The sequence below is a fragment of the Rhinopithecus roxellana genome, chromosome 15 (genome assembly GCF_007565055.1).
Source record: "Rhinopithecus roxellana isolate Shanxi Qingling chromosome 15, ASM756505v1, whole genome shotgun sequence".
Classification (NCBI taxonomy): Eukaryota; Metazoa; Chordata; class Mammalia; order Primates; family Cercopithecidae; genus Rhinopithecus; species Rhinopithecus roxellana.
In genome coordinates, this window is record NC_044563.1 from 112,611,389 (window position 1) to 112,682,207 (window position 70,819).

The window sequence follows — 70,819 nt, forward strand, 5'->3', positions numbered from 1 at the left end:
TCAGAATCTGCAGGGTTCTAAGGTCTACCTTCACATTGGTTTTAACAGGAGAGTACCACATCTACAAGTTCGATATCTTTTTCACATGTTCCAGAGAATCATAGTTTGCATCCAGCTGAGACATTTCAAGAAAGGAACTTTGAAGTCACTTCTGACCTGGACCCTGCTAATTTATCTAACAGGGATATCTTACTAAAAATGGCTACTAACTTGTTCTGCAGAATCACAGAGCCTGATTATCTTTCAAGATTAAAAATGTATGAGCCCTGTGATGCATCAATTCTACTTCTTGATCATTTGTCCAACAAATACGCCCACATTCACGCAAAATGACTTATGTTTAAGAATATGCATTGCCATTTTGGTTGGTAAAAGCAAAAGACTATTTTCAACTGGTTAATAAATTTGACACATCAATACAGTAGAATACAATAATGTATCTCAAGATACTGTATTAAGTGAAAAAAGCAAGACAGTGTTATGGTATGTTTCTGTTTCCATGAAACGGTGGAGCAGAGTGTGTGTGTGTGTGTGTGTGTGTATGCATGCATACATGCATAATTGTATGAACACAGAATATCTCTAGATGGATATACATGACAATAATAGTTGCCTCTGAGGAGGGGAACTGGTTGGTACAGGAAAGGGAAGGAGACATCTTTCAGTATATGTCATTTTGTACATTGTAAATTTTCTACCATGTGGATCAATTACTTATTTTTAAAAAGTAATAACTTTCTTAAAACGTAGGTTTTTCCTTAAGTGCATAAGACTGAGAATTAAAAGTATAATCCTGGCTTGATATTGACTGAAGGATAAGTCCCTATCATTGACTCCTCATATAGTTAGGATGACCCAGGCCTTATACACCTGGTTCATTCCAACCCTCTAAGAAGAGGTTGAAGTATTTATGCAAAGGACCATGTCTTCACTGACGTAGAACTCCAGGACCACCCTAAAGCTTCCTGAGTTTGCTCCTTCAAGGCTTGGGGGAAGGCAGGATCACATCAAGCAAATTAAGCATAGATATACATACAGATCTGTGTGTGTGTGTGTATGTGTGTGTGTGTGTGTGTGTATTTATATTTAAAAGCACCAAGAACAGTGCCTGGCCCATAGTAAATGTCCACAATTTACTTTATACAATATTAATCCACCTCTACAGCATAAAATTGCCAAAATTCTTGGAGGTAGAGCATTCTTTTGAGTAAGCAACATATCTCCCCTATAATTTTGAAAGCCATTTGAAGCCCAAATGAATAAAGATTTCCTATTCAAGTAGAATCATTTTTTAAGTGCTACAAAGCAAGCACAACAAAACCTGAAGTAGTGTTTTTTAAGGTTGTTTTATTTCTGGTTTGGTTTCTTGCCTTTACCCTCTAATTGCCAAGTAAAGCTAAATCAACATTAATCCTTATGCAAAGGACCACAATATAATCTTCAAGCCGATTTTAGATATGAAGACTTTGAGGAAAGAGCAGAAGAAAGCAAATTACAGTCAAGAAGGATCTGTCCCATTATGTTTTTGTTTTAGCAGCCATCGTGCCACCCAAACTCTCCCTGAAAACAACTCCAGTCTTTAATAGCCTGAGCAATTCACAAAACTTGGGGAAAAGCAATGGAAAAACAAGTCTGTGTTGCACTTAGATGTTTCCATTTGGCTTTTTTCTTTCCCTTACTTTTTGAAAACACATAAGCAAAAACTATTAGAATATCTCTAAATAAAGCCTCTGGCTGAGTAACTCCCAAGTGGATCCTCTGCATCTCAACCAAGGATGCCATCTGTCCCACTTTGCCACCTACCTCCAAGTTTCCTTCAGTCAAAGCTCTCTGTAGCATCATGATACATGTATCATTTCCCCTTTAAAAATACATTTTTCACTTTTTAAAGGGAAATGAAAAAATATGGTTGTTTAAATTTAATTTAAAACAGAATTTGAAAATCAGCTGGGAAGATGTATGTAACATGTATAAGACAGAGAAATTGCTATTTTTAATAAATATTCTAATATCCCATTTTTTAATGAGCAAAGAATATAAACTGGCCATTAAGTATATGAAAAAGAATTGGCCGGGCGCGGTGGCTCACGCCTGTAATCCCAGAACTTTGGGAGGCCAAGGAGGGCGGATCACGAGGTCAGGAAATTGAGACCATCCTGGCTAACAAGGTGAAACCATGTCTCTACTAAAATACAAAAAATTAGCTTGGCGTGGTGGTACATGCCTGTATCTCCCAGCTACTCGGGAGGCTGAGGCAGGGGAATTGCTTGAACCTGGGAGGCGGAGCTTGCAGTGAGCCGAGATTGCACCATTGCACTCAAAAAAAAAAAAAAAAAAAAAAAAAGAAAGAAAAAAAAGAAAGAAAGAAAGAAAAAGAAAGAAAGAAAAGAAAAGAAAAGAAAAGAAAAGAAAAGAAAAGAAAAGAAAAGAGTCAAACTTTGCTATTTAAAAATACAAACTAGGCCGGGCGCGGTGGCTCAAGCCTGTAATCCCAGCACTTTGGGCGGATCAGGAGGTCAGGAGATCAAGACCATCCTGGCTAATACGGTGAAACCCCGTCTCTATTAAAAAATACAAAAAACTAGCCGGGCGAGGTGGCGGGCGCCTGTAGTCCCAGCTACTCGGGGGGCTGAGGCAGGAGAATGGCGTGAACCCGGGAGGCAGAGCTTGCAGTGAGCTGAGATCCGGCCACTGCATTCCAGCCTGGGCGACAGAGCGAGACTCCGTCTCAAAAAAAAAAAAAAAAAAAAAAAAAAAATACAAACTAAAATCAGTGCTATTTCATTTACCAAACTGGCAAAGATCAACGTTAATGGTATTATTTCATATCTGCTACCACATGGGGAAATAGCAGTCTCATCATTTGCTGTGAAATTACAATTCAATACCTTTCTAAAGTACTTTAAAAAGTACAAATTTTCTCAATCCATTCATTTTACTTTCTAGTATGGGCGGTTCAGTGGTAGAATTCTCACCTGACATTCATTTTACTTCTGGAAAGTATTACATGGACGTATATAAAGACGTGTAAAGTTAGCTCTAAGGTTCATCGTAACAATATCATTTGCAATTGCAAAAATATGTTAGAAGGATCCTGTCCATCATTAGAACACTGGCTAAGTAAATGATGAGGCATCTACAGAATAAAACGTTTATCAATATTAAAGTAACATATATGAGAAGATGGATATTGCACATTCTTGAGTGAAATAAAAAGCAATTTACAAAAGAGTATGGTCCACATATATGTATAAATCTATAGAGTGTTTATAGAAATGTGTTTTGGCAAAAATGTTAATGTGATTTTTCTGCATTGTAGGATTTCACGTGTTTTTTTTTTAACTATCTTCATTATATTTTCTCCATTATTTGAATTTTAAACTTTAAATGTGTTGATTTTACAAAAACAAAAAGGCTCTTCTTTTTTAAAAAGGAGATAGTGAGTCTCCTTCGAAAAGCATCTACTCTATGCGTAGAAAGATTCAGTTTTCTTGGGAACTTTTACTACCCATTAAAAAGAACTGCACATTATTTTTACTGCTTGAAATCCTCTGAATAAATTTGTAGCAATTCCCTTCTGAGGACTCAGTCTGGAAAGATTAACCAGTGATTTTGGTTTAAGAAATGAAGTCTATTAAATGGTCTTAAAAACAAAAGTGGGCATCATTGTTCATGGAAATTATTGGTACTTTAAAAGATCCTGAGCTTCAGTGAGCAGTCTTTCTCTTCCTTTGCACGCTAGTTTAAATCACGGGAAAAGGCAATGGGGATGGAGCCCTGTAATGGAAGCATCTGCCTCTCCTACACATTTGGGATGAGGACTAACAGACCTTCTAAACTTTAGCGTCTGAGTGAGCCTTTGAAACGACAGCAGGGCTTTGATTTTGTGGTTAAAATTAAAGATCAAGGTGAGCACCCAGTGCCTGAAGACCTCCCCTGATGGAAATGAATAAACACTTGGCTCTAATACCTATATCCAGCTAGAATACAAATAGAGCATATTATCAGCCATCAGAGCATGTCGTCCCCGAGTAGCAGTGGACTGAGAAGCAGACTTTAAATCAAAGTGAAGACGAGCACCCCAGTGCCCCTCATCAACCATTCCTCAGCCGGAATCCCTATGGAGCCCAGAGAGAGGGGGAGAAGGGGGACCCCCTGCTTAGTCAGCCAGATCAGCAGAACCAACCCTGGGATTCAACAAGGCGTCAGGTGTATTCAGTGTACACAGATTCTCATTTGCCTCTTGCACTGTCTGGCAGATTGCTTCTTTACAAACCTCCAGAAGGAGGCAAATTACTGGGTAGGGTATGGGGAAAGAAGCACACTCATATACTGCTAGTGGGAGTATAAACTGGTGCATGATTTGGGGAGGGGGACAATTTGGTAGTGTCCGTCAAATTTTAAAATGTACATTCAGTGTAACGCAGCAACTTTAGTTGTAGGAGTCTAGCTTCCAAATTTTTAGCACAAGGAAGTACACTACAGTATTATTTATAATAGGAAAAGTTCCAAACAACCTAAATGTCCATCACTACAGAATGTTGTATCCATACAATGGCATAATGTGTGTACTCTAAGAACAAAATAATATGACAGTGACTTGCAAAGATAATCTCTGTTAAATGACCTTCCACCAGAAAAAAAACCAGAACCTTTATTCCATAAATGAGTATATATAAGTGTATGTATGTAAATGTCTAGTTAGCATGAAAAATAACTTGAAAGATTATATCATAAACATTATATGGATTCTGCTAAAAAAAAAAAGAGATGTGGTTGGAACTGAAATGAAAGTAGGAGAAACTGACTTCCTACCTTACAAATTTATGTATTGTTTAGATTTAAGTGTTTTCCTCATCATGTGTACTATTATTTATTAATCTAAAGGGCCAAATCTATTTCTGTACACTCAGCAGTTTGTGCCAAAGTTCTGTTCATGGAGATAGATGTGATTGTGTGTGTGTGTGTGTGTGTAAGAGAGAGAGAGAGAGAGAGAGAGAGAGAGAGGAAAGAGAGGAATGGAAGGAGGGAGGAAGGGAGGGAGGGAAGGAGAGAGGGAGGGAGGGAATAGAATAAGTGGAAGACCTGAAAGGTAAATGAGAGGGATGGCAGAGAGGACAGATAAATAATTTGAATGACCAGAAAGGACTGTCCTATAAAAGCAAGAGAAGAGAAGCCCAGAGGGAAGGAGTAAATTAGAAATCATAAGAAATCATAAATCAACATTCATAGATGAACCAGGACCTAGAAGGTTCAGGATTCCATAGAATTCCATACATGCTCTAATCTGTCCCTATATCCTTCCAGTGTGCCCTCGGGTCTGTCCTAGCACAATCACCTCTATCCTCTACTTTGAGGGACCTTCACTTTCTCTTCCTGACACTGGGCTGTTCCTCTGCAGCCCCTCAGGTGGTAGCTTCTCTCCACATCACTCAAACCACAGGGCCTGCCTTCTCTGGCACTTTCATACTTGTTTCTTCCTCTCTAAAATCTTCCAGCTTTGACTCTCATACCATCAGACTATCCCACATTGGTGGCTATCCAGCTATCCCCACACTGGTAGCTGAAGTCTACAGGCTCCCAAGTTTTTCCCACTCATTCTTCGAAGACTTTAGCTCTTGTCTCACCATCCCTCCTCCCAGCATGGCCCCTGCCTTAATTCTTCAGAATTTCAGTATCTATGATCCTTTCAGTGCTCTCGCTTTTCAATTCCTTGGCCTCCGTTGCTCCAGCTACCACCCACTCCCATGGTCTTACTCTATACTTTGACATTCATTTCACCCCTCCATCATCTCCAATTCACTCTCCAACTATCACTTACTATCTTTCCTGCTCACTCCATCACTTCAACAATTCATTGACCCACTGAAATCTAAAATCCTTTAATCCTATCACTTCTCCACTGGCCTTTATCCCCTCAGGTTTTCACTTCCTTTTCTACCCAGTTTAGATTCCAAGGAATCAACTGTTTGCACACACAAGTAACTCCCTTGCTTCTTTCTCTCCCTTCATCATACTGGCTGTCCTTGCGAAAGCCCAATCCTAACCAAATCCAACTCTCAGCCTACTCTGTACCTGAACTGACTGTGCCTAGAGAAAAATATACACCAGTGAGGTGGACTGGGCCCCCAGAGATGCCCAGAAACCTTGTACAAGTCTCCTGTTATTTCACACACCTGTTCTCTAGATGACTCCCAATTTCCCGCCTCATCTCAAACCCACAGTGTCTCTTCCTCCATCTTCTGAAATAATGACCTGACTTACAATTTTACTGAGAAAATCAGAAGAGAATAAGCACCTCCACCACATCCTGCTACACCGTATCTGAGCTGTCTACTCTGCTTTGCCCCATTATTGTGAGTGGATCATCCATGCTTCCAAGTAGACCAACACTTCCATTTGTGTACTAGGTCCTATTTCTTCTTGCCTTCTCATGGACACTGATAAGACAATTCTCCACTCCTTCCTTGCATCATTAATTTTTCCTTCGCTAGTGAATGATTTCCCAACAGAATCCAAACATGAAGATTTTTTCTCCCAACCTTTAAAAAACCTTGATCTCTATCTACTGCTCCATTTTTCTGCTTACCTCTTTGCAACAAAAATCACTGAAATAGTTATAGGTACTTGTGTTGCCTCAAATTTCTCTCCTTTCGTTATGTTTTTATTCCAATATTCTATTCCTACTAGTCACTTTCCCCAACAATCCATGACATATTGATAAATCCAACAGTCAATTCTCAGTTCTCATCCAACATGGCCTATTTACAGTATTTAACACTATAGTTGTTTAAAGGTTGATTGTGTTCTGCTTCCTCAAACACTTTCTCCAATTGGACTCTTGTGTGCCAGCCTTTCCTGGTTATCCTCCTGCCTTTCTAGGGGCTTCCCTCAATTTCTCTTCATCTTCCAGACCTCTAAACACCAACATGTCCCAAAGCTTGATCCTTAAGCGTCTTCTCTACCTATATTGACTTCTTTGTTGACTTTATTCAGTGTTTAGCTTTAAAACTTCAGACTCATATGCTCCACTCTTACATGACATTTTTACTTGGATTTCTAATAGGCATCTCACACTCAGTATATCCAACACCAAATTCTTTGCCTTTTTGCAGAAACCTCCTCCTCAGTCTTCCTCACCTCTATAATGACAAATCTGTTCTAGTTTCTCAGGGCAAAACCTGGACATCATCCTTGACTCTTCTTTGACTCACAGCCTTATCCAATCTATTAGGATATTCTTTAAAATATATCCAGAATCCAGTTATCTCTCACAACTACCACTGCTACCATCATCAGCTTTTACCTGGATTACTGTAACAGTCTCCTAACTGCGTTATGCATTGTTGTGAATGCTGCTGGTTGTTTCACCACATGTGGGTCAATACAGGTTGACCAATTGACCAATTCTACTTACAGTTTGCTGTGGACATGTGACTAAGTTCTGAACAAAGGAATGTGACCAGAAGGAATGTGTGCCAGTTTCAAGATAGACCATGAACCTAAAAACTATAGACACACCTCCTGCACTCTCTCCACTTATGAACCAGAACCTGGAGGAACCTGTGGTTCATGTAGATAAAGGCAATGGCCTAACGGATAGAGAATCCTAGATGTCTGGAAAACTACATAAAGCAAGCTCCCTGCTACCCTGAAACACACACCTCAGACTGTTAGATAAAAGAAGAATGAACTCTTATTCTCTTTAATCCACTGAATTGTTTCTGGGGCTAATTTTTACAGAAATTTAGCCTTACCCTAACTAAAACAAGCACCTCAAGTATAGAACCTAAAACCTACAAGCTCCTCAAAAGCTTGAAAAGATATTTGAATTCTTGCCCTCATCTCCAAAATTAGTAGCTCCGAAATATGGAGAAAAAAAAAAAAAAAAAGGAAGCAACTGTAAAGTCAGCATTGGTCAGGTGCTGTGTTCACTCTTGTAATCCCAGCACTTTAGGAGGCCAAGGTGGACAGATCGCTTAAGCCCACAAAATTCAAGATCAGCCTGGGCAATATGGCAAAACCCTATCTCTACAAAAAAAAATTTTTTAATTAGCCGGGTGTAGTGGTGCATGCCTGTAGTCCTAGCCATTCAGGAGGCCGAGGTAGGAGGGTCACTTAAAGTGGAGGTTGCAGTGAGCCAAAATTACAGCCATTGCACTACAGCCTGGGCGACACAGTAAGACCCTGTCTCTCTCTCTCTCTCTCTCTCTCTCTCTCTCTCTCTCTCTCTCTCTCTCACACACACACACACATAGTCAGCATTGATAAATGTTTACATGACTAAAAATGTTGACATCATGTCAACACACCAGCTGCAACTCAACTTATATGTCATGTATAAATGTAGTAAAGTTTAATCATAAAAATGAAATGAATAATTCATTCCTAATGAAATTCAAATTGATCAAAATTATTTTAAAACAGTTTATAGCAAATAATTATGTTGAAGTATGGGTCATGTTATCATTTGATATGATGTGGGGTAAGGCTCAAAGTAAAAGCACTTAGGTCCTAGCATGGTCTTAAATGATGCTACCTGACCCTGCTATTTACTAGCTGAGTTACCTCGGTCACTCGGAAGTTGTTCAAACTTCTGAGACTTTTTCAGAAGTTTCCATTTTCTGAAAAATGGGAAGAGGGCAGAAAATAATACCTGTTTTATAGGCTTGCAAAAAGAACAAAAATATATACTAGTTTTGAAAATACTTTACACACATTGTAGGAACATATGGGATGAGTAATATTACATTATATATTTCCATAAAATCTCAGTGTTTGAAAGAAGTCTAAAAATCACTTAAGTGCCCACATATCAAATAACTTATCTGGAAAGAATTTTTTAAACACTGATAGCAAATCCTCTGTCTCCAAAGAGTCTCATTAAGTAGGCCTTGGGATTCCATATTTTTAAAGCTCCCCTATGCATAAGATACTGATAGTGTTGGTTGCTTTCAGTAGGTAAGAAGGGGGTGGCTGTATGACTGGATAGGAAGAATTTTCACAAAATATTTTCTGAACTATAGAATTTTGAACCACATGAATGTATTTTCATTTTGACAAGTAATCATATTTAAATTATTTAATAAATTAACCAATAGATAAAATAAGTATTTCTGGAATGATTCTGACCCTGATACAGTTTGGGAAGTAGGTTAATTTCCCTAACCACTCCTTCATGCAGGTTGAGTCTTCCCCACACCCCAGATTCCACATGAACATTCCCAATGTCTTCACTCCCCTTACCTTACAAAGCAGCCCAGGCAGTTGTTAGCATATTGTTCTGTGTATGTCTGTGTCAAAGTGAGGGATGCTATAGACATCATCACTTAGGTGGGAGCCATAGCATAATCTCTGACCCACAGCATAACTGAATTCATCAATGACAGTGAGGAATTTGATAACAGGATTTACTGGATATAATTCTGGTGGGTCGCTGTCTGTCACCAAGACAGAAAACTGACATTGATTTTATCTTCAGATTTTTGCTTGACCTACCAATGTGATTGTGGCTCTGGTTATCAGGGAGCTCTCAAAATGGGATAAGAGCCCTTGTTTAATCAGCATTGTGTCTGCCTTGTCCCTGATTCTTATTATTTAATGCAAATGGGCTTCCTTATTACCTAACATAGTAGGTTCAAGCTGGGAGAGCCAAACAAACTGAAGCTACAAAATGCAAGCAACTGAGCACTCTTTCGTCCTAGGGACAAAGTAAATAAATGTGTCAATTCCCCAACCCAAACGCACTACAATAACCAAAGAGAAGAAATCACTTCTAAAGACTTGAATGGAAAGTGTTTAATTTTGTACTTGGTTCCACGATTTTGGAATGGAAACCAGTCCTTTCAACTCAGAAGACTATACCAATTGCCCCTATTTTCCCCACCTCCACTACCAAATTCCTATTATTTGTTCTCATTTGAATGGTCTGAAACTGTCAAGTAACAGAAAGGTTGTTATCAATACTGCATCTGCCCCAGATGGATTAGAGGGAGAATGATGTTTGTGGCTCCCTGTAATCCCTCCATGGACTCCAGGACTTTGAGTTTCTCCAGGGAATGTGGCAAAGCCACAGGAAATCCCCAAAAGCAAAATGTTGCAGGCTGCTCTCTGGTTTAGCCACCAAACACAGAAAAAGTAATGCAGGCAAAAAAAATTAGAGAAAACTCTTCCTTGTCTGCAAATCAGAGGCGGTTGAACGCATGAGTTGTTTTATTCCTCGTGAGGTCCACTGTTGCCTGTCAGTCTCTAAGGAACACATACCCTTATGCATGTCTTCTGTTTCCAGAGTGAACCCCAAAGCCACCTGCTTCAAGTAACCTCATATGGAGTCGGAGATGTATACTGATGTTGCCTCCAGTCTCATTCTGTTTCCAAGCCCACAAATAGATTCGAGGGAGGCTTTGAACATCTTTATATTCTCTGTGCTTGAGTTCCTCTAAATCGAATGGCATTTGCCATTCACTTTCATCATGGAATTGAGGGGAAGTAGCTACAATGGGATTTGTAAAAAAGATTTTTGAGCAGATTGTAAGGAGAGAACAATGAGTCATAAAGTAGCCATTCTTTACTCTTTCAAGCAGTAATTCATATTTATTGAAATTCATAGTGCTCACATAAGCTATGGGAAGACAGCAAGGGAAGCAGAGCATAGGTGAGTGTTCTAACAGAAACATAGAGTAAGAAAACAGAATAATATTAGCTGAAAAATTCAAGTTCCTTACATCAAAAAATTTAGGATCACAAGCAATATTATAAGCAATTCTGAAAATATTTTCTTTTTTCTACTCTGATGAATTTTGTTGGCATTTGTTGTATTAAAATCTCAGCATATGCTTTATTTATTAAAATGAATTTGGTATAAACAAAACAAAATTTTTCAGCCTATTTGTCACAATTGTAGAGTGTTGAATTTTTAACAAAGGACTTAAGGATGCCCAAAATATTTTATTTAAAAATGCTCCTTACACTATAGGTGAATTGGGCAGAGAAATAAACACATTATAGGTGGTCTTCCTAGAGCATCCAGGCCTTAAAATAACCTCAATTGACATTAACAGGTAGGTATTTTTAAATCAAGTATAATTTACTGTCATTTTAACAACAGCAAAGACAGAGTTGAAACTAATGTTTTTATGCCATATTTGTGCCTAAAAATATTTTCAGACTGTAAAACCATGGGTACATCAATATTTGGGGAATATTTGTTTACTTAAAAAAACGCATATTCAGAGATGCATTTTGCCTCCTAGCAATTTTTGCTTCTTTTTGGATGAAAAGATGCTATACTATTTGTACTACATATAGAAATTGAGGAAACCTTGATGCTATTTGCCTCCTAATTTTAGCTTCTTTGAAGTCTGCTTTCTGTTCCAACATATCAGCCTTGTATTAAACACCAAAACAGGGAAAGAAAGAAACCCCTATATCAAATACACAGAAGAGATAAACAAGGTGTTAATTTTTTCAAATATTATTTCTAGAGTTTTGCATACTACCTGCATACGACCCACAGCAGGGAGGGGCCTAAGAAGAGGTAAGCCTGGAGCACAGTGAAATGTGATCTTGCCGAAACCCCATCAAAGATCTGTTTGATTGATTTTTCTTCGCTGCAAACGATCGGAAAGTAGCAGTGACAGAAAAAGTCCTTAAAATTCGACAATCACTAGGGCATACTTCATTCCATCACACAAATAGGGAGTTGAAAGTTCGCCACTAGTTCTATGGGTTTCTTCTTGCAAGACAGACTCTTTAACACCCAAGTTTTGAAACTATGAACTACAGTATTCCACAGATGATTGTGCCTGGTGTTTAAAAGGCCCCTGCAGAGGTCTAGTCAAAATATTTACATTCCTCTCTGAAACTGTAATGCAAAGGAAAAGGGAAAAATCGTGAGAGGACAAATCAAAAGAAAAACTTTCCTTCCCCGGCAGCAAGAAAAGATGTTAGGTCGCTGGGTTTTCTGCAGACAGCCCTGTTCTCTTCGTTTAGATCAGGTGCCCATCACACACCTTTCCAACGGACGTACATCTATAGCAAGGTGCATTAACTGCATTCTGTGTCAAAATTAGGGCTGTATCCATTTCTGAACACATGTGGTTAACAGAAAGCCTCATCATCCCGCCGTAAGTGGGTGTGTTTAATTGTCCATGCGTGTTCCCCGAGGCGCTGCATGGGCGCTGTAAATAGATGGGTGAGTGATGGGCACGTATATTTTCTCCATAAAGTGCAGCCACTAGCTCAAAGTGAGCCAGACTCTGGCAAGGAAAACTGTTCGAGGCTGGGTGGCGGCGAGGATGGGATGGGGGTGGGGAGGAGGAGCAGGAGGGGGCGATGATAATAGCGAAGGAAATGACCCAACTCCCTCCCTTCTGTTTTCACAATCTGCGTCACGCTCCTGTACGCTCCCGGCCCGCGGCGGACGAGCGGGCGGCCGCGCACGCCGGGTCAGGCCGGGCACCAGCCTGGCGGTCGCCTCCCAAGCTCCGGGTCCGCCAGCCGCTCGGCTGCCCGCTGTAGGCCCCCTAAAGAAGCCGAGGTGGGCACTCGGCCTGGCGCCTGGGGGCTGAGCCCAGGACCAACAGAACTTCTCCCAACCCAGCGCCCCTAGACGTGGGACCGGCTGGCCTCACTGGGCGCGGGGCTCGGGTCTGCAAGGAGGCGCCGGGAGCGCGGAGGGGAGACTCCTTAGTCTCCCGGGCTGTGGCGGTGCAACTCCCGCCGCCTGCGTTCTAGACAGAAAAGCCCCTTCTGACCATGCATTAGTAGTACTACTCCATTATTCCTGTTAAAACAAGTTAAAAGTAAGGGTTGAGCCCGAAGGCCCCGGGAGGGGGGTCATGTGCGCCCCTGTCACTCTGGCTCCCCTCGCTTCTCCGGTTCGAGTTATGCCATCAAGCTAATATATTGTGACTGCTCTTCTCTCCTGTGACAAAGGCTTGCAGCTGCCTCCAAATCAATAGATGTCAAAGAAATATGAAAACAATCATGACACAAAACTTAAATCCTGGCTGGAGCCTACATAATCAGAACTGTGCTGCTGTTCTTCAAGCCACCGATTAATTTATCCCAAACTTTAGTCAAATTTTTATTCCGGTACCTTTTTCCCAGCAAATCCTGCTACATCTGTCGGGTTTGTAATGTAATTTGTAATTACTGCCCTTCATGTGGTCCGGTGCCTTGAACCATCTTTAATTAAAAGCATAATTAAGGGAAGATCTAAAGAAAGACAATTACCAGATGGTCTTTTTTTAGAGGCGGTAGTTGCGCAGAGAGGGGCTCGGGTCTGTCCCCGGGACCCCGTGCCTTGGGAGGGGGCGGCGGGCCCAAACAGCGCCTGCGCACTGCGGAGGCCTTGGCCTGGCTCATACCCCGGGTCCCTCCCCCACCCCACCGGGCCACACCCCTCCACACCCCGCCCTGGCCCTGAGGCTCCACCGAGGCCGCGCCCAGAGGTGAGCGCCAGGGTCCCCGCGGTGCAAAGAGACTCTGGTTTTCTTCGCTTTTCCCCGGGGGTCGCGGGATGTGGGGGTGATTCCCCAGCAGAGAGGCTGGGACAAGATCAAGGCCTAGGCAACTTTCAAATCTGCGAAGGGGCCCCTGGAGCCGGGCCCATCCCGCCCTGCACGCGAGCCTGAGAGCTCTGAAGCAGAAAGAAGGAAAGGACGCGAAGGCTGGAAGGGAGGGGAAAGAATGAGAGAAGAGTGTTTGCCCCGCCAGGTGACAACCTTGCGAACAGGCCCTGGCCTAGGTCCTACCTGACTGGGTCTGATTAGGGTGGGAGCTGGGGGATCTTAGCCCTGCGGGCCTGGGAATCCCTGGGACAACAAGACAGACGGGGAGCGCCGTCGCCCACAGCCCCGTCGGGCAAAGTGGCCCCTTGACAGCGATTCTCTCGGCTTTCGGCTCCTGGGTGTCCATTGGTCCCCAGGATTTTCAAAACAAGTTCCGGGGGAGAGGAACAAACCCACTCTCCACTCCTATCCCATCCCCACGTCCCTGAAATGAATAATGCAGGCAGGAGTCAAGATTTCTGCATTAGCACCGCGTTGTCCCGGCGGCTGGCGCTAGGATCCCGAAGTCGAATAATGGAAATTAAACTGTTGTTGTGTGGCGGGGATGTCATTATGTGACTGTTCATATTCAAAGTCAGGCAGCAATGAATTGTAATCATTTCAATTATCTTCAATACACTTTGTTTAGGACACAAGTTGTCAAAGATTAAAAAAAAAAAAAAGTACATTCTTGAGGCTCCGTGGGTCCATTTTCCAGATGGTTTGTTGCTCTTGCTGCCTGATTTAGTTTCCGCTTTTATTCCCCAGCCTCAGATTCTCTTGCAGAGACTCCGCCGAAGTGAGCGAGCCCCGGCAGCCCTCGCGGCTTCTCTGGCACTGCGGGCCGGCTACACTGGTCAAGAATCGGCCTCCTTGGGCCTGGCGCGCGCATTTTGGTTGCTTTCAGATTTAATTAACTTTAAACAACAAATATGCCTGGAGCTCTGGATCTGGTGTCGCCTTGGGGAAGGGGGACGTCGTATTATATTCTGCGTTCTTCCCAGCCTGGGGCGGGGTGGGGGCTGGCGGCAGCAGCCTGCACCCACCTCCCCAGGCCGGCGCTGCGCGTCAGAAAAGCACGTGCTGACTGCACCCACGGCTCCGACAGAGCCCGGACTGTCTCCTTCCAACCCAGAGAAAGCAGGGAAAAGCCAGGATCCCCGGAGCCTGCCGTCCTTTGTTGAAACTACCCTCTGCCCAGTGGTCACTCCCTCCTGTGCCTGAACGTGGGGGTGCGACAAGTTGGATGTGGTGTCCTTTCTGAAGTATCCCTTCGAGCGCCCTCCGCTCCCAGACTGGGCAAAAAGAGTAGGGGTCGCCTTTGAAGCCCAAGTTCGCGGCTCCTGTTTGGACTAATCCCGATCTTTACACTAATATCGCCTCTCGGGTTTTCATTATACTCATTTGGGAGGAAATGAGCTCTTGCCGGGCAAATAGCGCCCTGCACCCCACTTCTCATAGCTGTGCAGGCCCGGGGCCTGAACAACCCCGCAGGCAATCCGGGAGCTGCCGATATTATATTTGTGAAATGTCCTTTTGTTGAGGCTTTTAACACCTTCTTATAACGAATCATTTGTTCTTTTCTCTTTAATTTTGATAGACAATTAGCCATCAGAGATACACCAGTTGACTGTAACCGAGCATTAAACTCGCCTTTATGTAACGCTAATTTAGCATAGCTGCTTTGTTTAACTTTGCTGTATAAGAACCAGGTTTTGTAGCAAAAAAAAAAAAAAAAAAAAAAAAAAAAGGTGTAATTTTATGTGGGGCTTCATTTCTTTTGGCCCTGTACACAGTTAGCCCTCTCCTCTTTGTGAAGCGTTCTGCTGGGGCCTGACGCCATTTCCCGTGCCTAGCACCTGCAGGCTGGGGGGAGAGAGGGAATTAGCATTGATATAGATTTAGTTGAAATGTAATCTCTTAAATCTGTCCAAGATTCGGGGAGATAATTACACTTTCACTGAATTGCCAGGGGTCAGCGTCTCTGAGGACCTGAGGAGTTGATTTACTAACAATAGTGTTACATAAAAAATGGCGTTTGAGATTATAATGTTAATGGCTGTGGTCGCTGGGGAATGCGCCCGCTTCCAACTAATTCCATGTAACTTGTTTTTTTGCCTCCCTTTTCCTCCCTCCCTTTCTTCCAGGCTCCGTCTTTGCAGGGATTCAAAGCCTTCGCGGTGTTTAATTTGGCGGCAGGCTCCAGTAGGCTAAGACCAGAAGCTCTGGAGCTTGGGGTTGACGCTCTTGTTCTGGGAGTGTTTGTGGTGACAGGTTGGGGCCTCGACAGCAAGGTTGGCCTCTATCCCATGAGGACGAGGAGTAGGATACGGGGTCCGAACACCAGGCAGCCAGGCTGAGGAGCGGAGGGAGACGGCTGCACCCAGAAGAAGCCCTCCCTGGCCTGCAGAAGACGGGACCTCTCCGGCCGGCGGCGGCCTCGCGCCTTCGGCCGCGTCCGGAGGCTGCCCCGCCTGCCCGGAACGGGCCCTCCCAGCTTCCTGCGGCCTCGAACTTCCCGGCCCCGAAAGGACCAGGCCCTGTTTTGCGCCCTACTCGCCCTTCTAGGCCATGCTTCCCACCCAGCAGCCTCAGACACGGGGACGCTCACTTCCCGCCCAAACTTTCCTTTCCAGCTGGATTTCCGGGGGAGGACGAGACCTGAGTTCAGACAGCCAAAGCAAGTCCAGATTCTGCTTTGGCATGGGGGTTAACTTTAAAACCAAAAAACCAGCCTCCTTTGGGGTGAAGACGGTTGCAGAGTTTACAGTCCCTGCACACTCTTTAAACCTCACCCACAGCAGTCCCCAGTCACAGTCACAACACCTAGACTCCCCCAGAAATCTCATGGCCTCCCCTAACTTGTAGCCCCAAAGGGTGACTCCAGCCCTTTGCTCCTCTGAAAGTCTCACTTGCTCTAGGTAAATGGCCTCAGATTATCAGGGACCCACTGGCAAACTCGTTCTTACCCATGGGTCAAGGAAGAGCCATGGGAACTGTACCAGAATCAAAGTCTGAAGAGGGAAAAGCAGCTCTTCCTAGGTAGGACACAGGATCGGTTCCCCGGCGTCATTGGGCGCGTGAGTCAGAGAAGGAGTTGAGCGCTCAGGAGCAGCCTCAGGCCACAGCAGGTTTCAGTGGCCTAGACCTGCCCACAGGATGTGACCATTGTTGAGATCTTGTGTCCAGGAGCTCAGAGTTTCCTATGAGGGCAAGACTTTGGAGAGCGAAAGGGGGTGCCTCTGCCCTCTACCTCTTACTCCTTACATTGGACTCCAGGAGAGAGAGAGAGCAGGACTTGTCCTGTCAGATCTGGGCACAGGCCTCACCCAGGGTCTCCCTTGATCTGGGAGCTTTGCTTCCGTGAAAAAAGGGTGCTGGACCTGTGAACTGGGGGTCCCAGCAAAAGAAGCAGCTGCACTTAGACTATCACACTCTCACCCACCTTATGGAGCCCCAGGCCTACAGCCTGGCCATGCAAACCCGAGTGCCCTCCGACTTGCCAGAATGCGAGAACACAGCCGGAGAGACCCTGATGCCCAAGCCCAGATGCCCAAACCCTTGGCGCTGGGGGGGTCGCTGCACCCCACACATGTTTACATCGGTGCCCCCTTATCTTATATGTAACAGCAATATATATGTTAATTGAAAACTTCTGAATTTAAAAAGGTTGTGACAAGTTATAATTTGTCCTGTCAATGCCTGGAATCCTTATTTATCTCTTTAGCTTGCCTCTCGCTCACGCCTGTCAGCTAACAGCTTGCCTAACTCGTTGACTTCCTCACTCATGGCACGGAAATGACAAATGTGCTGTTTTATCCGTACAATTTATTTCATTATTGTTGCCAGCACGAAGCATCACAATCAATCATAAGGAAGTCCAGTTGGCAGGTGTCAATCTTGGTGTATTTTTGTACTCTCAGTCTATATTTAATCCAATTATAAGGGTCACGGAGTAAGTGCCAATCCTCTTGTTACAACTCACATCTTATTTAAGATTTAAAGTAAAAAAGTCAACTCGATCACATGGACCTTTTGGGGGAAGGGAGGGGACTCAGTTGAAACCCCCTCATCTCCCTCTCTCAGCCTTCCCCTGGCCTCCAATTTAAATTATGCGGCAATCCTTTTTTATTAAAGGGTTGCAGGGAATCCGAGTTTTATGAGTATTTGTGTGCAAATGAAGGCTCTCCTTATTTTGCTAAAGTAGAAGCAAGCTTAATGATGAGAGATCTTTCCGCTCATTGCCCATTCAAATACAATTGTAGATCGAAGCCGGCCTTGTCACGTTGAGAAAAAGTGAATTTCTAACATCCAGGACGTGCCTGTCTACTTTCAGTGAATTGCATCCAATCACCCCCAGGGAATTCAGCTAATGTCTCCATCTCTACCCTGACAAGGGAGAGAAAGAAATCAAACATGGTGCCACAAAGTGACTTAATATGAAAATGTTTAAAAGGAAAGGAAAAGCAGAGTTTTCTCAAATTGATTGTTGTGGAGTTTTTTGCTTTTGTTTTTGTTTTTGTGACAAAGCAAACTGGAAGGATTGGAGATTTTTCACAGAGGTCCAGAAAAACTTTTTATAGTGTGGCAAAATAGTCAGAAGAGAGAAAAAAGTAAAGTAGTTCTTTAAATGAGAGCAGGAAAATAGTTTAATAGCAGAAAAACCACAGAATTGCACATAGTCATGCCATTATGCAATCCTTGAGACCGGGGCGAAGAGATGGCAAATATTATCTTTGCTAAATAGTCCCCTTTTTGACGCTAGAATTCACAAAACCTTCCTTCAGTTTTGATTTAAAATAAAAATCTTGTTAAAACAAGTTTTCTGTTTAAAAGGGAGGAAGTGGAGAGGGAAGGAAGAGAAAGAGCCACATGTACTAGCCAGTAAATTAGATTCCTTAGATGATATATTGATTACCGGCTTGTACAGCTATTTGAAATGACACTCAAATATACACAGTATTTTAAATCAATTATTTAGGGGCTTTTTCCTCTCCTATTAATTTGTATATGGAAAAACTTTATTAAACCACTTTATAAGTTAGCAGTCACCCTGGAATCCTTTATTAAAAATATTGTAGAAGTTAACAGGATGCATTATCTTCTAGATTAAGTAAAATTAAATTTTAAGAGGAAAATTCATTTTTATTTTATAATTGATGGGAGACTCAGTGCCCATTCTCAATAAGAAGACAAATACTAAATCATTTCCCACCCACCTGGTAGCACAGATCCAGCGGGAGGGGCTCCTCCAATCTGGAAGGGGAGAGGAAAAAAGACACACGCCGGGAGGGGCAAAACATACCTTCGACAAGAACAGATCTCAGCTACAGTTTAAGCCAAGAGCCCATTTCTCTGCCTTCCTCTCCCTCCACTACTTCCCCTACCTCAAGGCCTCTCACCCCCATCCAGGCTCTCCACCCAGTCTCTGCTGGCTGATGGTGAAGTTCTGGGCTTCCCGGCAGTAGAGGGCCGGGGCTGACCTGGGAGCCTCCGCAGACTGGGCGGCTGCCGAGCTCGCTCACTGTGCGTTGGAGAATCAGAGCCTGAAGCTGCCCTAGGTGTCGGAAAATTTCAGTGCTACCCCCGGCTGAGGGGAGGTCTGAAAAAGAGGTTTCTTTCCCGTTTCCGGTCCTTTGCACCCCACCTACGGCCTGCCTCAGGTAGCACTCGGCATTTGGGGCTCTATGAGTCGTCGATGATGCCCTTGGGCCGCCCTTGGTGCCCTTCTGCCCGCAATGCAAGCCATTGTGGCCTATAGAGGATGCCTCTGCCCGGGCGAGGCGAGGCGGGACCTCGTAGGCTGGGCACCACGCGGGGCCCTGCCCGGCCTCCCCCAAGGCTGGTGGCAGGCGCTGAGAGGAGCCCCCAGCACTGGTCTGCAAAGTGCTCCGAGATCCAGAGCTCCTCCGAGAATCCAGCTGAGGCAGCGGCTAAACGTGTACCTTCTCCCGCGGCGACCCCAGCGCCGGCACCCTCCCTCCCAGCCTCAGTGCCCGGGGCAAATGGAGAGCGGCTCGTGCGTTGGCCGGGAGCTCGGAAGGGCCTAGTTCGGGCCTCGCCTGCACCACCGGCGCTCCCGTGCAGCCCGAACGCGCCCTTTATTGACAGGCAGATAAGCAGGCGGGGGCCGTGGCGTTTCCAGAGTCGCTCTCGAGCACCCTGCTGGGTTGCAGGGATCTGCGCACACTTAATGGCCTGGACTCCAAACAAGCCCCGAGCAGCACTCTCGGCGGCCTCGGGTTGGAACAGTGTGGGGAGCGAGCTCCGGACAGAAACTGGCCAGCTAGGAAGGCCTACCCAGGTCCGAGGCCCATCCGAAGCCCACACGCCAAGGCGGACGGCAGAGTCTGGGAGACCTCAGGACATCTGAGGCTGGAAGCTGGGCCAGGTCCTGGAGGGGAGCAAGGGGCTTACCAAGAAACTAGGTCACTGGAGATGGCCGACGGCAACAGGGAAACCAGAACAAATGCCTCTCTTAGCGTCCCTTCCCAGCCGAGCAGGGCAACAGGACCATGGTAAGGTCTAGGCCCAGACTAGAGTGGCCAGTGGGAGGTGGGCGCTCATAGGCCTTAAGACAGCATGCCCAGGGCGTTAGGATGAAGAAATAAAGTTTGGAGAATGTAAATAAGTGAGAACATGCTGGGGAGACTTCTCAGCCAAAGCCTCCATTCTCCTCCCCACCTTCACCGCCACCCCCACCTCTACCCCTACCCTAACTCCCACCCCTACTCTGCCCTCCAGTCCTCGACGGGCTGAGCCAGACAAAAAATCAAGTCCGGCTAGGAGCTATCCGGGCTAAGAGGAGTAGGCAGACGGTCTTCCTGGAGCTGCCTCCTGGCCGGTTGCGAGGCCCCGCACCTGTCCAGGTGTGCCAGGGGCGGGAGCGGGAATCGCTAGACCTACGCCTAGGCGCCATCTGTGCTCGGCTCTCCCTCAGCCGCAGCCCGGAGCAAGACGCGCAGGGACTGGTCCTAGAACCCTCCTCTGGCCCAGGCATCCCCCTCCCTACTTCTACACACACACTCCTGTGTCCCCCCGGGCTGGGTCTCCCACAAGCTGCCTAAAGGTAATTCCACTCCCCGCTCCTTCTCCTCCCGCAAACTCCTCAAGAGACCCCTGCCCCTCTGGGCCCGACCTCTGTCGCTTTCAAATTGGAGAGCCGGATGGAAGCACAGTGGAAGGAGTTGAGAAGCCTCCTGTTTTGAGGGATGGGGGACGGGAATGGCAACGTGGGCCTAAATCTCCATTCCAAGATAACCAGGCCTAGCTCCGCTAAGCCATCTCGCAGTCCACAGAAGGTGTGAGGGAAAAACAGGCACAGACCAACAAGTCAGTGTCCTGCAGACCCCGCCCCAATTTCTGTGAGTCTTATCTTCAGAATCTGGGATTTTCCTATTTTCCTCCTCTAAGTCACAAAGTCAACAGTTAATTCAAAGTCAAAGATAAATACAATCTCCTACATTTTCTATGTGGTTGGAGCCTTTCAGCCAGGGGGCGAGGGAAGCCCGGGCAGGCCTCCTTTAGGGCTTCCCTCTCTTGAGAACCCAGCAGGCCTGGAGAGACCTTTGGCCTAGCCCTGAAAGAGGGGTCGCTGGTCGTCTTCCCGGAGCCCCCGTCTGTGCCCAGCTAGTGACTTGCGGGCTCGAGGGCCAGGTTGGGGGTACTCATCGAGCCTCGAACTCCTCCTAAAAATGATTCCTGCCAAAAGTGCCTCTCAATCCCGGTGCGGCCTTCAGGTCTCTCCGAGGAAGTGATTCCCTTGGGATCGGAGAGGGGGACAGGTTGGTTACCCAGAGAAGTAGCTGGCCAGCCTAGGGGCACAGATCTTGGGGCCCTCGTGCCCGACGGTGCCGAGGAGCGCACTCGGCAAGACTGGTTTCCTGGGGATCAACTCTACGCCCTACAGGAGGGCAGGCCAGGCCGGGCCGGGCCGGGCTAGGGCAGTCACAGGCCGGGCCAAGGAAGGCCAGAGCAGGGGTTGGAGCCGGCCGGACCCTGGGTGGGGAGGAGTAGGCTCCCGCCCGGCAGGAAAGCCAGTCTGCGCAGAGCTGTGCCCAACTCTAGCTGCCATGACGTCACGCGGACCGGGCAGCCAATGAGGACGGCGGTGGCGTGGATATTAAGGAAAGTTAGCGCCTGCCTGAGCACCCTCTTTTCTTATCATTGACATTTAAACTCTGGGGCAGGTCCTCGCGTAGAACGCGGCTGTCAGATCTGCCACTTCCCCTGCCGAGCGGCGGTGAGAAGTGTGGGAACCGGCGCTGCCAGGCTCACCTGCCTCCCCGCCCTCCGCTCCCAGGTAACCGCCCGGGCTCCGGCCCCGGCCCGGCTCGGGGCCCGCGGCGCCTCTCCGCTGCCCGCGACTGGTGTCCCCAAATCAAAGCCCGCCCCAAGTGGCCCCGGGGCTTGATTTTTGCTTTTAAAAGGAGGCATACAAAGATGGAAGGGAGTTACTGAGGGAGGGATAGGAAGCGGGGTGGAGGAGGGACTTGTCTTTGCGGAGTGTGCTCTTCTGCAAAAGTAGCAAAATGTTCCACTCCCAAGAATGGACTTCCAGTCCGGCCCTGAGCTGGGAGTAGGGGGCGGGAGTCTGCCGCTGCTGTCTGCTAAAGCCACTCGCGACCGCGAAAAATGCAGGAGGTGGGGACGCACTTTGCATCCAGATCTCCTCTGCGTCGCAGTTCACGACATTCACGCTTGGGAAAGTCGGTGCCCGCGCCTGGAGCGCTTAGAGACACTCCGTCGCGGGTCGGGCGAGGTACAGCAGAAGTTTCCCGCGGTTGCAAAGTGTAGATGGCTGGACCGCAACAAAGTCTAGAGATGAGATTCTTTTCTCAGAAAGACGCGGAGTACGAAAGAATGCGGCCCACAGAGCTGAGCAGCGCGTAAAGCCCCAGCGTGTGATTTGAGCTTCACTTCGGAAGACCTAATAATTAGCGATTCTCACTGAGCTAGAACGCGAGCTCGGGTTACTGTGGGCGCTGCGCTGGCTGCCTAGGCGGGAAGCGCGCGGGCGCCATGGGAGCCGGGCCGCCAAACCCGGGAAAGAGCAGCGCCCACCACCCTGCGGCCCCTGGAGGGCCGGAGCCGGGGGCCGGAAGTGTCCCCGAAGTAGGTCAGGGCAGGGACGACACAAACTTAGACTAACTCGTGGTTCAGCCGGGCGAAAAGTCCTGGGAGCCCAGCCCTAAAAGCGGCTGGAGACGCCCAGGCCGGCTTAGGCGGGGCACAGGAGAACCCCGCCTGGGAGTTTGGGGCGGCCTCTGGGCCAGGCCCCGGCTAGCCCCCAACCCCCCACCCCCACTCGCGCTGCTGCGCCCTCTTTCTAGGTCTTCTGGTAGCACCTTCGGAGCTCAGTCACCTGTGACAGGTGTTTGGGACCGCCGCCCGACTCCAAGCGGTGGCCGCCCCCTGCTCACCTCACCTGGAAACGGGGGACGAGCGCAGTGGCCGTCCGGCCCCGCGCCTTACCTGGCCGGGATCCTCTCTTCCGCGGGTTCCTCTCCCTGAAGCTGGGCGGCGAGCAGGTTGCCCGCTTCGCAGTGGGAAGTGGACCTTCTCCTCCAGTCATAAATCAAACCCAGCCATCCTCGGGCCTCCTCCCTCATTAGAGATGTTTATTGGAGATTGTGTTTATTCGGCTGTCACGGCGAGAAGACGCGGTGACATAATTACCTCTGACCAGAGTCCTCGCCCCGCGCCCAGGGCGAGCCGAAGACCTCTGTCGCTTTCTCATGCCCGTGCCCTTCGTGATCGGAGGGCGCCCGTGATAGGCTTGTCTTTTTTTCCTCAGACCCTCTCACAGAATTTGGTTGATTGGAATTACTATTCAGATTTCCCCAGGGCCAGGAGTTTATTTTAGAACTGGAAAGGAAAACCGAAGGCAACCCAACGCCCCTCCGGGGCAGAAGGGGGCAGCGCGCGAGAGGCGGAAGGAGAGTCACTCTCGCTGCACAAACTTTCCCGCGGGTCGCGCCGCGCGTGCAGGGGCTGGACACCACTCGGCGCCAGAGCCGGGCCTGAGGAGCGGGGTCTGGCGGGGAAGGAGGGCTGCCAGCCTCGGTAGTGTCATTTGTTGCTTCATTTTTCATTCCCTTTCCTCTCGTGAGGAATCAGAGGCATCCGGGCCGCGGGCTGAGGATTCTTAAATTCTCCCCTGTCGCACTCGGCCGAGCCAACCCGCAGTTCCTGTCCGCCCCTCTGTCCCCTGGCAGCGGTTTTCCCCGTTAGCCAGGTTTGGAAGTCACCCTCTGTGAGACTGGGCTAGGGTTGGGAAGTGATGAAAAGCGCCGAATTGTTTTCTAATTGAAAATACTTTTTTCTTTTTGGAGATAGCGTTGACAAATATATGGGATCCCGGCTTTTGATCCCTGGCTGCGGCCTCTGTTCTCCTGTCGCTAATAAAACTCGCATTGAGCCCCTTAGTGCCTTGATTAACAGGCAGATTAACTCTTACTGGGGTTGGGAACAGCTTGTCCTAATCAATGTCATTTTAAAAGCCCGTCAGGATGCGCTTAGCTCCGGTTCCCTGGCTGCTCCAGCGAGCCAGCCATGACATTTGCTCCCTCCTCCTCCCCAGCCTCAAATCCCCCAGTAAAGCTCCCAGTTCCCGCCTGCCTGTTCGCAGGTCCACAACGGGACAAATCGCAGGACCGGGTAGTTGGCCTTTAGAACGGGCAGCGGTTTAGAGAGGGGATATCCAAGGAGAAGGGACTGAGGTGGCCTTGGCTTGCTTGCTTTTCCTTTGAAGCTGAACTCTTGCTTCTTGGGGGCAGAGGTCATAGGGAAAAGAGAGATGAGGGGGATCGTCTCAGGGTGATGAAATGGAAAGCAAACTTTCCTAGGAACCCTATTTGCAAAAATCGGAGAGTGCCGCTGATTCCAATTGTTCTACAGGTCAGGAGTTTTAAACCTACCTCCTATCTGGACAACAACATGAAGGGACTGGGAGGCAAAGCCTTGGGAGTCTGACCCGCTGGGCTGCTAGGAATCCCTTTGCTGGGAGACTCCACTGGACAGTGTTATTTTAAAGGTATTTCGGGGGTGGGCAGGGAGAAGACAGAGAGAGAGACAGTGAGAGAGAGAGAGAGAGAGCAAGGAGAGAGAGAGAGAGAGACTGGCCTCCCAGAGTGAATGGAAGAGGACTGAGGACTGAACCCAGGGAGCCCCTAGCACTGGCCATTTGGCAGGAGGCAAGGAAGGGCGAGGGCACAGCGGCTTCTCCCGCAGCTGAGCAGTGGCCACAGCCTGGAGGCGCCACGGGGCGGCTCTGGGATCTTCTTGGATTTTCTAGGCTCTGGGATCAGTGAGGCTGCCGGGTTAGCGGGAACCGGCAGGTTGCTGGAGAAAGGAGAGGGACAAAGGCCTGGAAGCGGGGGAGGCACCTGGGACTTGGCGGCCAGTGTGGGAGCCTTTGCTTTTAGTGCTCACTGGACCCGTTTGCCAGCTCCGCGGACCAGGGATCCCACCTTCCCAGGGTCTGCAAAGAGAGAGACGTTTGGGGCACTACAAAGTAACGCAGGTGTCTGCCAAGACTTTCCTCCTCCAAAGAAATTCCAGTCTTCACCCTTTCCAGCGCGCCGGCGCTGCGCCTCTGCTTGGCCGGGGAAAGAGAGAGTTCGGAGGTGTCAGAACTCCAGATGGGAGGCTCTTGGTTCTGAAGCTGGGAGCTGAAGGCACATCCCCCCAGAAGTGGGCACTTCTTTGCCTCCCCGAAGGTCTGATGGGGTGGGCACAGGGGAATGCCAGAGACCAGTGCGGGTGAGATGCTTGCCTGACCTTATGTTGACGCATCAATACTGGCTAGATGCTCTGGGCAGGCTCTCGCGAGCCACGGTCCCCCAGCGGGACTCCCTCCACGCAGACAGCCCCTCTACCGGGTGGGAAGACCCCGGTGGCCCCCGCAGGAACGCACCCTTCGGCCTGAGAGGTCCTCCCTCTGGCCATAGGGGGCGGAGGGTGGGGTGGGGGTTACAGGAGCATGTGGAGAGGCAGGGAAAGGCGAGACAGTACCTAAAGCGCAATCCCCTCCGCCCCCCGCGCCTTGGAGGACAGCAAGTGGGCCTCGGGCGAGTTGGTAGCCGCAATTAAAATGGCGACCTGCGAGTTGTCTTGGTTTTGTACACACCTCTGGTGACCGCGTCCGCACCTCAGTCTCGACCCCCACACCCCCAGACCGCGTCACCCCCGGAGCGGGTACTTGGCAGAGGGAGTGAGGCTACCCACGAGGCAGAACAGCACCCCCACCCTCCTTGAGACCAGTCCAGAGAGAACCAGGAAATCTCACTCTCAACCCTCTCTCCTTAAACTTTGAAAACTCGGCCTCATTCTGGGGTTGAGCTCCCCTCCCCAAATATTGACACATGGGAAGCAGCCAAGTCCTTTTTGTTTTTTGTTTGTGCGGAGGAGTTTCCAGGAGTCTTTCCCCGAGCCCCCTTCCCCACCCAATGACGTCAGTGGCATTCACTCCTCGCTCCTTGCCTTTTCTGATTTTTTGTTAAAACTTTTCTCCGCAGAGAGATGGGGGTTGGAGGGGTGGGAGAAGGAGCTGATTCAAAGAGCCAGTGCCCTGGGGGGAAATAGCAACAAGATTACGGCTGCTTCTTTCCGAGGCAAAGCTTAAGAAGGTGCTAATCCACTCGGTCGCTAATTGAGAGGTTGTAAAAATGATACTCGCCTCCAGTTCGGACAGAATCACTGCCCCCACCCCTCCCCCCAAGTCCCTCGCTCATGCACAGCGGACTTGAGTCTTGAGTCCAAGCTTCTTTAATGCTGGCTTGAAACGTAAAAGGAGAGAGAAAGAGAAGACCGACTTTTGCTGGTCTGGGACTCAGGGCCGCGGCCCCACTTCCCGGCATCCTCCGAAAGTCGCGCTTCTGCGAAATGAAACCTAGTACAGGAGGCCGCGGACCCGTACACCCGGCGCCACCTCTTTCGCCTCTGACCCGGGTTTCCTCCCCGCGTTGCGAGCTTCTGGGCCGCGGGAAGGGTTAGAGCCGGCATCCCTCCCCGATCTGGGGAGGGGAGAGGGTTGTGCGACCCTAACTCTGACTAGGGCCTGGGAGGCCTCTGCTTCCTGCCCTACCCGGGCTCCTTGGTCGCGGCGCTGCTGGGTCCAGGGCAGGAACGAGAGGGTGAGGCCCACACGTGGCCCGGCGGCCCAGAGCGGCTTGCAGCGTCCTCACTGTCCCGGCTCCCAGGTGCTGCGGCGACGCGGCCTGTCAGCAGCGAGTTCAGGATGCGCAGATTTTATTGATGAGCTCTGATTTTCAGCACTTTCCCTAAGTCAAGAAGAGTCTAGCGTACCCTGCGGCGGCTTCATTTCAGCCTCCCTGCCTCAGCTCTCCAGCCCCATTCCTCCTTGCCCGGTCCTGGAGTGTGTCCTGCAGCCGGCTCCATGGGCCGAAGCCGCCGAGAGAGCTCCGGACAGTGCAGGACCAGGCATTCGCTCGCTCTCCTGTCACCTTAACTGCAGGCTCCGAGGGGCGCCTTTGGAGTGTACTGAGGTGTGTCCTAATCGTGCGGCATTCAACAAATGGACTTCTGGTGTGTGGTCAGAAGAGAAAAGCCATTTACTTACTTTCCTCCCTGGTTTTCTGGCAACAGCTGAAGGGGAGTTGCCTCTGTGGACTGCGCAGACCCAGGAGAGGGAGTCGTGGTGCGGAGACACACGCACCACACACAGATGACCGGTGGCACACACGCTGACATACCGACATCGCTGGTGGGACACACACACACAAACACACAAACACACACACACACACACACAGAGAGAGAGAGAGAGAGAGAGAGAGAATCTCTCCCAGCACTGGTCATCCGCCCCTCCACCCAGGCTTCCACTCCCCCTCCCCTCTCATCTCCCCTGGCTTCCCCTCCTCTCGGGCGCCGCGAAAAGCAGCCGCACTTAGTCAACAAATGGCACGTGGGAGAAGTTGGTGAGTGTTTGGTGAGGACTCTTCAGGGCTTTTCACAAGAACCCTCTGTACACAAAGTAAGTGGCGTGTTTACTTGGGCCTCTCCAGCCGGAGCTGTGCCTCCGCTCCGCTGCGCACGGCGGCTTCCGAAAGGAGAAAGGAGAGAAGAAAGGGCCGGGGAAACGGGGTGGAGGATTGGACAGGCCCTGGAGGCTTGGACTGGGGAGGCCGCTGGCCTTGTTTAGTTCTCGGCCAGGCAACCTCCTCTCGGCCTAGGCTTCACCGCGGCCTCCGCAGCTGGAATGGAGCTGCCAGGACCCAGTGACGCTCCCGCCTCTTTCTTCTTCTTCCAAGGGGCCAGGTGGGCTGGGGTGCAGCCGCCGCTGTGCTCTGCGTCTTGGGGCCCAGGTCGGGATGGGGTGGGGGCGGGTGGGGTCGGGGCGGCAGGCCACTCTGTCCTGGAGTTGGCAAGAAAGGACAGCGCAGAAACTTGCGCCCTCCGTGGGCTGGGAGTCTCGCGCCCAGCTTAGGGGGAGTGGGGGCGCGACCCCCAACCCAGAAGTCTTCACTTCACCGCTCAAGTTCGCGGCAGCAGGGCGGGCTGCGCCGACTCTCAGGGTGCGCGGAGCGGGCAAATGCGGGCGAGCGCCAGAGCCCGGGCTCGGGGGCCCTGCGCCGGGGAGAGGAGCCGGGACCCACCGGCGGAGCCGAAAACAAGTGTATTCATATTCAAACAAACGGACCAATTGCACCAGGCGGGGAGAGAGAACATCCAATCGGCTGGCGCGAGGCCCCGGCGCTGCTTTGCATAAAGCAATATTTTGTGTGAGAGCGAGCGGTGCATTTGCATGTTGCGGAGTGATTAGTGGGTTTGAAAAGCGAACCGTGGCTCGGCCTCATTTCCCGCTCTGGTTCAGGCTCAGGAGGAAGTGTTTTGCTGGAGGATGATGACAGAGGTCAGGCTTCGCTAATGGGCCAGTGAGGAGCGGTGGAGGCGAGGCCGGGCGCCGGCACACACACATTAACACACTTGAGCCATCACCAATCAGCATAGGTGTGCTGGCTGCAGCCACTTCCCTCACCCACACTCTTTATCTCTCACTCTCCAGCCGCTGACAACCCATTTTATTGTCAATCTCTGTCTCCTTCCCAGGAATCTGAGAATTGCTCTCATACACCAACCCAGCAACATCCGTGGAGAAAACTCTCACCAGCAACTCCTTTAAAACACCGTCATTTCAAACCATTGTGGTCTTTAAGCAACAACAGCAGCACAAAAAACCCCAACCAAACAGAACTCTTGACAGGAGCTGTGACAACCAGAGAGGATGCCTCATAAAGGTGAGTCCGCTTCTTTCTTCTCGCTTTATTTTTATTGCAATATTCAGACAGGTCTCCCCCTTCCTCCCCCCTTCCTTCCTCCCCTCTCGCCAGTCCCCTCCCCCACTGCTACGCCGGGAGAGTTGGGCCGGAGAAGTTTCCACGCAGGAGCCCAAACTTTCTACTTCCAGCGAAAGCCCGCGTCGGAGGGCGACTGCCGGCGAGCGGGAGCAGCGCAGGGCTCGGGGCGGGCGGCCAGCTCTGCCCCAGCGCCAGCGCCAACGCGGGCTGAGCTCGCGGGAAGAAGGGAGACTCCAGGCGCGGCAGCAGCCGCGGCTCCCGGCCCCATCGTCGCCCAATGCTCCCGACCCGCGGGAAAAGACGAAGAGGCTCTGTGGTGTCCAAGGCCCTGGAACGGCCTCAGAGAGCAACCGCTGCCGGCTGCTTTGTCCAGCCCGAGGCCCAGCGAGCGCGCAGAGAGCAGGCGCTCCGAGGAATCGCCGAGGGAACCGGCTTGCCGCGTCTCCGCCCGCCCGCCGACCCTCGGGCTTTGTGCCGCACTGGGCTCGGGCGCAGAAGGGTCAGCCTGCACTCCAGCGCCGAGGGGGCACCGCGCCCGCCACCAGCCGGAGCGGAGTCAGTCGGCAAGACAGCCGCACGCTGGAGGCAGAAGGAAGAGCGAGCTAGCGCGAGCCGGGAAGGAAGCCACCAGGCCAAGGCGGTGGGACGCGCGCTCCGAGGGAGCTCAGAGCCGAGCGGGAGGACTGTCAGCTTCCATCCAGCCCCCGGGCTCTTGCCCCCAACTCCACTGGAGCGCGGAGCTCGGAACTTGAAAACTCTCTGCTCCCCAGGCTTTCCCAGACTCTCATCTCCCTCGCCCTGCGGAGGCTGGGGCTCTTCCCTGTCCTCTGGCCCCCTGCGCTTGGTGGGTATTTTTCCTTGTTTTCCTCTGATCCAGTCGCACCAGGTGTTGGGATTTCAGCAGGTTTTGAGGTGCAGAGGTGGTTTGCTTTTTTGTTTGTTTTACTCTGAGTCCCCTTATGTTTTTCTAGGTAAGGCCTTGAAAATAAATCTATATGAAAGCATTGGCTTTCCCCCTCGTCTGATCACTTCCTCTCCCAGCTAATTAGTCGGAGTAATTTGAGAGCTTTCGATTCTAAGATCCCAGGAGGAAAAGTGTCTTTTCAAAGTTCATAAAGTTGTTGCCTCTTTCCTTGTGCAGATTTTCTCAGTCTCCCTGCGCCATAATAGCCCCGAATTTTAGCAAGTGTAATTGGGGGAAATGGAGTTGAATTTCAAGGGGAAATGCTTTCTTTTTCGAGTGCTAAAACCCGGCTCTTCATTCATGAGCGATTTCTAGAAAGTTTAAAAACAAAGTGAACGTGGTTTGTTTCTTCCTTCCTTTTTATTTTCCTTATACTCTCCGAAGCTCCTTAAGCCATTCTGGATATTTAACTCGAACTTGGGAAGGGTTTGGTAGGGGCTGGGAGCAGAAAATGAAATGAAAGGCAAAGAGCTTGAAAGCCTGACGAGTTTACCGAAGAGAAATAATAGTTGTTGCCGTTGACATTACATTTTTTATAGCCAGTGACCTTTGCAAACGTCTGAAGGCAGTTTGATTAGTTGTTATCTTATTTGGCCCTAGAGAGTAAAACTTTGTCATCTTAATTGCTAATTCCTGTTTTGGCTGGGGGCGGGAAGACCAAGAATGAGCTCTCCCCTTTACCCCAGTTAAAGAGTTTGGGGATGGAATTTGAGAATTAAGTAATTAAAATAACAACAGCATTTGAAAACTGAGGCTTGTGTTGGGGACAGAGAGGTGGGGGCAGTGGTCCAGCGGTCTCGTGGTCCAAGGCCGGGACGACTCCAAAATGTCTGGAGATGCCTTCGTTCAGGATGTGGGTCTACGGCCCCAGCGAGGCCGTACAGAGCCTCAGGCTGAGCTGGGGGGCTCAGGCTGCAGTTGGGGGTCTGCCCTCTCCGGTGCACAGGACTGCTTCCGGGTGTCGATGTGCCCCACTTCCCGGGTTGCCTCTGCACTTAGTGTTCACGTTAACTTAAGTAATTAGATAGCTTCTTAGCCAGAGGGAAGTGGGAATGGAGCAGAACTGGAATTTGAAATACTACCACCTTCCCAGCTGCTTCGAAAACTAATCAACAAGGCCTCTCTGGGCTCAGCTACTGAATTTTTTAAAATGGTATCAAGAAGTTACCAGCCAGGATGGGGGCATTCTGTTGTGACTGTGTACAGCATGGGTTACAAAGTGGAGTTCAGGAAGTTTTACCCCTTCTAGGGGAATTCCATTCCTCATCTCCCTACCTGCTACTCCTTTGCAGCTTCAGGGTCCTGCATTTGGTGGGGTGGGGTATTCTGCATTGGAGTTGGAGATTTTGCCTGTCCAGGGCATGGCTATGGGTGCGGGGACTGAAAGACAGGAAGGAAGCATTGGGGAACCAACCTAGATAAGGGTAACTAGTAGCCGTCTGCTGTGCTCAGTATTTACCCAATGCTGAGAAAAAGTCCTCATTTTCGGTTTATTTTTATGGATTTAAGCTATCTACCAAGTGGTTAAAAAGTAGACCAGGAATGGCCTTGTAGAGTAAAACGTGCTTCTTGAAATTCTTTGCTTGCAGGGAGGCAGATCAATAATCACCATAGGTAAAACAGAAAAAATAATGCATTTTTTAAAAAACGGAGAAATGATGCTGTGACTATTTTGTTATTTTACCCCTTTTTGGGGGGCAGACCTCTTGAATGGGCTTTTTATTGTAACTCTGTCTTCCCAATTGAGCTCCCCACGGTGCCGTTGTATCTTTTTACAGCCCCTAACAACTCACACCAGTAACACAATTACCTCCAGATATTTATAACGAGAAATTACTTTTCTGTTTTCTCCACTCACCCAAAAGCCTTTTTTTTTTTTTTTTTTTTTTTTTTTTTTTTTTTTTGGGAAAGGCGGGGAGGGGTTGGTACAGGACCAGCCTCCGGGAACCCTGCACTGGTCAGGGTTTATGAAGCTAGGAGTGTCCCTCAGTTCCCTTTGTGAGTTGGTGGGTTGTTAGTACGTTGGTTGGAAGCTGTGTTGCTAGTTAGGGAGACTCGGTTTTGCTCCTTGGGTTCGAGGAAAGCTGGAGAATAGAAGCCATTGTTTGCCATCTGTAGGCTTTGTCGACCATGCTCACCCCCTCCTGTTCGTACTTTTTAAAGCAGTGAGGCGAGGTAGGCAGGGTGTGTCACAGTACAGTAAAAGGGGTGAAGATCTAAACGTCAAAAAAGAAGTTAATCACAGTAAGTGAGGTTTGGGATAAAAAGTTAGGCTTGCCCCTTTCAAAGTCCCAGAAAGCTGGGAGGTAGATGGAGAGGGGGCCATTGGGAAGATTTTTTTGGTGTAGGGAGAGGAGTGGAAGATAAAGGGGTAAGCAGAGTGCTGGGTTCTGGGGGTCTTGTAAAATTCCTTAAGGAAGGAGGGAGTATGGCCCTGCAGCCCTCCCAAACTGCTTCAGCCTATACTCTCTGGCACCAGGAAGTTCCAAGGTTCCCTTCCCCTGCTTTCCAAACTTCAGGTATTCCTCTCCCCTCACACCCCCTCAACCTCAACTCTTGGCCTCTACTCCCTTTTCCTGGTTCTTAATATTTTTGCAAAGTGGGACCCCAACTTGTCAGATTTGACAATTCTCCCAAGCCAGACCAGAGCAGCCTCTTTTAAAGGATGGAGACTTCTGTGGGAGATGCCGCTGAGAATGTGGGTGTAATGCTAGGACTTAGAGTTTGATGGCACTTTGACTGAGCCCTAGATGCATGTGTTTTTCCTGAGAGTGGGGCTCAGAGAACCCATGGACCTATGCTGTCGAACCACAGCTTGATATACCTTTCTCTCCTTCTGTTTTGTCTTAGGGGGAAGACTTTAACTAGGGGTGCGCAGATGTGTGAGGCCTTTTATTGTGAGAGTGGACAGACATCCGAGATTTCAGGCAAGTTCTGTGGTGGCTGCTTTGGGCTCAAAACCCACAAACAGTCAAAACAAACTGTTTCAGTATGCTTCTTCACTATAGTTCACATAGAAGAAAAAATTCAAAATTGGGGCATCGGTTCTACTGATTAAAGGGTTAACTGCTAAAGAATGTAGGGGAAACAGATTGGGGATATTCGAGTATTTTAAGTCCCAAAGGGTAGCTTTTGCATGCACTGCAAGGCAGAGCTGGGTGACCCTCAGATCGCCCCAAGCGGTTGAGTGGATCAATTCCTAAGGAACGGAGATTCTCCTATCCTAGCCCCAGGTCCACCTCGGTTGGGAGTTCAGGCCTACCTGATGCAGCTGCCCAGGGATTAACTCCTATTTTCTAACAGAGCCCCGTATTCGAGCCCCGTGGAATCCCGCGGTCCCCAGCCAGAGCCAGCATGCAGAACAGTAAGTGCCTCTGATCTTTCTGGGACTTTGGGCTCGGGGTGCGCGGACTGGAGGGTCAGGGGAGGACACAGCCTCGCGACGCCCGCGCTGGCCCTGCAGCCGACCCACTGAGGCCCAGGGCCTGCGGCGGCTGCTCCCCCCTCCGCGCCCGACAGCCCGGGAGGGGAGGGCGTTTGCTTTGCTCTTCTCGATAGCCGAGAAGCAGGGACTGGGCCCTTAAGAACAGCCCGCCAGAGTTTTCCAAGCTGCGGTAGAGAAACCCCATCCCCCGCAAATCCTGTAACTCACACCCCCTCCCCGCCCCTGCCCGGGCTCTGACCCCGGAGAGAGGGGCTGGGCTGAGCAGGGCGGGGCGAAGGCTTCTCCTAGTTGCGCGAGAAGGAGGCCCCTTTGGGCTTAGCCAAGACTGAAAGTCTCCACCAACCCGGCGGGGTGGGGGGCTTCTCTCCCCAAGTCATTCTCAGGGCAGCTCCTCCCCTCCTTACCCTACCTATGGGCCTAGAAGGGATGGGAAAAGGAGCCCCTAGGCCTGCAGCAGGGTAGGGGTGGTAAACTCGCTGTTACAGGGCGCGGGAGAGAGCGCGGTTTACTGGGTCTGGGAAGGAGGTGCCCAGGAATTGGAAAAGCCCTGCCCTGGCAACTGCAATTGCTTGGGTCCTGATAGTCCCAGGCCCAGAGCGCCTTTGATACTTATGGCTCTTCTACCTCCCTGCTTTCCTCTGCCCAGATCCCCTGGGCCCCCACCCACCTTCCTGTTTAGTCGGTGGGTGCTGGTTCGTGGCAGGGCTAGTCTAGAGCTCCGACCCGGGAGCCTGGAGGCCCAGCGAAACCAGGCCGGGTTTGAGGTTACGGTTGAGGCGTCAGGGCTCAACTGAACTTGGAGTGTGGAAAGGCCCAGGTCTTCTAGCAGCCTGCCCTGGCCGAACCACAAAGGCTTAAGAGGGTCCCCAGCACCTTATCCATCTGTTCTGGAAACGCCGGTCGCCCCCTGGTGCTTCCCGGGCTGGTAAGCGCGTAGCTGATGAAGGGGCACAAAGGTGGCGAGCTTTGCGGGGGTAGTTGTGCAGAACCTGCCGGACCCCAGGGCTTGGCCGGTAGGCTCCCTTTCGGCGGCTGGGCTCTCCCCTTGGAGCTCAGACTTCCTAACAGCAGGCTCTCTCTCGGGCGGCCCCCAGCCAGGGCTTGCAGCCCTGAGCGTTTGCCGCTGCGACCCGGCTGGCAGGCCCCGAGGGGCGCGGGGTCGCAGGCTGGCCCGCAGGGCTTGTGCCGCTCGTTCCTGGGTGTGCGCGAGGCGCGGAGCGTCCAAATTGACACCATATGTTTTCCTATTAGTTGCTTCGCGGTCGAGTTCTAGGCGCATAATCATCGCCAGTGGGCGAGAGCGCCAGCCGTCCCTAGGGAAGGGACACAATGATTGAGGCTTAACCTCTGAAGGGGAATTTGGAGCTGCGCTTCCTCGCTGCCATTTCGATGCTGGGAGTGGCGCTCTGGCCCTGGCGTCTCCTGGGCGAGCACCCAGCGGCGGTAGCTGCGGAGGTGGTGGGCACGTTGTTATTTTTTGAAATGGGTGAGGAGGAAGGTCTAGATGTAGGCAGCCTCACGCGCCCGCCTTGGCATTCGCAGACTGGGAATTGCCGTGGCTATGCGTGAAGTTTGAAAAGTCTCTCTGGGTCTCTTTCTGGGACAGCCTTTCTTTTTCCGGGAAGCTCCCTGTGCCTAGAGGTGGGGCACCGTAGCTGGAGCGGTGGATGGAACTTCCGAGGCAAAGGCAGGCAATAAAAGGAAGTTAGGATAAACCGGAAACGTGGGCCAGGCCTTGCTCTGTTGGAGAAGCGGTGTCCCCGCAATGTCCCTGCTTGCGCTGGGCCCGGCCGGAGCCCAGATCCCCCAAACGCCTGTCACTTCTCATCGAGTTGAGGCTCCGACCCCCCCCCCCAGACCCCGCCACGGTGAGGGCCCCCCCCTCAGCCCCAAGCCTTCGGCTACCCTGAAAACGCGGCTCCCCTCGAAGGGGAAACGAGTGCAGTTCAATCTCGTCTGAGTGATCTACAAATAGGGACGGAAAGGGTCGTTTTATCACGGTCCCGTTTGTCGTGACGATGCAATTTCCCGGAGCGGAGCACTGTCACAAAGTGACAAGGCTGCCACAAGCGCCCCGACTGATCTTTTCAATTAGCCTTCCATGCATGATCCGGAGCGACTTCCGCCTATTTCCAGAAATTAAGCTCAAACTTGACGTGCAGCTAGTTTTATTTTAAAGACAAATGTCAGAGAGGCTCATCATATTTTCCCCCCTCTTCTATATTTGGAGCTTATTTATTGCTAAGAAGCTCAGGCTCCTGGAGTCAATTTATCAGTAGGCTCCAAGGAGAAGAGAGGAGAGGAGAGGAGAGCTGAAAAGGGAGCCACGTCTTTTCTTAGGAGGGCTGCTTTCTAGAGTCGGGGCTGCAGGTTGGAGATTTTTAAGGAAGTGGAAATTGGCAATTGGCTTTATTTGTGTGTCTGTGGTTTTGGGGGAGGGGGGCTACAAAGAGGGGCTAACTCCCTCTCCCTGTTCTCCAAGGTTGGACCACAGGGATGAGGTTGTGAGATACAAAGATAAAGGAGGGATGGGGAACACTATGACGTGGTCTTTTCTTTTTCGTTTCTGTTTTTGATTTTTGTTAATATCTATCCTTGGCTGAGGGGAGGGCGGAGTTCAGCGGCGGAAATAAAGCGAGCAGTGGCCGGTGCGAAACGACTCCCGGCTCTAAGCCTTACTTGCGGTGGCCGGACTTGTCTGTGGCTGAAGCAGAGCCGGGGCTCTGACTCTCACGTCTACACTGGAGGTGCGGAAACCTGGACTGGGGTTCACCAGCCACAGACTGGCTACTCTGGTTCTTTTCTCCTCTTCCTTCTTCTGTTCTAACCAAACAAAACCAAACTCGGTGCTTGTGCCAGGCCTTGGCCAGTTTGGACTGTAATGCAAACATTTCTGGATTTTATCTTCCAAGGGAGGACTCAAGGGCTGTAAGGTTTGCTATCACTGTTCCAACACTGCAGAGACCTTGAAGGTTCAGTGTGGGATCTGTAGAACCTATGGTTTGCGGTGACAGTCAGAGGGGATCTTCGGGAGATTTGTAGAGCCGGTTCTTAGCGCTTTGTGGGTTCAGAGGCTGGCTACAGTGTTTATGAAGAGGGACAGTGGGCTGGGGACACTGCTGGGGTTATGGCGGTAGTGAGGTCCATGTGTTCTTGTTCCTTGGCATGTGTCTGACTCTGTTGCTGCTGCAGTCCAGTGGGCAAGGGCACGGCTGTTTGGGGTTGGGCTGCCCAATGTCTTGCATGGTTGGTTGTCCTGTTGTCCTTTTTTTGATCGATAGCAGGAACCTGATCGCTGAGGTTGGCACAGGTTGGCAGGGGGATGAGGATGCATTGTGGTTGTCTCCTCCTCCTCCTCCTCCTCTCCTTCTTCCTCTACCCCTTCTTTTTCTCTTTACTCTTCTCCTTCCTGTTCTTGTTCTTCCTCATCTTCCTCTTCCTTCTTCTCCCTCTTCTTCCTCTTCATTCTGCTCTCCTCTCTTCTTTTCCCCTTTCCTCTCCTCTCCCTTTCTTCAGGTCACAGCGGAGTGAATCAGCTTGGTGGTGTTTTTGTCAACGGGCGGCCACTGCCGGACTCCACCCGGCAGAAGATTGTAGAGCTAGCTCACAGCGGGGCACGGCCGTGCGACATTTCCCGAATTCTGCAGGTGATCCTCCCGGCGCCGCCCCACTCGCCGCCCCCGCGGCCCTCCACTCTCAACGCCCTCTCTTCATTTCTTACTGTAAACGATGCTAATTATGGACCCCCCACCCTTACCCACCCCAGTCCCCAGTCCCCCACCCACTCCCCTGCCTTCCCACTTTTCCCTCTCCTTCCACCATCCTTCCCTATCTCTTTCAACCTGGGTTGAAACAGATAACTCATCTGCTTCAGAAAAATACAGTGTGTGGATTTTTTTAAAAAAAATCTTTCTCTTTTTCTTTGGTAAAGACATTCATTGTGGGAACAGTTTATGAACTGTAATAAACTGAGTTATATAAATCGGCATAATTTCATTCTGCTCTCCCCAGCCCATGCTTACCTCAGATTGTGAGGTATTTGTTTATTCTTCATGTTTATGAAGAATACATGTTGATTTTAAAAGGCAAGTGCTATTTACTCCTCCCTAACTCATATTTACTCAATTGGGCATTTTTTAAAGAAGAAGAAGTAAAAAATCAGGGTTTTTTTTTTTTTTTGCCTTTGCTCTTTAAAACCTGGCACCACTTTAAGCAAGGTCAGCACAAAAATAAATTAATCTGACTTCGTTTTGATGCATCTTCAGGCAGTGTTTAAGAAGACAGTTTTTTAAAAAAACAACTTTGAAATTCTTTTTTTAGTTCAAACTGTTTGAAAATATCATCATATTTGTAGTTTTTAGGGCTACAAATGTAATTTTAAGAAAAAAGCTCTCTACAGTAAGTTCTCGTACCATTGAAGGTATATTTTTGTGTTATAGACCCATGCAGATGCAAAAGTCCAAGTGCTGGACAATCAAAACGTAAGCTTGTCATTGTTTAATGCATACTTAAACAATTTTATTTTTGTCTTGAAATTATTAATAATGTGGTTTTCTGTCCACTTCCCCTATGCAGGTGTCCAACGGATGTGTGAGTAAAATTCTGGGCAGGTATTACGAGACTGGCTCCATCAGACCCAGGGCAATCGGTGGTAGTAAACCGAGAGTAGCGACTCCAGAAGTTGTAAGCAAAATAGCCCAGTATAAGCGGGAGTGCCCGTCCATCTTTGCTTGGGAAATCCGAGACAGATTACTGTCCGAGGGGGTCTGTACCAACGATAATATACCAAGTGTAAGTTCACTGAGAACATCTGCCCTCCCTGTCCTAAGCCCAAGGCTCTCTCCTCTTTACCTCTTCCCACCCTCTCTCTCCACTGTCTCTTAGTTTGTGTCCTCTCCCTGCTCCACATTTGTCTCCTTTGTACCTGGGGGAACAGAGAGGAATGCCCTGACCTTTCTTTGACTGTCTGGAAAATGGGAGTCAAGTGTGGGCAGTCGTTCACTTCATTTGCATGCTGCAAATCGGAGGGCGGAGGCACCAGGGAAAGGCACTTGAATCAAGAAGGAAAATGAGAACCAGATTGTAACTTCGGCCCAATCCACCTGCCAGAACTTTCCTTCAGGTGTCACACATCCATTTCCATCCTAATATTAAACAATATAATGAAAAAAAAGCTTTACACCAAGTCTAAATATATTTTATTTTCGGGCAGTCTTTTAACAAAGCAATGCGACCGTGTGAGTTAGGTCACCAGAGACACCAACCAATGGTGGAGGACCTCCTCCCCTCAATTCTCTATTCAACTCAATTTCCATGCCCAAAATGATAGCTATCATTTTTTCCACGATGTATCTGCAAATCCACTGTCCCGGGGTGGCTGAAAGCTTTTTAATGGGTTGAGAGTTGCTTTTTAAAGTGGTGGGTGAGCTGAGATGGGTGACTGTGTCTTCAGGAGACACTACCATTTGGTTTGATTTTGGTTTGATTTGCAGGTGTCATCAATAAACAGAGTTCTTCGCAACCTGGCTAGCGAAAAGCAACAGATGGGCGCAGACGGCATGTATGATAAACTAAGGATGTTGAACGGGCAGACCGGAAGCTGGGGCACCCGCCCTGGTTGGTATCCGGGGACTTCGGTGCCAGGGCAACCTACACAAGGTAAAACTCAAGCAGCCATCCACGCAGCTCTCCATATGTGCAGCCCGTTGCCTGTCCCCTCCTCTCCCAACCTTTTCCTCCCGGGGCTTCCATGCTTGGGGAATGTCATGGGTGAGACTGCATTTGAAGGTCTGGGACACATTGAGCACATTGTATGTAGGTGGTGTTCGTTGAACCAACTTGTTGGCCTGGGAATGTGAGGGTTGTGTATGTCAGGAGTGGTATGAAGGTGGCTGGTGTGTGTGTGTGTTTGTCGGCAGCACTGTGCATAAGAGTGAGCTGCGTGGTGCACTATTAAAATCTGACATTAGAATGCAGAGAGAGCCCCCTTGTAGAAGTGTGACAAGTTAACACACTGACAGACTGCCAGGTAAACATAATTGTATCGTGTTGCTTTTTGCTGTAATTGACAAATTATGTGAGTATGAGTAGGGTGCACATGAAAGGGTGAGCAGGGAGATGCAGGGCCGAATAGGGGTAGGAGCGTTAGAAGTGGTGGTCTCCCAACTAAAACCACCCCACTATCCTTGCCCCTCTGGGCCCCACTTTCTCACTCTCTGTGGGTGGCGACTATGTGGAAGTGGTGAGGTGAAGATACTGTGAGCAGGACGGCGGGGTGCCGGGAGCTGCTCCGGTCTGGGAGGAGAGATGGGACCTGGAACACCCTAGGTTCTGTGAGAAGGGCTAGAGGAAGAGGAGCGGATGGGGGAGGAGGGTCAGCTGGCTTCCCCTCTGCCCGCCTCCACACCCTGAGGTAGTTTGGTCAAGAATAGGAAACAGTTTACTCCTAAGATTAATCGGTATTTGTTGTCCTCGTGACAAGGAGATAATATGCGGGATAATGGGACGTGGCGTCTCACTCCTGGGAGCACAACGGAGCCTGGGGGCTCGGGGCCGGGGGTGGCGCGCGGGACTGCGAGGAGGCTGCCGGCGCGTCCGTGCGCTCTCGAACCGGCTCCGGATGCCCGGCGCCTCCATGGAGTCGGGCGAGGGAAGGGAAAATCGGTAACAGTATGCGAAATATCTGGTACAAAGGATGCTTCTGTCACTCGCAAGAATTTGTTATGGGAACAATCCTGTCGCTCTGTAATTGCTCATTAGAGAACGTTTTGTTTCTCATTAAGGCGACATGAATAAGCGTCTAGTTGAAGGAGACAGCTGTAGAAATGTTCCACAAGAGACCTCTGGACACGATTCGGCACCAATTGCCAATTAGACATGTCAGTTTTAAGAGCAGAAAACAATATAGGACGGACACTGGGAAGATAGGGAGCAAAGCGCTCGCTTCTTGTTTCCCAGCGCGGCCGCTCGGCCGGCGGAGGCCTCCTGACGCGCGGGGCCCGGGCTCCCCTGGGCGACCCCGCCCGCGCGGGCCCCAAACCTGTCGCCTCCGCGAGCGCAGAGGGCCCCCAGGCCCGCTCCCGCCTCTGGTGAGACTAGCGATTGACCCCACCGAGTGTAGGCAACCCCACCCCTGCCTGACCTTTGAAACCGTAGGATTCCCACGTGTAGACACTGGACACACCCAAGTGACACCCGAACTTCGCACTCACGAGCATCCACCCCTCCGCCCCCAGCAATCTGAGATCCTGGTGATCCCTTGCCTGCCAAGAGTCTGGCCCACTTAGTCCCAGAAATCTTGGGGAGGGACGCAGGGCACGGTGGCCTAGGCCTGGGAGGGCTGAGCCCAGAGCCTCCACTCCCGGCTCTCCTCGGCGCGTGGGCTCCCATGAGCTTGGGGCGCGGGAGACACCCGCCTCCCGCTTCTTGGAGTTGGGACAGAAGCTGAGGACAGCAGCTTCCACCAGAGGGGGCGCCCAATTCGGGCGGATTTTCGTCCCCGGCAACCTGAGGGCGGGAAGTGAGTCTAACCGGCTGGGGTCCGCGGGTGATGGTTGGGGCCAGAGGTGGCGCTAGTCCAGGGGCTTTTCACTTGCTAGACAATTCTGGGTCAACTGACAATCACCACCCCCTCACCCTCAAGTGAGGTTTTTGGGGGGTGATTGTCACCTCAGGCACAGGATCGTCACCCCTACTTGCGTGGGGAGGACACGTGGGCCAAACGAAGCACAGAGTTGCCGGTGTGGGGGTAGCGGGCCCTGGTGGCGAGCCTCGCTTCACGTTCCTGGGGAATCTTCAGGCTTTTTGGCGCTAAGAGGATCGCCCTCCCTCCCTAGCCCCCTTTCCCAGCCCAGGAAGAGTTTCTTGGGTTTTAGAGTCCATTACTCCAAAAGCATAAGGCGGAGGTTAGGTCTCAGAGGGAGACAAATATGGTTTCCATCTGATCAACGCCATGCGGCAGTGAATAAAATCGCGACGACGTAGCCTGACAACAACAAGAGACAACTCTATCCAGCCCCAATTCTCCAGCGATTTGGTGGTTTTAGGGATCACGGAGACACTTTTTCTTATCTCCTCCCCTCACCCCACCCCCAACCCCCATAATACCCAGGCCCTCTGTAGGATTTAGTCAGCCTCTCTTTCAACAGATGCTACAATGTTTTGATCCGCGCTCCAGAGCTGAAAAGGTGCCGCAACCGGGTTGCTATCTTTTCTTGCTTGTTTTCCGCCTCACTGATTAAGACACTAAGAAACTAAGGAATGATTTTATTTCCCAGCGTGGCTCTCTCGCTCTCTCTCTCTCTCTCTCTCTCTCTCTCTCTCTCTCTCTCTCTCTCTCTCCCCCCACCCCCTTTTTCTCTCTCTCTCTCTCTTTCTCTCCTCCTTCCAGGAAACAAATCCTATCCCCATCGTCAGATGGTCCTGGGGCTGGGATAATGGGAGGCGCTTTCACTCGCCTTCTCACGGATTAGGCTGGAAGGTGAACGGCACCCATTGAAGGCCCCTGCTTTGAGCGTGGCTCCGAGGGGGCGCCTTTTAAAGAAGATATCTTAATTGTCCACCACTTAGGTTTATCGTGGGGGGGGGATTCGAGATCCAACTTCTAGTTTTATTTTGTTAAAAGCTTTAAGAGTGGAGGGCAAATCCACTACAGTGGGGGGGGGGGGGGGAAGGCACCCATTTTAAGTAAGAGCAGCCGCTAGGTCACTGCTTGGCTGCAAACAGTTGCCAATTCTAAAGTAAAGAACTGTCCCCGTGCCGCTCTCCCCGTGGGGTAGAGAAGGGATCCTACAGCGACGGGTTTCTTTTTGCTGGAGTGTAATTCCAGTCCCCACTTCCTATCTTTTTTTTTTTTTTTTTCTTCCAGATTTAAAATTGAACTCTACTGTCCCTGCTGATTTTTCTCCCTTAAGTATCAGTTCTGGAGGCAGCACAGGGCCTGGCGGCTATCGCGTGCGTGCCTGTGTAACCCGTGTGTATGTTTGCGTGAGACAAAACATGGATAAGAGTGTGAATCTCCATGTTTTAAAATTTAGAAAATGTCAAAGAGGCAAATGAGAGCAGAGCATGCCATCGGCGGGGGTCTTTGGAGGCAGATTCGGGCAACTTTGTTTAATTGGCGAGATCGAATGTGCCAGAAAAGGGACTGAGATGGGGCCCCCAGGAAGGCAGGGGCATGAGTGACCATGGGGAGATGGGCATTGTGTTCTCCTCAGTGCCCCCCACCCCATACCAGATGTGCACAGATTTTTGTCTGTTTTCCAAAAACAATAACCCTCTGGCCTTTCTAGTTGTCCAAAAGGAGCTATTTCCAGTCTTCTTGACCAAACCTGAAAATAAAGCGAGAGGTGGGGGTGGTCGCTTCATTTCTTCCCTTGAAAAACGCTTTGAAAAGTCCCGGAAACTTGGGGCGGTAAATTAGCACAGACGCACACGTGAGAGGAGCGCTTCTCCCTCAGCTAAGTAGCCCTCCTCGACCCCCACCTTTCTGATAGAGTGCAAAGACCCAGAGTCCAACTGAGGCTCGGTTACTAATATTCTCTGTCCCTCATCTTCCTTTTCCTCTCTCTCCCACTCTTGTTCGGCCCTCGTGTCTCTTTTTCCTCTTAGCATTTTTTTCTGTCCTTTTTTTCTTATACCTTTATGGCCTCTGTGTTTTTTGAGCCCTCTTTTTCCCTCCATCGCCCTCCGCCCTTCCCCCAATCCAGGCCCCCCAATCCTTCCCCCTTGCTTCCACCCCCACCGCTGGTTTCCATCCTGCCTCCCCTCCATCTCCCCTACCTAGGAACCTGGCCGTCGTCCCCGTCCACTCTCCCTGCCTCCCCCCATGCTGGGCCTTGGCCCCCCATCCACCCTCCATCCCCCCAGCCAAGCGCCCTAAATAGCACGGAGGCGCCCGCTCTTCGGACAGTGATTAATGATAGCAGAGCAGAGGGGTTAACACACTTCACTGAAAAGTCTGTTGACTGGGCTTCTTGTAACACAATGTGGCCCGCTGCACGCCTCAAGAGAATCCTTTTGTTGTGCGCGCTCATTGTAGCCTCAAAATTCTGCCCACGAAAGTTTGCCAACGCTCCTGCCCCAGGAGTTTAATAGTTTCCCTTACTCGCGGGGCATTGTGCAGCGCTGAAAAGCAGCCCCTCGCTATTCAAGTGTTGGTGGTCATCTCAATAGATCTCCAAGGGCCCATATGGTGGCCAGTGCCGATGAATCCGCCTGTTTAAATGGGGGAGAAAGTTGGGGTTTTAAAACATTTCAGAGTTCCTGAAAAGATCCCACTAGATCCTGTCACAATTCCCTGAACTCTTTGAAGGCGCAGCCTATTGTCTCCTGGTTATAAATAATATTCCTGGCCAAGTCGATTCCCACCAAGGCGCTCCACCCCGCCTCTGGCCAAGTTTTGAGGTTAGGGAGGTGGGTAGCCCATGTTGGTATACCTTGGGGGTCATTTCAGGACCCCAGACCCGGGACCCAGCCTGTAGTGGCCCTGGAGGCCCAGTCAGGGTTTAGGCAATCCTGCTTCCCTTCACACAGGCTGTGGCTTACAGGCAAGGTGCAGGGCGGGAGAGCCAGCTAGCCCAAGTGCACATCTTGCCCTCCAGGCAGCAAGGGAAAACAATAAAACTTTCCCCCTGTATAAAGATAGAAATTACATTAAAAGTGGTGGAAATGCCCTAATTAAAAATGTACCACTTAAATGATATGCCAAAGATTCAGCTGCAGCATAGAATATTTAGCTAGTTAGTGAACTCTCTACTATTTCTTTTTAAAAATTACACGTTAAAAATTTAAAAGAAATCTTACTTTTCTCTGGTGCAACACATTACAAAGAATGGACAGTCCTTTTATCTAAATATAAAATTCCATTTTCAGCAATTATAGCCTGTTCTTGGTGATGATATAATTACAGCTGTGCTCGTAATAGGTGTCAAGGCGAAGCACACTCATACAATAGTTGAATAAAACTGCAGAACAATGCGAGCACTTCTAAATTCACAACCTTTAAAATGAAATTGACTGTGCAGAATTCAAATAAAAACTAGATAAATATTTTTTTAAAAAGATTACAAGCTTGGTTTGGTTTCTTAATAGCATTTTCTACAAACCTATCAACATCTAATTGATTAGATAGGAATTACTGATTATAGATCAACTGAAATCTTGAACATCACTCTTCTATTTTCCCAACACAGCCATAGGTAAAGAGATTCTGTAGGGAATGGAGTGAGGCATTTGGGGAGTTGGGGTTACTTATAAAAGATCATTTTAATTGGAAACTTCAGTGCTTATTTTTTCATTCAAGAAATGCCACTTAGTGTGTGTATTATAAAGTCTTGTCTTGATAAAAACAAAGAAAATGGCAGTCAGGTAACTAACATCACAAATGTCTTTTGTTAACAGAAGGCTGACAGTTACCTTGGGAATGTCTTGGTGAGGCTGTCAGGATACAATGCTCTTGGAGTTTAAGACTGCACCAAGCCCCTTTTGGAGGCTCCGAGTTACTCCAAATTTCTCTTACCGTCCTATTCTTTTTGTTCCAGATGGCTGCCAGCAACAGGAAGGAGGGGGAGAGAATACCAACTCCATCAGTTCCAACGGAGAAGATTCAGATGAGGCTCAAATGCGACTTCAGCTGAAGCGGAAGCTGCAAAGAAATAGAACATCCTTTACCCAAGAGCAAATTGAGGCCCTGGAGAAAGGTGATAGAGTTTTTCAAAGTAGAGAAGCAGTAAATCAAAGTAAATGCCACATCTTCAGTACAAAGAGCTAAATTTAGCCAGGGCCCTTTGCATAGAGGACTGAAAAGGTTTCTTTTTTCTTTTTATTTCTCTGGGCATCTTTTCAGTGTGTGTGTGTGTGTGTGTGTGTGTGTGTGTGTTTCTTCTTTTCATCTACCAGTAATTCAAAGACTAAATGTCTGGCTTACAAGGAAAAACGATGATTTGGCTATTTTGGGCCACACAAAGGTCATTGAATGTCATTCCAAAGAAAATTTAACTTGGTTCTGGTGGGAAAGTTCTTCCAAGTACAGTCAACACTAGAAGCATTTTAAAGGGAATTGGTTGGAGGTAATGGGAGCGGGGAGGTGGGAATCAGCTTGATCCACAGTTTGGTTAACATATTTTGTGTAGTTCTGGCACAATATAGAAAATCAATTTACTCTTTCAGAGTTTGAGAGAACCCATTATCCAGATGTGTTTGCCCGAGAAAGACTAGCAGCCAAAATAGATCTACCTGAAGCAAGAATACAGGTACCCAGGGACCGTGCAGTTTCACACTTTGCGATTCATACCATTTGTTTTTCCTAGAGACAGAGGTGCTTGTACAGAGCACTAATCATTTATAGAACTAATAACAGGTTCAGTCTGCTAAATGCTCTGCTGCCATGGGCATGGGGAGGGCAGCAGTGGAGGTGCCGAGGTGGGGCTGGGCTCCATGTAGACATGGTGCTAACCTGTCCCATCTGATTTCCAGGTATGGTTTTCTAATCGAAGGGCCAAATGGAGAAGAGAAGAAAAACTGAGGAATCAGAGAAGACAGGCCAGCAACACACCTAGTCATATTCCTATCAGCAGTAGTTTCAGCACCAGTGTCTACCAACCAATTCCACAACCCACCACACCTGGTAATTTGAAATACTAATACTATGAATGGATGTCTTTGAACCTGTTTGCTCGGGGCTCTGACTCTCACCCTGACTACTGTCATTTCTCTTGCCCTCAGTTTCCTCCTTCACATCTGGCTCCATGTTGGGCCGAACAGACACAGCCCTCACAAACACCTACAGCGCTCTGCCGCCTATGCCCAGCTTCACCATGGCAAATAACCTGCCTATGCAAGTAAGTGCGGCTGGTGGTGGCCTGTATAATCCAGGCCCCAGAGAAGTGAGGAGTGGCTCAGGGCCTGCGGACCTCGTTGGCTGTGTCTGCACCCTTGGGAGCTTTTCGCACTACAGTGATTGGTTTGACCAGTCAAGTCGGAGACAGTCAATCCCATCTCTTTTAAGTGATTGATTCATGGATTCATGCCCCACCCCCCCACAAAAAAATCTGTCCAGTTTTGTCAGGTTAACCTGCCTCTTATCATACTGTCTAGCTTGAGAATGTTGGGTGGTAGTGGGGCATGTTTTGGGTACCAGTGAGACAGTCAATCCAATCTCTTTTAAGCGATTGACTCATTAATTCATGCCCTAAAAAAATTAGTAATAAAAATCTGTCCAGTTTTGTCAAGTTGATCTGCCTTTTATTATACTGTTACCTTGATAATGTTGGGTGGTGGTGGGGGCATGTTTCGGGTACTAGGGAGCCTTGTACCAGAAAATGGAAATAATGCTGGCACATTATCAGATAGCAGGAGATTAGTAGTTTAAAATTTGGGTTTATATTATTGTGTTTGTATGCTAAATATATAATCTATGCATGCATTTGGGGCATTACTTAGGGTATATGTGATAAACCAGTGAGAAAGAAAAAAAGGGTTCGGAAATGGGATTCATATTTACATGGTGAGATATACATAACATAATGAGAATGCTAGTTTTCTGTCTATATCTACAATAAGAAAAGGCATAGCAGGTGTTTGCTGGAAATTTAGTGTGTCTTTGCCGTGAATGTTGTGATGAGTTTGTGGCCCTCCTAGCTGCCTGGGAAGCTTGATGCTGTTCACTTGGTATGACAGCCTGCCTCTCCTCTTAGTTCTGTCCCAAATATCTATTAGCCCCTAATTTAGAGGCCCTGCACTAGGTTCACCCTTTATGATGTAAGTTGGATAAGGCAGATGGTTTGTACCAAACCTTTGTTGCTGGATGGATTCTTGATAGGAAAAATGTCTTCTGGTAGGCCTTTCCCAGTGGTTTTCCTAGAACTCCTGTTTGTGCAACAATTAGAGATATTACATGGTATGATACCGGCCAGCGTGAGCCTCTGCTGGAAACAGTTCTGGGGCTACACTGGTTGTTTATTCTCCACTGAACATTTTTTGCTGGATTTCAGATCCAAATCACAGCAAAATAAATATTTCACAGTCTTCAGACTAATATAGGAGCAGCTAGATAAGCAACTTTAGAAGAATTATTCACATGTTTATTTTTATTGCATCTGGATATTATTGACCATAGTGCAATTGATGTAAATTAAGGGATTAACAGCCCATTAGTTGGTTTTGCTATAACCGCATTGGAATTTTCCAGAAGTCAGGTTGCCTAGAGGAAGTCATTGCAGGAATTAGAAACAAATGCAAGCTGAAATTCTGGCAGGGCCCTCAAGGCCTGTTTGCCTCTTTGAACTTGATGTTAGTAGTCATCATCTGACTTTAATAAGGCCACAGAGTGTCTTGTTCAGTTTCGTATGTTATAACAACATCCAGGTTTCTGTGAAGATAGCAAAATGTGTAAGAGAAAATAATAAGGTGTACAAGTAGATGCTGCCATTTTATTAGGGCTGTTTCCACATACAGACCAGTGTGGGGAATCAATCTATTTCAAACACTGACTTTTAAAAATTACATAATTTATATAATTCAAAAAGTACATGCATTCATTAAGCATAAAGAAAATTAAAATGATTAATAACTTTACTCTTCAGAGAAAACTACTCTTTGAATTGTGGAGTGGGTGAGCCGGTTTGTCTATCCATTTATTCATTCTCTTGACCAAAATCATCATTTTACAAATGGTGGATGTCCTCCTCTGGACCTTCTCTGATATGCTTCCCTCTCTGAGAATATGGATCTTGGAAATTAAACATTTCTCCAGTTTGCAGAGAAGAAAAATGATAGTATACTGTACTATCATCTGATTTGCTTGTTCCCGACACACTTCTTTTAATTCATCCCAAGTTTGCTGCCATGGTGTAGTACCATGAGAGCTCATGAGGCGTTTTGTTAGGAGAAAGGTTTACCTCCTCAATGCTGCCATTCTGAACAGTTCGAGGGCAGCAACAGTTTTCTGGTTATAAGTCAGTCTGGGCTTTTGGGTCTGTTAGGAAGACATGGTTAATTCTCAGGATGGAGGTGGGTTACATTTACTAACTCGATCTGGGATTTGGGTCTATTAGGAAATCGTGGTTAATTCTCAGGATGGGGGTGGGATATATTTTCTAACACTTCTGATCACTTTAACTTGGGGTCATTACAGATCTGCTTCTTCAAATAATCTTTAATCCCATGAGTCTGGCTGTGAAAGGTTCCCAAGGTCCCTGAACCATACTTTACTGAGAGCTCCTCCCACTGCTCTCTGTCCCAAAGCTTGAGATGTGGGCTTTGGGGGTTACAGGGTTCCCAAATAAATCCAGATTTGCAGGGAGAGGGGGGATGTGTTTTGATGAAGGTCCTCATGCTATAGGTTCTTCAAAGACTCCAGCAGAAGTTAGAGACAAAAATCCCATTAATTTATGGATAGTGGCAACCATGGAGCTGGACAGTTGTCAGAACCTACTGTGCTTTAGAAGCTTGATACATAGGCAACTTTCTTCTAGCTGTGGCCAGTGGAAGGACTAGCTCGAGGCCCAATCTTAGATTTATCATATGGAATTCCAGTACTTCACGTGAAGGCATCTTTAATGATCAGACTTGTTGCCAGAGTTCCTTGGGAGGAGGGAGCCTGGGGCTGTGGCTATGTGATGTGCTCCTCAGTAACCACAGGTTTGCCTCTCTCCTCACAGCCCCCAGTCCCCAGCCAGACCTCCTCATACTCCTGCATGCTGCCCACCAGCCCTTCGGTGAATGGGCGGAGTTATGATACCTACACCCCCCCACATATGCAGACACACATGAACAGTCAGCCAATGGGCACCTCGGGCACCACTTCAACAGGTGAGCCACTGCTTTCTGCAGGCTGTACAGAGGTGGCCTGTACAGTTTCTTTTACCAGGTGATCTCTCTTCACTAGGAGTCTACCCAAACAGAATCTCCTGGTCCTGTGGGAGGTTGTGTTTAACTCTTTGCGGTCCTGTCTCTGGGGCATGGGGATTGAAAAAGGAAATTCAGTTAAGCTAATTGGTAACTTTACACCATATGCAAAAACTGAAATTGTTTTTCCTGAATTTGGTCACCAAAGTTGTGTATGAAGACAAGGCCTGAGACTGCAAGTTTTCTGAGGACAGATTATTAGACTATGCTCAGTAGGGGGCCCACTGAGCTGTAGGTGCATGCTTGTTGAAATGCTTCTTGCCATCGTATCTCCCCTAGACCTTTCGCTGCAAATAAAAAGTGACACATTGGTTTTCCAGAGATAGCTTTATTATAAAATTTCCAAACATACAAACAAACGGAGGATTTTTTCTTTTCTTTTGGATTGGCGGGCAGGTACTTGGGATCCAACAGGTATATATAAACATGTTGTCTAGTTTCTGAAGGTGCTACTTTTACTTGTAACAATGGAAGTATTTTTTAATACAGTAAAAAATGTTAGAAAGTATTAGTTGTTTTTGTAAACCCATAAATTTGTATTCCATGTCTGTTTCTCAAAGGGAATATCTACATGGCTATTTCTTTCATCCACTTCTAGGACTCATTTCCCCTGGTGTGTCAGTTCCAGTTCAAGTTCCCGGAAGTGAACCTGATATGTCTCAATACTGGCCAAGATTACAGTAAAAAAAAAAAAAAAAAAAAAAAAAAAAAAAAAAAAAGGAAACGAAATATTGTGTTAGTTCAGTCAGTGACTATGGGGACACAACAATTGAGCTTTCAGAAAAGAAAGAAAAATGGCTGTTAGAGGCGCTTCAGTTCTACAACTGTGTCCTGTATTGTACCATTGGGGAAGGAATGGACTTGAAACAAGGACCTTTGTATACAGAAGGCACGATATCAGTTGGAACAAATCTTCATTTTGGTATCCAAACTTTTATTCATTTTGGTGTATTATTTGTAAATGGGCATTTGTATGTTATAATGAAAAAAAAGAACAATGTAGACTGGATGGATGTTTGATCTGTGTTGGTCATGAAGTTGTTTTTTTTAAAAAAGAAAACCATGATCAACAAGCTTTGCCATGAATTTAAGAGTTTTATCAAGATATATCGAATACTTCTACCCATCTGTTCATAGTTTATGGACTGATGTTCCAAGTTTGTATCATTCCTTTGCATATAATTAAACCTGGAACAACATGCACTAGATTTATGTCAGAAATATCTGTTGGTTTTCCAAAGGTTGTTAACAGATGACGTTTATGTGCAAAAAAGGGTAAGATATAAATTCAAGGAAGAAAAAAAGTTGATAGCTAAAAGGTAGAGTGTGTCTTCGATATAATCCAATTTGTTTTATGTCAAAATGTAAGTATTTGTCTTCCCTAGAAATCCTCAGAATGATTTCTATAATAAAGTTAATTTCATTTATATTTGACAAGAATACTCTATAGATGTTTTATACACATTTTCATGCAATCATACGTTTCTTTTTTGGCCAGCAAAAGTTAATTGTTCTTAGATATAGTTGTATTACTGTTCACGGTCCAATCATTTTGTGCATCTAGAATTCATTCCTAATCAATTAAAAGTGCTTGCAAGAGTTTTAAACTTAAGTGTTTTGAAGTTGTTCACAACTACGTATCAAAATTAACCATTGTTGATTGTAAAAACCATGCCAAAGCCTTTGTATTTCCTTTATTATACAATTTTCTTTTTAACCTTATAGTGTGGCGTTACAGATTTTATTTCCATGTTAGATCAACATTCTAAACCCATGGTTACTTTCATACACACTCTGTTTTACATCCTGATGATCTTTAAAAAATAATTCTTATAGATATCATAAATCAAAAACGTGTTAGAAAAAATCCCACTTATAGCTGGGTGTAGATCTGTGCCCATTTATACCCACAACATATATACGAAATGGTAACATTTCCCAGTTAGCCATTTAATTCAAAAGCTCAAAGTCTAGAAATAATATAAAAATGCAACAAGCTATTAGCTAGGAATTGTTTTTTGGATTAGGACTGGCATTTTCAATCTGGGCAGATTTCCATTGTCAGCCTGTTTCAACAATGATTTCACTGAAGTATATTCAAAAGTAGATTTCTTAAAGGAGACTTTCTGAAAGCTGTTGCCTTTTCAAATAGGCCCTTTCCCTTTTCTGTCTCCCTCCCCTTTGCACAAGAGGCATCATTTCCTATTGAACCACTACAGCTGTTCCCATTTGAATCTTGCTTTCTGTGCGGTTGTGGATGGTTGGAGGGTGGAGGGGGGATGTTGCATGTCAAGGAATAATGAGCACAGACACATCAACAGACAACAACAAAGCAGACTGTGACTGGCCGGTGGGAATTAAAGGCCTTCAGTCATTGGCAGCTTAAGCCAAACATTCCCAAATCTATGAAGCAGGGCCCATTGTTGGTCAGTTGTTATTTGCAACGAAGCACAGATCTGATCATGTTTAAAGTGGAGGCACGCAGGGCAGGAGTGCTTGAGCCCAAGCAAAGGATGGAAAAAAATAAGCCTTTGTTGGGTAAAAAAGGCCTATCTGAGACTTTTATTTGTTCTGTGCAACATATAAGTCAATACAGATAAGTCTTCCTCTGCAAACTTCAGTAAAAAGCCTAGGGGTTCTGGCAGTCTAGATTAAAATGCTTGCACATGTGGAAACCTCTGGGGACAAAGACACACTTCCACTGAATTCTACTCTGCTTTAAAAAAATCCCCAAAAGCAAATGATCAGAAATATAGAAATTAATGGAAGGATTTAAACATGACCTTCTAGTTCAATATCTACTGTTTTTTAGTTAAGGAATTACTTGTGAACAGATAATTGGGATTCATCGCTCTGGCATGAAATATACTATTAATTTTATTCCACCAGAGTTGCTGCACATTTGGAGATACCTTCCTAAGTTGACTGCAGTTTTTGTATGTGTGCATGTAGTTTTGTTCAGTGTCAGCCTGCACTGCACAGCGGCACATTTCTGCAGGGGAGTGCGCACACATATGCACTGTTGGTACAATTGCAGTGCAGACATTTCTACCTCCTGACATTTTGCAGCCTACATTCCCTGAGGGCCGTGTGCTGAGGGAACTGTCAGAGAAGGGCTATGTGGGAGTGCATGCCACAGCTGCTGGCTGGCTTACTTCTTCCTTCTCACTGGCTATAACTTCCACCAGGGTCAGGTAGCCAGTTCTGGCCCACGGTTCTGTTGTGTAGAGAGCAGAGACTTTGGAGACCTGGGTGTGGCACGCCAGGTGCAAGAGGTGGGAATGGGAGAAAAGGAGTGATGTGGGAGCGGAGGGTCTGTATGTGTGCACTTGGGACGTATATGTGTGTTCTGAGGGTCAGGATTGCCAGGTCAAAGTGGCACAGTCTGGTATGAGTCTGAAGAAGCGGCTGCTCAGCTGCAGAAGCCCTCTGATCCAGCAGGATGGGAACGGCTGCCTTGCCTTCTGCCCACACCCTAGGGACATAAACTGTCCCTCCAAACAGAGCTCCAGGCACTCTCTCGGGGACAGTATGCCAGGCACTGTGTGGTAGCAGTGCCTGGGAGTTGGCAACTTTTACTCATGGTTGAAATAATTTATTTTTATTATTTATTTAATGATACATATATTTATATATTTATCAATGGGGTATCTGCAGGGACGTTTTGATGCCATCTTCCAGGATGGAGATTATTTGTGAAGATCTCAGTAGAATCACAGGACTAAAAGCCTAAAATTTTTCTCCAAATTTACGGACTTGGGAAAACCAGGTGAACAGAATAAGAGCTGAATGTTTTAAGTAATAAACATTCAAACTGCTCTAAGTAAAAAAATGCATTTTACTGCAATGAATTTCCAGAATATTCCCCCCCAAAGCTATGCCTCCTAACCCTTAAATGGTAAACAACTGGCTTCTTGATACCGCTCACTGACATTTCTTCCTACTTTCTATTGTCACTAGGTTTCCTAAGATTCACTCATACAGTATTATTTTAAGATTCAGCTTTGTTCTGTGAATGTTTGTCATCTTAGGATTGTGTCTATATTCCTTTGCTTATTTCTTTTTACCCTAGACCTCTCATATTAGTAAGATTAAAAAAAGCCTTTTCTTCTCTGTATGTTTGGCTCACCAAAGCCAAATACATATTCTCCTCTTTTTCATTTCTCAAGAATAAACCTCATCTGCTTTTTTGTTTTCCTGTGTTTTGGCTTGGTACTGAATGACTCAACTGCTCAGTTTTAAAGTTCAAAGTGTAAGTACTTAGGGTTAGTACTGCTTATTTCAATAATGTTGATGGTGACTATCTTTGGAAAGCAGTAACACACTGTCTTAGAAATGACATTAATAATGGGCTCAAACAAATGAATGAGAGTGGGGTCCCCCCACTCTCCTTTTGTATGCCTATGTGTGTCTGATTTGTTAAAATTAAAAGATGGACAGGGAATTGATTGCAGAATGTTGCTTCCTTCTAAAGTAGTTTTATTTTGTCTACTGTTAGTATTTAAAGATCCTGGAGATGGACATAAGGAATAAATGGAAAAGTAGATACTGTCTGGTGACTACTACAAGGAAATTCAAAAAGTCTTAGAACCCTAGCACCTGAGCAAACTGCAGTAGTCAAAATACTTACCTCATGTTAAAGAAAGGCAAATCTAGTGTAAGAAATGAATACCATATAGTGTTTTGAAATTCATGTACTAGAAACACTGAAAAGATATCATTTCAGATACTATGTTTGGCATTGTTCTTAAGTATTTACATCTTTTGAGTCAAGCTGATAATTTTAAAAAACCTGTTAATGGAGTGTATATTTCATAATGTATCAAAATGGTGTCTATACCTACAGTAGCACTATTGAAGAGCGATATGTTTATGTAGTAAGTTATTAACATAATGAGTAACAATATGCTATTGTTATTAACATAATGAGTAACAAATAATGTTTCTCGAAGAAAGGAAAACACATTTTCAGAGTGGGTTTTTATCAGAGGAAGACAAAAATATACACCCCTCTCCAGCAGCTTATTTTTACAAAGCCTGCCCAGTGAATTAGAAAAACAAAGCACTTGGATATGATTTTTGGAAGCCCAGGTACTCTTATTACTCAAAATGCACTTTTACTGAGTTTGAAAAGTTTCTTTTATATTGAAAATAAGGGTTCAAATATGTATATTTGATTTTTATAGTATTTATCTATTTGCAAAGCATATATTAACTAGTAATTGGCTGTTAATTTTATAGACATGGTAGCCAGGGAAGTAAATCAATGACCTATTAAGTATTTTGACAAGCAATTTGCATATCTGATGACCTCACATCTCTTTTTCAGAGAGTCATATGCTATGTAATTGTTCCATTGTGTGTTTGTATAAAATGAATCAACATGGTAAGAAAAAGGTTAGAGTTATTAAAATAATAACCTGACTAAAATACTCATTTGAATTTATTCAGAATGTTCATAATGCTTTCAAAGGACATAGCAGAGCTTTTGTGGAGTATCCGCACAACATTATTATCTATGGACTAAATCAATTTTCTGAAGTTGCTTTAAAATTTAAAAGCACCTTTGCTTAATATAAAAGCCCTTTAATTTTAACTGACAGATCAATTCTGAAACTTTATTTTGAAAAGAAAATGGGGAAGAATTTGTGTCTTTAGAATTAAAAGAAATGAAAAAAATAAACCAGACATTCTAAAAAAATAGAATAAGAAACCTGATTTTTAGTACTAATGAAATAGCGGGTGACAAAATAGTTGTCTTTTTGATTTTGATCACAAAAAATAAACTGGTAGTGACAGGATATGATGGAGAGATTTGACATCCTGGCAAATCACTGTCATTGATTCAATTATTCTAATTCTGAATAAAAGCTGTATACAGTATGTGTTTATGCTACAGTGGGTTTTTTTAAGTGACTGACATTCATCATATTGGTTAGACAGTTTTAAAAACCTAGTCTTTGTTTTCTACAATGTTGTCAAGAACAAATAAAGTATAATTTGTGGTATATTAAAAGCAAGATGCTTAAAAATGCTAGTTATAACTGCTTCAGAATATTCGAATACATTTGAAAATGTATTTTGGAAATTCAGTTTCTCCCAATGGATGTTAAACACCTTTTAAAAAATCAAGACTCTTAAATATGCAAGTTACTTTTTAACTTTCATTTTTTATCTATCATCTGTCAAAAGCTTTGAGAATATGGAATTACAATTAAAACACCTAGTGTTTTATATGAAAACTGGTTCAATATGCTATACGCCCCCAAAGACGTGTTTATATGGTTAGAAATTTACACACTCAACCGATGTTCATAATTAACAAAAGGTTTATGTGATGCAATGGAAATCTGAGTTAGTTTCATTTTTTCACTTTGTCTCAGACCTGTGTTCTGTAAAATCTCTCAACAAGCTTCAGTATGTTTTTCTCCTGGTATCCTAGCATTAATGTAGCTGTCAGTTTGAATTTCAATCCTGAATGATGCCTGTTGACATAATTTCATAGTACTGACTTCAATTGTTTAGGATTACTAAACTAAAGACCATCCACTTCTTTTTTCTATGTTTCCTATCATTCAAGTTCTTTATATTTAATAACTACTATGGTAGACTAATTATCTTTAATGGAGTCTAAATCCCCAAATATTATTTTGTCTTTATCAATTTAATAACCGGATACATAAATGCAAATTTATTTTATATATTAGCAAACACATTTTCATTAAAAAAACTTAGCATTTTTGGTGGCAAGTGACTGTTTCTGAAATAAAGAGAAAATATGTTTTCATATACAATCTTGAATTTCATCATGTTTTGTATGCTACCTGCTGTGACATGCACTCTACCATGACACTAAATGCCTTAGTACACGGACACGAATGACCACTGTCAGGCATCTTGAGATTTTGACATTTTTTGGTGTTTATTTAAAAATAAAATTATTTTCTCTACAGCATGAAGGAAAGATTGAAAAGTATTTCTGCTGTGTTACTTCCGTAAAAAGTTAAAAAATGAGAAATGGTGGCTCCATTTTACAATCCTGTGTTTTTCAAGGAGTGGAGGGTCAAATTGTTAAGAAAAATATTTACATAAGCTATTAGCAATCATAATTAGAGTGTCATAGAATTCTGCATGCAACGGCTAAGGAGGAATCCCTAGAAGTCCAGGTGCTTCTTGCCTCCGGCCATCATGCCACAGCCTGGGCCCAGCCGCTTGGTGGATTCTGCCAGATCCTGTTTGCTTGAGCGGCTCACTGTGTCTGACAAGTCTGGAGGCAAATGCAGTCGCTACAGCAGAAGATTTCAGGAGAAGAAAAAGAGAAGAAAAAATTAATTTTGCTTTGGCTAGCATACTTCAGAATACAATATTATGCTCTGTTGATTAGCATTTAGTCTTGCATATAAAATTCCTGCTAAAACAATTCTTCAGACTGAATTCCAGTATAATCACCTCCTGTTCCTACTGGATTTTACAAATTACAGCCATTACAGAAACTGTACAGGAATCTTAGTGGAACATTTTCAGTGTCCAAACCAAAATGTATTAAGTATTAAGATCTTTTCTCATTAGGTAGAAGTGAACACATGTAAACACATAAATAACAGCATCGTTGGAAATACCGCATAAATAACAGCAGGTGTCTTTTTTCTTTTTGGCTTTGTTTTGTTTTGCCAGGGCTCCAACATGCAATTTTTAAGGTCAAATGTAGCTTTTCAGCAATTATAGATTCCCATGAATACTTGTTTTTCTTTCTCTATTAGCTGACCTGACGATTCTTTTTCAAGGTTATACTTTCTCTAGGAACTTAAAATTTTCACAGAAATATTGACAACATAAAAAAATGATACCAATCAAAGGGTCAATGTTTTTATATGTTCAGGTAAGTCAGCCATAGCATCTATTACGGGTCTTGGTAAGTTTGTTTCTATGCATAATGCTGGGTCATGTTTTCAAAAGTACAGTGTTGCTTTGAACACCCTCCCAACCCCCGCCCATCCCAACTGCTTTTCTGCAGATACAGGCTGATTTAAACTTACCACAGCAACTGACCACAACAGAAGTTACTGTAATTACGGAGAAACATCCATATTTCAAAAGAACACTTTTCTGTTTTCAAAAGAATATCAAATTCATTTAACTCTCAGTGCTCCCAGCTTGCAAAATTTATTGCATAAAAATCCAAACTTAAAGGAACATATCTGTCGTGTGAGACACAAAGTGTGTGGGAAGCTAAAGATAAGGCAGCATAGGGCTCCCCACTGATGACTACACAGAGCCTTCTAGAGAACTGACCTGGAGACAACCTAGCTGAAACCCTTCATTTGGAAAACTCCCTTCAATATGGGGCGGGGGGGGAACAGATGAAAAAGGGGAGAACCATATTTTTTTGGTCAAAATATTGTGGTCCACAAGCATATGCTCCAGTTAGTTTCCTTCTTGAACAAAGGCTTTTTATTGTCATGTAAACACAAGCTGTGTGCATATGATCAAAATATTTTAAAACTAAAAATAATTTATGAAAAATATTCTTCCTTGATTTCAACCTGCCTGTACTTATTTTTAATACAAATATATCTAGGATAAAAGATACTATTATACAAATGCATGATCAACAAACATGTCAGAAAGGTCAAGGGGGTCAAGAAAAGCTGCAACAGTCATACAATAATATCCATACAGAACTAATCCTTAGTATCCATGGGACCCAGCCTGTCACTTATTAAGTAACTAAATGTTTATTTCTTGAATGACAAAAAAGCACAAATAAAGACATATTTGTTTCTTTGTTTTAAGCAATTCTTTCATTTCTTTATGCTCTAGTTTGTTCCAGGAAAGATTTCAGGCAGAAACAAAGGCATGAGAGGCTCAGGAATCAGCCAGGCACAGTGGCTCACATCTGTAAACCCAGCACTTTGGGGAAGCCGAGGCAGCCGGATCATGAGGTCAGGAGATGGAGACCATCCTGGCCAACATGGTGAAATCCTGTCTCTACTAAAAATACAAATATTACCTGGGTGTGGTGGTGCGTGCCTATAATCCCAGCTACCAGGGAGGCTGAGGCAGGAAAATCGCTTGAACCAGGCAGTTGGAGGATGCAGTGAACCAAGACTGCGCCACAGCGCTCCAGTCTGGTGACAGAGCAAGACTCCATCTCAGAAAAAAAAAACAAAAAACAAAAAACAAAAAAGGCTCAGGAATCCAAAAGGCAAGTGTGGTTCTAAAGTTTGGGGTTACAAATGTCTGTGTAGGGTTAGTTCTATCAGTGTCCATGTGAGGAAGCAGGAGGGAAAGAGACCTTTAATTACATGTCTGAGTTTTAATGTTTAAGATGTTGTAGTTATTGCTAATGAGCAAAAGAAAAATGACCAGGATACATGCATAATCTGAAGGTTATCTGAAAAAGAAAATTACCATAAAGAAACGTGTATGTATATACTTTTGGTTGGGACCTGACAAATGATGTTAGATGGTGATTAGGCTGTTTGGTAAATCAACTGGAGTCAACAAATATTTAGAATCCACTTGAAGTAAGGCATTCTGAAAGGTTATGTCAATAAAGTACCTTCCACACTCATTTCCTTACAATCCAGTAACATGAATAAGGCAAGCACACAGGTAACCCTCACACTGAACATTACAAGTTATGTACACAAAAAAGGCAGAGACAAACCAGAAGTCACAGTTGGGGAAGGAAAACATGAAAAAGCTTTATGGGGTTGGCATCTGAGCTGGGTCTGAAGTAATAAACTGGATTCTGACATGAAGAATGAAGATTTGCTTAACAGGAGAACCAATATATCTTTACGATTACATGATGCATTTAGTTAATGGGTCCTACTGCTCTGATAATCTAAATGAGAAAACTTGTGTGGTTTGTTTAGAACAAGTATAATATAATTTATTTCAGGAGCCGACCTATTTGCTTATGGACTGGCTAAGCATTTCTCTGCCTCTGCTTTTCTAGGCAACGAATGTGAGCCAGTTGGCTGAAAGCCCTTCAGAGCAAAAGTAGCTAAATGTGACATGTGACATGCTTGGAAATCTTTCAGGTTGAATGGCTTTGAAGTAAAGTCAAATATCATTCGTGTGAGACTTCTGAGCATAAAAATTTAGGGGTAATATGATTAACTGCTTTTAACCAAATGCTACATTGTAAAGCTAGTTGTATATTCATGCCATTTGAAAAAGCCCAAGAATGGCTCTTGGAAATATGTGAATCTATGTGTGATTTTGCCTGCTTTTGTTGATTACTACTTGAATGAGCTTAGTACGCAATCTAACTTCTCAAGCAGTGGGTTTTGTTTTCTTTCTTTCTGAGCCTCCCCCTGTGCGCCATGTCAGTGCGATGTGAAACAGCGAGGAAGAACGAGAGATCAGGTTCCAGGCTTGCCAGGTGTGTCAGGGATTTTTCCTTTGAGGCTTCCAAAGCATTTACACACTTGACATGTAAATGTTCAGATGCTGCTGTATCCCAGATCTGTCTTCTGAAAAAATATGCTGCAAGATACTCTGCATAGCATGGTGACCTCCTTTAGACTTAAAACTGAAGGGCTATGGGGTATATAAACTTTTAGACACTGAGTTTTCACTGAGTAATGGTTTAAATAAAAACCAGACTACAAAAAAATCGTATTATTCTCAAGCTTGAAAACCAAATCAAGGTATTCATATTTCTCATTTTATACCTGGGGTTCTGAAGCAAGGGCCAAAACCAAAACCATATCTTACTTCTTGAGCTGAAATTTTTCCACTTGATTTTCTTTTCTCAGATTCTGGGAGGAAGAGACTGTGTGATGCAGGAGATGGATAACTGGCTGGCTGGCTGCCTGCCCACTTTTTCCATTAATGCCTTGTCTAAAACAATGATTTCTGTGTAGGCAAACGGATCTGGGAAAGGTGTGACAACTTCCACGGTTCCTGCACAGGCTGGGGTGATTTGCTATAATCCCACTGGATCAATGCTGCAAGGAGGGAAACAGTGAGGCTAGCAAAACACTCTGGCCGATTATGGAGACTCCTGCCAAAAGGCACCCTTAGGCCCATGGGAAGCCCAGGGTCACAATAAGGCAGTAGCAGCAGAAGTGATTTGTTCTGAGGCTCCAAGAGGTACCGAGGGGAGCTGGACTTTGAGATTCTTTCCCCTCTACTTGCCTCTCTGTGTCTTTGTTGGGCTTAGCCACTGTCTATATTTTGTTCCTTCTGAGTCAGAGGCTAAACTGATCCTATAGAAACACAGGATTGGAATTCCTGGCTCAACAGTTCCCTTTCTAATTCCTTTTTTCCCACCCTGCCAGGCCTGTGCTCAGCACTCACAGTTCCCAGACAGAAGGGGCAAGATAATGAATCTAGATTACACCTGGATTTGAGACAAATTGCAGGTAAATACTCATTAAAATAAGTTTAATCAGTTTATATTTTTCACATTTTGCCAAGACCAAACCATTAGGCACTGTTTAATTTCTGAAAACAATTGATGTAGTACACTTTAACCCTTAGCAGATGACTAAAGATTTATTTTAAACCTTTTAAACATTCCTGACATTTCCTGAAAAGTCACAATTTGTATTGTTCAGGATCACAGAAATAAGCATTAATATCTCAGAATACTCCTAATATATTTTTTCATTTTTCTTTAAAACATTGCCAATTTAAATGAAAACTTGCCAGGCACGGGGTAGCTGACACCTGTAATCCCCGCACTCTGGGAGGCCGACGTGGGAGTCTGGGAGTTCAAGACCAGCCTGGGCAATAAAATACAGTGAGACCTCGTCTCTACAACAAAAAGGTTACTAAGGTTTTCCCCTTATCTTAAAAAGCAAGCAAACAAACAACAAAAACAAAAAACAGCAACTTATAAATACCTTAGAACACACAGGTTCTACATTGGTCCCTTAACAGACATGGCCAGGATTTGTGGGCACTGGACTCAGAAGCAGAGAGTGACAGTTAGATACCTACCTCTGTCATTCACTCTCCATGTGACCTCAGCAGAGTCAGTTTGGCTCGTTAAGCCTCAGTGTCCTCATCTATCATGGGGGAATGATTCTTCCCTCATAAGACTCTTGTCAGAATAAAATGAGATGTGTAAGTGTTTTGTAAACTATCAAGTTCTACACTAATTTATTTATAGCTTTTCTTGCTCCAAAAAAGGATCTGAGATGGTTCATAAAAATACATATGGTACCAGATAAAAACAAGTGAGTTTATTAGGTCAAGGAAATGAACAAATATAAACAATAGCAACAGTACATCAGACTTAGCCACCAGGTCTCAGTCTGCCTGGAATCTGAGTATTTAATATAATTACTCTCTACTGCGGCTCCTTACAGACATATAAAGGAAAGTGCAATTGCAGTCCCTGCTTCTGAGATTTTAAAAGTCTAAATAATTTCCCTCATACTTTGTAAGGCAGGAGTGAAAATGGGGCATGTAAGATGCCTGGCTTCTGGGCCAATGTATGGCTGTATTAAGGAGGCAATTTGGGGTCCATTTTATTTTTATTTATTTTTAAAACCTGCATTTTGCACATGTCTTCACTGCTGGCAAAGTAACTAATAAAGGAAATGTCAGAAGATGAAGCTTTCCCACTCGAGTTTTAAAAGCATATCCCCCCTTTATAGAATGGGGAGGAAACAAATACTTAAAAGGCACGCCATCCTATTCCACTGCAGGCTTTCAGCTGTGATGCTCTCACAGCAGGATGATATACTCATGTCTGCCACAGTCTGTATTCTGAACTGCTCCAAGTAGTAGGGAATGAATTAAGAGTACAGGCTAAGTAGTTATAATACAGAGACACTCCTACCCTCTTCTAAAAATGGCTTATAAAAGGTAGTTTATTTCTTTCCCACTTTACAGTCCAGAAGTAAGCAATTCAGAGTGGGAAGGACTGGTCTGTCATTCTCAACAAGGGGTTCCACTTCTGGCTGCAAGGCTGATGCTCTTCCTGGCTCTTAGTTTGTGAGAAGAAAGGGGCCAAGAAGGCAAGACCTGAAAGTTGGACACATCACTTCCACTCATGCCCAGAACAAAGACATGGCCACATCTAGCTGCAACGGAGGCTGGGAAATGTCTAAAAGTGTATAAAAATGTTTAACAAATCTATTACTATAGAAGGAGTAGTAAATGGATATTGGGAGACAACTAGTGGCATGTCAATTTCCAGACGGGCCACAACCAAATGATCTCCATCCAGAAGCATTCACTCAGTATGTGAACTATAGCTGACTGCTGGGGGCCCCATTCATGGTGTCTGACCAACAAATGCATACCTCATGATCCCACTAGTCCAGAGAGTGGGAATAAAAGCAATGTGTTCACAGTCTCCCCTGCTCTATGGATAAACAGAGAATTTCTCCTTCCTTTGTGGAAAGACAGATTTCCTTTCAGGGTCACAAGGGGGAGAATGGAGGGGAGGAGACAGATTATGTTCACCATCATAGTATTGCTATGGTATCTTCACAAGATTTCAGAGTGTTGTTTCAACTTGCAAAAAAAAATCAATGTTATATGCTATTATATAATCATTGTATTTTATATTGTTGTATTTGTATTACTCCATAATTATAAAATATAATTATATTATTATATTGTTATAATGTAATATTACATTGTAATTATTCTACATCTGGTTAGAATTTGCAATGCGGAGGATGCATCTGCTGAATTTTGCATTATTGTCATATACGAATAGGCCAGTGGAAACAATGCCAGAACCAAATATTTGCTCTTTTTGGATTGGCAAGTGTACATTTGGTAGCAGCTGAATATTTCTGGAGCAAATTCTGCTACACATGATTAGGTTTTAGGTTTAAGTTTTTGTTTAAGGCCCAATTCATGCCCAGGGTTTATGATTAAAATGATTAATCTTAATTGAATTTTAGTGAATGTCATAATCATACTATATCCCTTAAATGGAAAAATATTCACTGGGTTCTTCCTGATTGATCTGAAAATTAGACAAAATTTCAGCGCTGGAACACTGCACATTGGCTGTCCATTGAAAAACGCTCAGGTGTGCAATTATTTTGACTGTCAATTATAACTGACAGTATTGTCTTGCCTCCAGATTCACCTCTCTGAAAGCAGACTGAGAAGAACTCACCTGTCTAAACAAAAGTGTGGTTTGTGAAAAGGCATGTGTCTGTGGCAAAGATTGCCAGTTTACTCCCAACATCTATTCTCCTTTTCAGAGAGTACAAGAATTTCTAAATATTAGTGAGGCACACAGCCTCCCAGAACAGAAGTCACAGTTCCCAGCTTCCCTTGCCAATAGAGAGGCTGAGTGACTAACTTATGGTCACTTCATCTTGAGCAGAAGTGCTATGGTTAACTTTAGGGTGAGTTCCTTAAAGGGGAGGCACCATCTACTTATCCTTTTCCTTAAAATTGCTATTAGATCTTGGCAAGAGAGCCCCTGCCCTAGGTCCTGATCCACACCTCCTTTGGTCATGCCCCATCCTATGGGGTAAGGAATTACAGGGCAAAAGGAGATGTGCTTCTAGATTCTGTACCCCCTTTTTTTTGTGAAATAGGGTCTCATTCTTTTGCCCAGGCTGATGTACACTGGCACAATCACAGCTCACTGCAGCCTTCCCCTCTCAGGCTAAAGCCACCCACCTGCCTTCTCCCTCCCAACTAGCTGGGACTGCAGATGCATGCCACCAAGTCCAGCTGATTTTTTTCTTTTTTTTTTATTTTTATTTATTAATTTTTTTGAGATGGAGTCTCACTCTGTCTTCCAGGCTGGAGTGCAATGGTGCAGTCTCAGCTCACTGCAACCTCCATCTCCCGGGTTCAAGCGATTCTCCTGCCTCAGCCTCTTGAGTAGCTGGGACTACAGGCACATGCTACCATGCCCAGCTAATTTTTGTATTTTTAGCAGAGACGGGATTTTGCCATGTTGGCCAGGCTGGTCTCCAACTCCTGACCTCATGATCCGCCCGCCTCAGCCTCCCAGAGTGCTGGGATTACAGGTGTGAACCACCACGCCCGGCCTTTAAGCTTTTTTGTTGAGATGGGGTCACACTATGTTGTCGAGGCTGGTCTCGAACTCCTGGGCTCAAGCAATCTGCCTGCCTTGGCCTCCCAAAGTGCTGGGATTACAGGCGTCAGTTACCATGTCCAGCCTGCCCTTCTTTATAGAACATGCTCTGGGTACTCATAACCTCAGAGTTCCCTGTCCAAATGACTACAAAGCCTGCACAGGTCTCTCCCCCAGGTTCATTCCCCAACGGTCGACTGTATTGTCTATGTGCATAACATGGGGCCCAAGGAGTAGCCAAGAGATGGCCATTTGTGGGGGGTAGAGTTTGGATGTGCAAGCTGGGCATCCACAAACATGTGTAAATGTGCCCTTGTGTGTGGTAAGGGGGCAGTGGTGGGAAGAGAAAGGAGGCATGCTGTAGGCCAGTTCTCCCTGGGTTTCCGTGTTCTGGAGTGGAACCCTGATCCTAAGGTTAAACTTGGCTTTTCAGGGAGGTATATGTGTGAAGGAAGGAAGAAAGAACATATTTAATAGTTTGTTGGCTTAATAACTTAAAAGTATTTAGGCATATAATAATTATGTGGTCCTTTATTTGCATTCTTGCTCTAGGCTCTTTGAATGTTAGGGATGAATCTAACTTCCCTCTTGCCACTTGCTGAAATGTGGACTTCAGGGTAGGTGCTAACACAGCCATCCTGGACAACATGGAAGCTATTTGCTGAGGAGGGCATAGCAAAAAGATGGAATGGGTCTAGGCTCTCTTGATACCATCTGGCCACCAGAAGAGTACTAGGTCATCTAACTGGGCTTTATGTGAGAGATACATGAAATTCTACATTACTTAAGCCACTGTGTTTTTGGATCTCTATATCTATATTCTGTTTATAGAGGTCTATAAACAGCCTAATCTATATTCTGTTTATAGAGAATTTGGTACCTGACAAGAGAAGCACTGAAGTTCTACCACCTACCTAAATGTGTGTTGGCTTAGTGGCTGGATGGGCAGTGAGGTCAAGTATTGCAAAGTAGAAAGTTGGTGAGCCTTGTTATGCTTGTGATTACTTGGAGGGCAAATTTCCTCCTTCCTAATCAGTGGCTCTACGTGGAACATTGGAGAAATTCAGAACATTGGTGTGTTGGTAGCTTCTTGCCACTTTAAGCAAATTCATTTATAAAAGACAGATGAACTCAGGCTAGAGTTATAGAATCTGCAAGAAGAGATGGAAGGGACTACCTGCAGCCCACAAGCTAAACTGACTAACAATTTGGCAATTGGGGCCCCACAGGGTTGAAAATACCCAACTGTTTCTACACCTGCACTCCAAGGCAGACAGCCTTTGCAGACGTCTGTGCCCCTAAGCCTTCGTTAAATACCTTTGTTAAGTGGCTGGTCAGAAAATGGGAGCCACCTCAGAGAAAAAAGATTAAGGGTATTGCCTTCCCACTAAGTCTATTATTTTAGATGGCTTCATGGCAGCTTCTGGTAAGACGAAAGAGTGAGATAAGGGTAGAGAGGTCAGAATGTAAGTCTTTAAAAAAAATTTATTTTGAGACAGAGTCTCACTTTGTTGCCCATGGTGGAGTGCAGTGGCACAATCATGGCTCACTGCAGCCTCAACTTCCTCGGCTCAAGCGATTCTCTCAAAGCCTCCGAGTAGCTGGGACTACAGGCACAAGCCACCATATCTGGCTAATTTTTGCACTTTTTGTAAAGATAGGGTTTTGCCATGTTGCCCAGGCTGGCCTGGAATTCCTGGGCTCAGCAATCCTCTGGCCTCAGCCTCCTGAGCAGCTGGGATTACAGGTGTGAGCCACCACGCCCCGCCTAAGACTGAAGTCTTACAATGTAACAGTCATGATGAACAAGCAGAATGGGTGCTCAGCATCTATCAGGAAGTATCTTGTCTTCTGGTATGTCTTCTTACACATCAGGGGCTAGGAAGGTGTACATTAGGTTTATCCAATTAGATGCATTTGTACTAGATTAAAAAAGTGGAGGGCGGGCGCGGTGGCTCAAGCCTGTAATCCCAGCACTTTGGGAGGCCGAGACAGGCGGATCACGAGGTCAGGAGATCGAGACCATCCTGGCTAACACAGTGAAATCCTGTCTCTACTAAAAACATAAAAAAAAACTAGCTGGGCGAGGTGGCAGGCGCCTGTAGTCCCAGCTACTTGGGAGGATGAGGCAGGAGAATGGCATAAACCTGGGAGGCAGAGCTTGCAGTGAGCTGAGATCCGGTCACTGCACTCCAGCCTGGATGACAGAGCGAGACTCCATCTCAAAAAAACAAAAACAAAAACGGTGGAACAGAAACAAGAGCTATCTCACTGCTGCTTTAACTACTGCAATTGGCAAGCATTGTTGTGGAGACCATTTATTTTTGTGTGTTGGGATTCCACTGACTAGTCAACAGCTTCATGGGAGTTGAGAGACAGTTGTGGAAGTTGAGGCCAAACCACTGTTTCTGTGTCCAGTTGCTTGCCTCATGGGGGTCAAGAAGAAGTTGTAGTGGTGGCAGTGGGATTTACTAACCCCAACGGTTCAGCCCCATAAGTGTGTGCCTTCAATTAATAGCTCCAGTGGTGGTCTCCCAATTCTTTACCTTGGTACCTGTGCCTGACTATGGTACAGGCAGTGGATTTCCTGGTGGCCAATTTGATGGCAATATCCTTGAGCCCTTCCAATCATTTCACTGGTTCCCAATTTTCTTCTATAAACTTGCCCTCTGCATAAAATAAGTAGGTGATATCTGTTTCTTGCAACTGAATCCTAGAACTATGTAAGACAAACTCTTTGGCTGTGATTACTTGCATGTGGAACCAAAGGGAAGCAAACAGACTGCAAATCTTCTAAGTCCTGAGGAAACTGTATTGCCAAAGAAACCACAAGCCTGGTCAAATGCCTATAATTATTCAGGCTCTACAGTAATCCTAGGCCCCCAAATCTGACCTATCAATAACTGGGCTGTGAAAACTGTGGAGCCCCCAAAGGGCATACTCTCCAATGGTGACTTTCTGTAGCCAGGGCTGATAATGGACAAGGAAAAACTTCCTAGAGGGATACGCGGGATGATGGACAAAGGAGTTTCTTCCAGAGAGAACTGGGTGCTACAAACTGGGCTAACATCCTTGATTGCCCAGGCAGATGATTTTTGCAGTTTCTAGCCAGTAGGATTCCTCACTCATGCCTGAAGAGGGCATGAGTAAGTGAACTATGGCAGAGATTGATAATTTTTTTTCCCCAATATCTACTCTCCCATTTTACTTTAGTAGCAGAACCCTTGAATATAAAACAATTCTGAATAAAAACTTCATTTTCAAACTTCCCTTGCTGTTAGTTGTGGACCATGTGTTCATGTCTGAAACAATGGGAAAAGGGCAGAAAGTGAGGTTGCAACTTCAGAGTATTCCAATGGAATTTGAACTTGGGCAGTCTGGCTTCAGTTTACACTCTGTGTGCCAGAACTTCTCTAAGCACTAGAGGCAAAATAGTGTGAACAAGACAGGCAAGACACCTGCTTTCAGGGAACTCCGAAGATTAGGAGGGACAATGCATAGATACTTAGATGACTCGAGGAGAGATTGACAACACATAGGAGGGCTAACAAAAAAAAGAATATAATTTAGGCCAGGTGCGGTGGCTCACGCCTGTAATTCCAGCACCTTGGGAGGTCCAGGCAGGCCTAAGGCCAGGAATTTGAGACCAAACTGGCCAACATGGTGAAACATAGTCTCTACCAAAAATGCAAAAACTAGCTGGGCGTCATGGTGCATGCCTGTAATCCCCGCTACTCAGGAGACTGAGGCATGAGAATCGGAGAATCGCTTGAACCTGGGAGGTGGAGGTTGCAGTGAGCTGAGATCCTGCCACTGTATACCAGCATGGGTGACAGAGCAAGATTTAGTCTAAAATAAAAAAAAAAAAAAAAAAAAAAAAAAAAAGAAGAAAAAATAATTCAGATGGGAGAGGTGCTTTTAAGGAAACAAAACATGGTGATAGGACGCTGGCTGGGAGTATGACTTTAGTAGGTGAAGGCCTTTCTGGAGAGTATATTTGAGTTAAGACCTAAATTTTGAGAAGGGATTCGTAAGACCCAGAGAAAGAAGTCACAGGCAAAGGGAATAAAATGGAAAAACCCTGAGGTGGGAATAAGTTTGGCATACTTGAAAGGCAGAAAAAAAAGTCAGCTTTTCTGGAACAGTCAATGAGCAGGGGTGTGGCTATGAGAAGTTTGGTGTGGTTTGCAGTCGTCAGATCTTGTAGAGTTTCTAAAGTGTAGTAAGTGACTTGGATTTGATTCTTAAGGACAAGGGGTAGCAAGGAAGTGATGTGAAGTGGTATTCTTTTTTTTTTTGAGATGGAGTCTCGCTCTGCCGCCCGGGCTGGAGTGCAGTGGCCGGATCTCAGCTCACTTCAGCTCACTGCAAGCTCCGCCTCCCGGGTTCACGCCATTCTCCTGCCTCAGCCTCCCGAGTAGCTGGGACTACAGGCGCCTGCCATCACGTCCAGCTAGTTTTTTGTATTTTTTAGTAGAGACGGGGTTTCACCGTGTTAGCCAGGATGGTCTCGATCTCCTGACCTCGTGATCCACCCGTCTCGGCCTCCCAAGCCTGGGATTACAGGCTTGAGCCACCGCGCCCGGCCAGTGCGAAGTGGTATTCTATGAATACCAGGGCCATCTCACCCATATCCTTACAAAGTCATGCATGGACATTTGCAATAATAGAAAAAAAATTGCTGCAAACATGCATATTCTACAAGAGACAGAATTTCCCCAAAGGTGGTATATACTGGCTATTAGATCTTGCTTTCTTCTGATTCTGAAGAAACATTCTAGCTACTAAGTGACTCCCACCTCACCCTCACCCTCCTTCTGTGGGGAGTGGTGGTTCTTAATCTCATGCTGGCCCAACAGAAGATTCCAGGTAGGCACAAGGATTTCACACAAGGAGTTGAGCCTTGTGTGAAATGTCCATGAAGGAGAAACTCTAGCAGTCTCTACTCTGTGTGGGGATGGTTTGCTGAGTTTAATTCTTTTAAAATGTGACTTGGAATCTTTTGGATACATAGCAATAAATACACCACCATCTTTCAATCCCAGTGTTCCTTTGTTTCAGAATTTAAGTTGTGCGGGAGTTATGTTATTCTCCTCCCTTATTTTATGCATTGACAAAAAACAAACTAGATTATTCCTGGAAAGCTTAAAATGGTCTCCCTCCCTCCCTCCCTTCCCTTTCTTTTTCTTTTTCTTTTTTTTTTTGACAGGGTCTCACTTTGTCCTGCCTCAGCCTCCTGAGTACTGAGACTACAGGTATGTGCTAACACAACTATTTTTTGTAGAGATGGGGGTCTTACTGTGTTGCCCAGGCTGGTCTCAAACTCCTGGGCTCAAGTAATCCTCCGGCCTTGGCCTCCCAAAGTGTTGAGATTACAGGTGTGAGCCACTATGCTTGGCCTGGTTTTACTTTCTATGCAAACTGAAAGCAGTATCTTTTACTTTTAGTTTCTCCTATTTTTTTTTTTGTAAATTTTATTCCCATCAATGCTCCAACGTGAGTAGAACTGAAAAAAGAAGTCATTTAGGTAACAGTTGAGTAACACAGCTTGATGTGTTAAACTGTACTTGGATAGTAAAAACACTGTGAAAGACGCCTTCTCCCTGACCAGCCCCCTCTCCCCCAGCAGCATTATGTCTGGGATAAAGGAATGGGATGGATAAGTCACACATGGTCACTATTCCTGTGATCCTCTGATTGTGCAACATTGCCTAAATGAGTTACTTGATATCTCCCCAAGTGACTCCCTTCTACTCATCTTTCCCTCATTGTGTAGCTGGGTTTCTTACTGGCAACCTTTTTGCTGGTCTCTAACTGCTGCTTAACCCAAGGCTTGTGTGGCTCTGGAACACACAATACAGGCAGGAGCATATAAGCTCCAGAGTGTGTAGAATTTGAATGAAGCTTTAGCAGGGCCAAGTTGAGCGATGCTTGAGATCTAGCGCCTGCTGCTGATACTGCTGTAACTGGAAGAGAACTGGGGTCTTTCTTTGGATAGACTAGTATTTTAATAGGTTCTTCAAGCCCGCCTTGTCCAGGAAGTCCCTCTTCTACCCGAGATAAGTGAGGAGACACTGAAGGCGCAGTATTTTGGGTACTACCCCTCAGGTGGCTTCAGAATACTAAGATATTTTAGGAACATATGATGTTTTTAGATCTGCATGTTAAGTTTGAAAAAGTATTTCAGAAATATATTCAAACTACTAATTATATGAGAATTCCTTTTTATCCTCATTTTTCTTTAAAAGTATATCATATGGAAACTACTCTAGAAGTGGCAAAAGGTAACAATATCTTTGTGTTTGTCTACTAGAATTCAAACTAATGTTTGCTTCTTACTATAATCTGAAAGCTCCTACTTAGTAACTGTTAGCAGATAAATGTGTGTGCACACTTGAGGTTGATCCCTAAATCCTAGAGATTTTAAAAACTGCAGCAGATCCACTATCCAATTTAAGGTTTGGCAGAGGTCTGACTGATCCACAGCTTATGAAATAGAGAAATTCTAAGATGTGAAAAGTCAGGAATCAGGGGATTTTGAAATCAGACAATTCACCAGATTGCTAAATTACCATGTTAATGTCAGTC

General features: G+C 46.3%; 2 protein-coding genes across 11 annotated transcripts in view; one reads left to right on the plus strand and one right to left on the minus strand.

Moving 5' to 3' along the window:
• The first annotated feature begins 21,725 nt into the window (after positions 1-21,725).
• On the plus strand, positions 21,726-50,615 carry PAX6 (paired box 6). Of its 9 annotated transcripts, none has more exons than XM_010358329.2 (14): positions 21,764-21,855; positions 28,626-28,813; positions 32,688-32,764; positions 33,141-33,201; positions 36,799-36,929; positions 37,722-37,763; positions 37,858-38,073; positions 38,775-38,940; positions 44,823-44,981; positions 45,451-45,533; positions 45,757-45,907; positions 46,006-46,121; positions 48,942-49,092; positions 49,787-50,615. In XM_010358329.2, the coding sequence occupies exons 4-14, from the start codon at positions 33,192-33,194 to the stop codon at positions 49,870-49,872; spliced, it is 1,311 nt and encodes a 436-aa protein (XP_010356631.2). In that variant the 5' UTR covers positions 21,764-21,855; positions 28,626-28,813; positions 32,688-32,764; positions 33,141-33,191; the 3' UTR covers positions 49,873-50,615. The 9 variants fall into 9 exon arrangements, with proteins under 9 accessions (XP_010356636.2, XP_010356631.2, XP_010356632.2 ...); XM_010358330.2 differs by lacking the exon at positions 21,764-21,855 and adding an exon at positions 27,284-27,493 and having other exon boundaries at positions 49,787-50,614; XM_010358328.2 differs by lacking the exon at positions 21,764-21,855 and adding an exon at positions 27,459-27,549 and having other exon boundaries at positions 49,787-50,614.
• Positions 50,616-56,085: 5,470 nt separating this feature from the next.
• ELP4 (elongator acetyltransferase complex subunit 4) overlaps positions 56,086-70,819 on the minus strand; it is a 268,639-nt gene continuing 253,905 nt past the window's right edge. For both annotated transcript variants that reach the window (XM_010358326.1, XM_010358327.2), the window contains exon 10: positions 56,086-56,474. In XM_010358326.1, the coding sequence (XP_010356628.1) occupies positions 56,343-56,474 (132 nt within the window). In that variant the 3' untranslated portion in view covers positions 56,086-56,342. The remainder of the gene's footprint in view (positions 56,475-70,819) is intronic.

Bases quoted from the DNA above. Each gene is read 5' to 3' on its own strand.
- PAX6 (XM_030917421.1), top strand. From the start codon at position 32,716: ATGTGTGAGGCCTTTTATTGTGAGAGTGGACAGACATCCGAGATTTCA. The intron at 32,765-33,140 runs GCAAGTTCTGTG...ATTTTCTAACAG, and splicing joins ACAGACATCCGAGATTTCAG to AGCCCCGTATTCGAGCCCCG. The intron at 38,941-44,822 runs GTAAAACTCAAG...TTTTTGTTCCAG, and splicing joins GCCAGGGCAACCTACACAAG to ATGGCTGCCAGCAACAGGAA.